The sequence below is a fragment of the Limanda limanda genome, chromosome 6, assembly GCF_963576545.1.
Source record: "Limanda limanda chromosome 6, fLimLim1.1, whole genome shotgun sequence".
NCBI classification, from domain to species: Eukaryota; Metazoa; Chordata; class Actinopteri; order Pleuronectiformes; family Pleuronectidae; genus Limanda; species Limanda limanda.
In genome coordinates, this window is record NC_083641.1 from 22,906,704 (window position 1) to 22,970,590 (window position 63,887).

The 63,887-nt window shown below is 41.9% G+C and overlaps 2 protein-coding genes across 2 annotated transcripts; both read left to right on the forward strand.

The window, feature by feature from the left end:
- Window positions 1-1,021: 1,021 nt before the first annotated feature.
- On the forward strand, window positions 1,022-4,242 carry LOC133003323 (diablo IAP-binding mitochondrial protein-like). The gene is made up of 6 exons (XM_061073026.1): window positions 1,022-1,066; window positions 2,063-2,195; window positions 2,664-2,786; window positions 3,221-3,331; window positions 3,470-3,566; window positions 3,905-4,242. Exons 1-6 carry the CDS (start codon window positions 1,029-1,031, stop codon window positions 4,099-4,101), a joined length of 699 nt encoding a protein of 232 aa, XP_060929009.1. The 5' UTR covers window positions 1,022-1,028; the 3' UTR covers window positions 4,102-4,242.
- Window positions 4,243-10,453: 6,211 nt separating this feature from the next.
- On the forward strand, window positions 10,454-40,762 carry nectin3a (nectin cell adhesion molecule 3a). The gene is made up of 6 exons (XM_061073137.1): window positions 10,454-10,574; window positions 27,083-27,430; window positions 32,165-32,464; window positions 34,437-34,554; window positions 35,629-35,780; window positions 37,918-40,762. Exons 1-6 carry the CDS (start codon window positions 10,481-10,483, stop codon window positions 38,571-38,573), a joined length of 1,668 nt encoding a protein of 555 aa, XP_060929120.1. The 5' UTR covers window positions 10,454-10,480; the 3' UTR covers window positions 38,574-40,762.
- Window positions 40,763-63,887: the final 23,125 nt, after the last annotated feature.

Here is a 63,887-nt window from a genome sequence, read left to right on the forward strand (position 1 = left end):
CAGTGTTCTTTTCTTTGTATGCTTCATTTTTGCGTCCGTGAACATAGAGCTGATGTGACTTGCCAAAAAACTCCAGTTTTGTCTCATCTGTCCAAAGGAAATTCTCCCAGAAGCTTTGTGGTTTGTCAATATGCATTTTGGCAAATTCCAGTCTTGTTTTTTATAATTTGCTTTCAACAGTGGTGTCCTCCTCGGTCATCCATGAAATCCATGAAATCCACTTTGGCTCAAAAAAGCGACGGATGGTGCAATCTGACATTGATGGACCTTGACCTTGGAGTTCACCTCTAATCTCTTTGAAAGTCGTTCTGGGATCTTTGGTTACCATTCGTATTATCCGTCGTTCATTTTGCCTTCAATTTTCCTCATGCGGCCAAGTCCAGGAAGGTTGGCTACAGTCCAGGGGACCTTAAACTTCTGAATATTAGTGAATAATATGTGCAACTGTAGACCTTGAAGATGGTCTTATTGACTTGACCTTTAACATGCTTGTCTATAATTGTCTTTCTAATCTCCTGAGACAACTCTGTCCTTAGCTTTCTGTGGTCCATGTTACGTGTGTACACACCATGATACCAAACAGCACAGTGACTACTTTTCACCCTTTAAATAGGCAGACTGACTGATGACAGGTTTGAAGACACCTGCGATGTTTGAAGACACCTGCGATGTCACTACAGTCATATAATTTTCAATCTTTTCTAGGGGTACCATCATTTGTGTCCAGGCAATTTTCATTCGTTTTTTTTTTTTTTTTAAATGATTCTGTTGAACCACAATTAAAAAACAATGTCTGATTTTGATTAGTTAATTTTCAGTAAATTTTCATTTATTACTACTTTTGTCAGTTTCAAGTTATTTCAGTGACCATTGTGGGTTTTTCTTTCTCTAACGGAAGGGTACCAACAATTTTGTCCACGTGTGTATATTATATTATATTTGACCAGGAGGGGGCACCAGTTTTCAGTGTTCACCATCAGGCGGAACCTTCGCTCAGCGGCACGAACACTTTATTGTGACGGACCAACATGGCCGCGGTCCGGAGGGGAGCCGCCTACTTCCTCAGGTGAGATGTTTATCTCGGACAGATCAAGTTAAACAAACTGAATCAACAATTAACTGTTAATATCACAGTGAAATATCTTCATCTCAAACATCGGGAGCTGTTGTTGACTCTAACGCGGGAGAACGAGAAGGTTTAGTTTGATAACAGCGCGGACGACGGAGCTGACTCATTACATCTGTTTTTCTTTCGCTTTACATTTGACATTTACTGTGTTTATTGTTAGATAATCATACACAAGTGGATCGAGAACACATATATAACATGTCTTCGTCCCTATATGAGGACGAAGTATTATCTTCGTGTTATATTCTAACTCACTCCGAGTCACAGGACAACTTCCGGATTAAAGTCAGACACAAATACAATACTGTAAATGAAGAGACAGCTGATGTAAACAAACACAAATAGGGAAGTGAGTCACCACTGGATATTCTTTGCTTCTAATTCTTTTTATACCATCTTGTAAATACTGGGTATGTACAGGGAACAGACGTGACATTTTTGGGGGACAGCTACTTCCATAATGATAACTCGGGAATTGCAGGTTTAAGCTTCTCTCACATGATCATTTGCTGAATTTGTTTTTAACTCTTTGTATAAAAATCCGTTGAATACACCATCTGTGGTTTTTTGACACGATAGCAGGCATCTTTCAATATTTTCTGACATGTTACAGACTAATTCATACATTGATATAGAAAACATTATTCAGCGGATAAATTAAAATGGATGTTACAGCTCTGTTTTAACTATAAACAAATGGAAATCAGCCACAAATTATATCACAGCCCTAATACCATTTTCTTACTGTATAATTCAAATGAAGACTGTTTTCCTCATTAAACATTTAAGATTAGCTGTGTGTGATAAAACTAAACATGTCTTAGTTCATTCTCCTTTGATGACAAATGGAAACAATGCAATATGATGATGAATTCCTAATGCTAAATTAGTGGGAAATGACTGCTCTGATTTAAAACATTTGTTTCTCTTCAGGAGTTCTGCTCGGGTCCTGTTCAACTGTAAAAATACTGCAGTGCATAAACCGAGGAAATGGACAAATGTTCTGTACACAAGTTTGGCGTCTTTCGCCGTCGGCGGAGGGCTGTGCGCTGTACCTTTCAAACAGGTGAGTCTGTCACCGGCCAGAAACAGAAGCATGAAAGAATTTCTACAGTCATAGACAGAATTCAACTGAAAGGACACATTTATCGTGTGTATTTGTTTATTGGTGAAAAGTAAGTACTACATGCAAAACTCTAGTACATTTTTAAGTATTATAGCCTATATTTTAGACTTCATTTATTGACTGTTACTTGTTAGGTTGCAGGGTAATATTTTCACATGAATGCATCAGCAATAAAAATCCCATGATGTAATATACATGTACATATAAATACAACACTGACAATGTACATTTTCCTAAAAGTGTCTTTGTAATTTTCCCTAAGATAGGATTTTAAACTTTATCTATTTGAGTGTTTATTTTCATCTGTGTTGAACTGATACTTGTATTGAAGCTAAGGACCGCAGGGATTCTTGAACCACTAGTTTGTCCTGACTCTTTTCTGTGTTTCCCTCCGTGTCTGTGCTGCAGGTTGAACAGCTCTCTCATGACTCTCTGATCAGACGAGCAGCGTCTCTGGTTACCGACAGTTCAACCACTTTTCTCTCACAAGCCACCTTAGCTCTCATAGACGCCATCACTGAGTATTCAAAAGTAAGTCTTCAGCCTATGGTCAACAGTTTTTTCCTTATTGAATTGCTATGTTTGTTATCATGTTTTGTGTATATATAAACTAATATCTGTCAGTTTCTAAACTTAAAATAGTTCAGGGGTTGAAAGCAGAGCAGGTGAGTGTCGAGTCTATACGTCACCCCAAAAACACCAACATTTATAACTATATATAATTCCACACTTATTTAATTGATAGATTAGCAGTTTTGAGAGTTGTAGTTTGATTTCAGAATGAAGATCTCTGTGACTTTGGCTTTCTCTCCCAATACATGACAGGGGAAATTAAAAGTCAAATCTGAATTTGTCAACAACAGAAATGTTGTTTTCCTGAAAACTTTTGATGTGCTCCTCTGTCACCATAGTTGGTGTTTGAGTTAAATGAAACCCGTGCATGTTCTCTCTATGTTTGTGAACAGGCTGTGCACATACTCAATGCTCTGCAAAGAAAATACCTAACATCACTGGGAAAACTGACTAAAGACGAGGAGGATTCAATCTGGCAGGTGATCATTGGCCAGCGGGCAGAGGTTAGTTTGTTTATGTTGTTCTCTCTGTTGAAAAGTATTTCTAAACATGTCTGTTTTTCAGGTAATTTATAGATAGCCACTCTGTAAATATCACAGGAGGCCTGTTTGACGTTTTAATATTTCTCTCTGTACTGATAGGTTAATGACAGACAGGATGAATGCAAGCGTTTCGAGTCAACTTGGATCAGCGCGGTCAAGATGTGTGAGACAGCCGCGGAGGCAGCATACACATCAGGTGTGTAGAAGATCAATTGTGTGTGTTGTAACTCAAGGATATTATGTGTTAGGATTTGCAGTGCCGAGGCCGGTTTTCTCAGGGTTCTTGTAAAACAGTGTAAGTGTTAAGTTTTGAATAATCCTCTCCAAGCTTTGTACTTTGTGGCTTCGGCCCGTTCTTATTCATCAGCTGTCAGTCTTACACTTTGGACAGTGTACGGATCATTTGCTGCCACTCAGCGGAACTTTGTGAAAGGCACAATGGAGATGATGGACAGCAGCGCCTCCCTAATGCCCGAACTCGAGGTGGTGTAATCTCAACCCTTGAACTTTGTGTTTACTTCTTTGTGTTTCCAGGGGCCGACCATGCGTCCATCACGATGAATTCAAACCTTGAGGTGTCCGTGTCGCAGGTGGAGAAGGCGCAGAAGCTGTCCGCGGACGCAGACAAGAAGTTGGCCGAGACCAAATTAATGGAGGTTCAAATGATGACTCAGCAGCCTGCTAATAATGATGAGGAGGAGATGCCTGAAGCTTATCTGAGAGAAGACTAAAACAAACACACAGCTGTATCAGAAAACAGAGAGTAAGACTAACATGTTATCATTCTAATGCTGTCTTCTCCCATTTTGGGTCTATATTTCTGATTTAAAATGTCTCATTGGTCATACAATGAGCCTTAAGTGACTCTGAATCACACAAAATGACCACAAACATCTCACCAATCATCGTGTTTGTTCATTGAAGACTACTATCAACTGCTGGTGCGGTTTTCTGTTTTCTCTCTTCTGTTTATTGTGTTGTGATTTGACCTGCATTGGATTTTTGTTGATATGTTGTCGGACTTAATTGTAATAAAGACAAGAAACAGTATAAAGACATCAAACTGTTTTGTCCTTTGTCTTCACATCAGAACATTTTAACATAGCATTTCGCTTCATGTTTACTCAATGAATATGTTGTTTTTCTATGTGATATGTGTATCAGATTCTTTATTGTGATGCTATTGTTTGATTTTGTGACGCTGCAGATACAAAAGCTAAAGGATATAAATACTAAATATTTGCCACACAAGAGGCCAAATAACACATTCAATGTTAATATTAAGTTTTGTTGGTGCAGTTGAATTTCCTTCTGACTCCCTCTCACCTGTTCCTTTGAGACCATCATCTATTAAGGCCGTGTTGCTTTACTTGTTATTTGTATCTCTTGTTTTCACTCAACACCTCTACCTTCACTGCAAATTACCCATGTCCTGACTTTCTGCCACAGAGCTTTTAGGCTGTTTCTCAGCTCTGAGCTGTCGTCACTTCATCTACAGCCTCATCTCTTTCTACACTTTCACAGAACAGTAAACAAACCATCCTTCTTTTATCAACCGTTAAAAAAAAAGTATAATCCATAACTGGACAGATTTGATTGCGACACAATTATATTGATTAGTCTTCTTATTATTCCTATATTATTCAGGTTTAGGCTTATTTGTGGGACAGCAAGTGTAAGTAGAACTTCACAATCTGCACAACAATTTCCCAGATTAACTCATGATTCAATAGTTATTCTGTTTATTGTCTTTTACATTTCTGCTTTATAAGCTTAATGACAGGGTCACATTTAAAAGCCTTGTCTTAGAAAATAGTCAAATGCCCTCATTAACATGAACGCTGGCTTCACTTGCAGTAATTGTCCCTCAAATCCGAGGCTGACAAAATCCAAAGTCCTCGTCCTGTGAAGGAAATATTACCTGATTTGTCAAACTCTGACCAATGAGGTCTCTGGAAGCTTCAGATGGATTCTGGGAAATGTTTGTTCTTTTACACAGAAGAAAGACTGCGGATATTTGTCTACATGCCAAAACCAAGTGTGTTCACATGGTCGCCACTTACAGGCCCAAAAATTATGAACCTACCCTTTAATTCCAGCAGATGGCGATCTAAATCTACTCCTGATGTTATGTTTCTGCATCAAATGAAATGTATTTAATGTCATTATTATTTCATGTTGTACATATTTTTGATAGTTAAAGTTATGAGCTACACTGTTTTCTTTGGTGTTTACTGCCGACCCTGGTGCATATACCTCCATTTGCATGTGGCTTTTTGTTTCAAGCCAGCATGTGCATATCATGTACATAACAGTATAATCGCCATGAACTATAATCCATTTATATACAAACTCTCTAATTAACTTCTGCCATCTACATTTCCCACTTATGCACCTTCAGCACATAGACATTGGAGAAAAGTAACTACACTTTATAAATATACATAGTACCTGCATGTTTGCCTCCAAATACAGTTGCCTTATCTGTCAGCAGTGTTAATATGCTCTGTAACAGGTACGCTCTCCAAATTGTCTCATACGCCTTCCAAAGGTCGGCATGCACTGCAGAGGGTCATTGTGAGAGGGAGCTCATTATGGGGAAGACCTATGTGGAGCTGCAGGCACGAGTGTGTAGCGTCAGCAGTGAGGTGACCTCTTCCTTCTCTGGATGGTCAGGCCTCTGCAGGGGATGAGACCATGATTGTGTGTGTGTGTGTGTGTGTGTGTGTGTGTGTGTGTGTGTGTGTGTGTGTGTGTGTGTGTGTGTGTGTGTGTTTGGCGTGGGGGGTGGGGGTGTTTGGTGTGTGAGGTTTTGAGGTGTGCAAGGACCGGCTAGTGAGGAATGTTGTGTTTAACAAAGACTGTTTTCACAGACTGTAAAACCAAATGTCCCACAGACCGTGCGGACGTGCACACACTGGTCACAGGAGAGCTGGTGCCAGTGCAGCCCAGCCTGACTGGAAGAAAATGCAATAGTGCTTACCTAGAAGTATTTTTGCAGCATAAAATCTAAATGAGGGAACCACAATTACAAAGGTCATGGGCCTTAAATGCTCATAAACTATTTAGTGCTAATGTGGGGGGACTGAGCATTTATGCAGCATTTATGCAGCACAAGTTCTGCCTGAGGTATGAAATGATCCATGCTGAAAGTTTTTCATCCAAATCTGTGACGTTGTTAACACGTTAATTGTTTTATGGATGAAAATAAGACGTGAGTTATCATCTCATAAAGACACAAGCATCCTCGCTGCACTGACTTTACAGTTCCAATGCAAAGTGGCCCAGGAGGGGAGATTGATCGGTGAAAAGGGCAGCACTTTCACCTGGGGATTTATGGCTCTTTGAGGGTATAAATAAACCACCAGAGGGTATAAAGGCAGGGGGTACAGTGTGGTGACACATCCTGGGTCATGCTTTAATCACACTGAAGCTGGGTTGTAGCACTCGGAGAGGGAGCGTGGTGAATTTTGCCAAAGATGGAGGCTCCCTGCAGAGTTCACATCCCCTCGTGAGGACTGCTACACTAACACTGGTCATGAAGATGTCACTGCAGAATGAAGCGGGGAGCTCAATATGTGGGAACCACATTGAGACGAGAATTTTTGCTTATCTTCCGTGACTAAATATGATGTCCGCCTAAAACTGCTGACGGAGCAGGTTTATCAAGCTACAGTGCACGATAATAACACCGTGCTGCATGCGGCGCTGGATTACTGAATGTGTGAAAGCTGTAATTATCTCAAAGAAAAGAACAATGCAGGGGAGTATTTCATTACCACTTTGTTTCAGGGCAGAGCAGCCACAGTGTGTCTGTGTTGAGAGACAAATTCCCTCGCTCTTTCAGAAACAAAAATCCGCCAAATGCCTCAGCTGCATGTGGCTGTTTCGTCCTTCAGCAGCTCATCTCCTGGGGTTTCAACCAACTTTCACATTCACTTCCTCCTGATTTCCCCCAGAGTTTTACAATAGTTTCATGACATTGGTTACACATTTATACAGAACATGTGCCTCAGCAAACTCCTACACAACAATCTCTTCTGTCTTCCTCATTGTGTTAAAAATGTAGATACAATATTCCTGTAGATTTGATGTTTCTTCCCTTTAGACCAGTAAAGGTTCTGTAGATTTACATTTTATTTGTAGTAGCAAGGGAAGCTTGTTTTTATTTAAACTTGTGTTATCCATATTTGTTTTAATTGATTGAATCTATTAAAAGAGGACAAGAGCGATTGAATTAGTGTTAATTGAAAGCAAGACTTATATCAGCTTTCAATATGGACCCTGCGTATGAGAACATTTAATGGTTTGTAACTTCTTGTTCACAAGTCTGATCCCCAGAGAACCTGCCAAGACAGATACAAGGTACAGTGGCTCCATGAGCTCAGTCACTGGTCTGAAAAAGTATAAATATTAAATGTTTGTTGCAGTTTAGTGTGCGAGTCATTTCAGTTTTCTTCGAGAAGAAGAGGAATTCCCAACAACAATCTCAACAAAGTTTCCCTTTTACTTATTTTTATGAGAAAGGGAATAGACAGTACAGAATTCCCCTATATGCAAATGCTAATCATCCATCCATCCTATAGGGATTCCACCCTGAGCTGGTCACAGGACCAACATGTAAATGACACCATCCACCATCCACACTCACATTCACACATACGAGCAACTTTGAGTCTCCACTTGATCTAAACTGCATGTGTTGGGACTGAGGGAAGAAGCAGGAGAAATCCCACACGTGCACAGGGGCATAAGGAGAACGTACAAACTCCACACAGAAAGGTTCTGATTGGCCATTAGGGATCAAACACAGAACCTTCTCGCTGTGAGGCCACTGCACTAAGTGTTAAACAGTTATCTAGTTATGTTTGAATATTCAGTTCTATTCAGTGTGGGATTAATCCTCTATGGGCTCATCCAACCCTGTCCCTCCCACAGTCTGCCTAAGCATTAATAATGTGTGATTTTTATTGGGCCCAATTGGTTTACATAAGTACAAAATCAACTGACATGATAAAGTTCTTAAACCTAGACTTGACGCTCATCTACAAGAAAAGCCTTAGATCCAATTTGAATAACAATGCAGGTGTCAGTTCAGGGCTTTAATCATTTCAGTTTATATTGTGCTGCGGTGTTGCAAATGATATTACCTAACAAATGTTCGATTAATCAGATTTCCACAAACTAATTGCCACATGGTGAAGCAGGAGCCTCTGACCCCCCCCTGAGGTTCCGGGGCCTTAAGGCAGCTGCTCATGTTATCCAGCTGGTAATCCGACCTTACTCCTATCCCACAGCAAAAGTCAATGCTTTTAAAATGTGTCATGAATGAGGGACAAGCAGGAAACATAAATCAGTTTCAACCATCTTTGATATACAAGCTAACACTTTTATCCAAAGCGACTTACAAAGTTTAGAATTTAAGAATGTTTTCGGATTCATTTCACTTCTATGACCCTACTACTACTACTACTGCTACTACTACTACTACAGCTACTATTAAGATAGCTATGTTTTTTTTTGCTACTGCCACTAACCTAAGTACATTTACTTGTGCTTTACCTTTTTCACTTGAGATTCATTTTGTGCAACTTTATTTTTATACAGTTTAAAGGGAAATACTGCATGGTACTTTTCACTCCACGACATTCATGTGACTAGTTTATAGATTTAGATTATTAAATGAAAGATGCAGATCAACTTTCTATAATTGTGTTTAAAAGCCAAAGAAATTAATAAAAAATGACTTCAGAGAGACGCATGATGACCACAAAAAGACACAAATGACCTCATAACGACAAAAAACAGCTACAGAGACTCAAATGTACAAATGTAAATGTACAACAAATACACATATAACTACCCCAAAGATGCTCAAAACAACTGCAAAGAGACACAACACATCCACCAATAGTTGAAGAATGGTAAAACTTAGGTCCTAAATCACCACAAACAGGCACGAATGGCCGAGAACAAAACAAAGGGACTACAAGGAGACACAAAGTGACCACAAAGAAACACTAAACAACCACACAGAGACATAAAACAGTCACAAAGACACACCAATGACAACAGACAAGCACAACAGGGAGATGGAAAACAACAACAGGGAGAAATGAAAGTAAAAAAAATGACAGCAGATGCCAAACAGCTTATAAAAACTTTATTAACATAATAAACATAACATTTAACAAGCATTGAGGGCATTGTAGTAGAACAGATTTGTAGGCATCAGTCAGCACTAAATAAGGTTTAATTAAAGATTAGATGGATACAAATAGAGAGAGGTTTACATAGGAATGCTTTGTCATTTTTTTCCCGTAAAGTTAAAGGAGGAAACAAAATGACACATTTCCTCTTGACTTGTGCAAGCAGAATTTACAAGGTACGATAATAGTGTTTCGGACAAGTTCATGTCTTTTATTTCTCATGTTTGTTATTTTATATAAGGGGCGGAGCCGCGGCGTACTGCGGCCCCCAGCTGAAACTGCATTGGCCCCTGAGATTAGAAATAATCTTCAGTGTTGCGTTTAATTGCAGCGTCGTTTGTTCACAGCGCCCCCTACAGGAACTAATCACCTGCATGTGTGCTTCCGCATAGTATGTACATGGCACGTTTAATAAATAATAATTCAATTATACTATTATTAAATGATTACTACCGACTGTGACACGTTCTTTAAAACTTGGAAAAACTGTCAACACTAAGTCCACTGTGTGAAAATTTTTAATTGCGACCCCCCCCCCCCAGTATACATCCAGGCCCTGTAATTAGTGCCCCCCCCCTACAGCCCCTGATTGGGACAAAACCTAGATCCGCCACTGTTGAATACATACCTAAAATATGGAGACAAGTAAAGTCAGATGGGAATGGTCAGGGGTCCTGTGACGTATGTGTGTGTTTTGTGGTTGTGTGAGTGTGTGTGTGTGAGTGTGTGTGTGTATGTGTGGTTGTGTGTGTGTTTGTGTGTGTGTGTGTGTGTGAGAGCAGTGGTCCAGCCCACGCGGCTCGGTCGCTATGGAGAGCAGCAGCAGCAGCAGCACAGTGAATCACAGAGCGGAGCAGACACACACAGACTCACACACACACAGAGACACACACAGGGAGTCATGGAGGAACCAGCAGCGGGCGGACGGACTCTCCCAGCCCGCGGAGGAGGACTGCGGCTCCTGGCCTCGCTGCTCACCCTGTGCGGACTCACCTGTGAGTTTCTCTGGTTCTTTTGTCGCTTTTCTTTTCTAACCCAAACCCGAAGCCACCGGGGAAAGTTGCGGGAGCGTGTGTGTGTGTGTGTTGTGTTGTCCCGGATCCGAGCCGCCGTGTTGGAGAGGTTCGGTCCCCGGGCTGCTAGCTTCCCCCCCGGGCTCACTGACATCTCGTCGCCCGGGGGAAGCAGCCTCTCCTGGGGTCAGCTCCTCCGAACACGTCGCTCTTCCCTCCGTCCGTGTTTCTAACAATAGTTCAGGAGAATAACTCACGTCCACACACAGAGAACTGCTAATCACACACATGGAGCTAACGTGACCGGACACACAACTTCACAGGCTGGGTTGTGTTGTTCGGCAGGAGCAGATTGTTTAGCTAGGGGATCTTAAAAAGTAGTTCCAGTGTGTCGCATCATGACTGAGCTAACGGTACTCTTGAATGTGTGTGCCTGTGTGTGCGTGTGGCAATGTGTGTGTGTGTCAGTGTGTGCGTGTGTGTGTGTCTCTATAGGTATGAGGGCCAATTTTAGATTAGATTCAACTTTATTGTCATTGCACAATATACAACGAAATGCAGTTTAGCGTCTAACCAGAAGTGCAAAAAAAAAGCAGTAAAAGTGCAGAGTATTGTGCATATTAAAGTGAAAATGTAAATAAATAAGATCTATACAGTAGAAATATATATGGAATATTACAGTACCATCATTGTGGAGGATATTCTGCCTCGTTCTCACGAACTCAATGGGCTGCTCGAGGGTTAAGACTTGGGTTTAGGGTTAGAATTGGGTTAGCCATTTAGGTTTGGTCGTTAGGGTTAGGGTTATGCTTTTAGTTTTGATGGTTAGGGTAAGACATTTAGTTGTGATGGTTAGGATAAGTCATTTTGTTTTGATGGTTAAGACTGGGATTAGACATTCAGTTTTGATGGTTAAGGTTAGACATTTAGATTTGATGGTTGGGTTAGGTATTAAGTTTTAATGGTTAGGGTTAGGCATTTAGTTTTGATGGTTATGGTTAGTCATTTAGTTGTGATGGTTAGGGTAAGACATTTAGTTGTGATGGTTATGGTTAGTCATTTTGTTTGGATGGGTCAGGTAAAGGGCTAGGGAATACATAATGCCAATGACCGACCTTGCAACTATAGAGAGACAACTGTCTGCGTGTGTGAGGAAATGTACCGGCTGCACATAATAAAGTAGTGCAGTGTGTCACATCATGACTTCGCTTGCGTTACTCTCTGTGTGTGTGTGTGTCTGTGTACATGTGTGTGTGTGTGTCTCTATAGGTATGAGGGCCAATTCTGGTTCAATACCATCATTATAGGATATTCTGTCTCGTCCTCACAAGCTCAATGGGCTGCACGAGGGTTAAGACTTGGGTTTAGGGTTAGAATTGGGTTAGGCATTAGGTTTGATGGTTAGGGTTAAGTATTAAGTTTTAAGAGTTAGGTTAAAACATAGTTTTGATGGTTAGGGTTAGACATTTAGTTGTGATGGTTAGGGTAAGACATAGTTTTGATGGTTAGGGTTAGACATTTAGTTGTGATGGTTGGGGTAAGACATAGTTTTGATGGTTAGGGTTAGACATTTTGTTTTAATGGTTAGGTTTAGAAGAGATATCTCGATGGTTAGGGTTAGGTATTAAGTTTCGATGGTTAGGGTAATACATTCAGTTTTGATGGTTAGGGTAAGACATTAAGTTTTGATGGCTAGGACTGGGATTAGTCATTTTGTTTTGATGGGTCGGGTAAAGGGCTAGGGAATATATAATGCCAATGAATGTCCTTGCGACTAGAGAGACAACTGTCTGTGTGTGTGTGTGAGGAAATGTACTGGCTGCACATTATAAAGTAGTGCAGTGTGTCACATCATGACTTCGCTTGCGTTACTCTGTGTGTGTGTGTGTCTGTGTACGTGTGTGTGTGTCTCTATAGGTATGAGGGCCAATTCTGGTTTAATACCATCATTTTAGGATATTCTGCCTCGTCCTCACGAGCTCACTGGGCTGCACGAGGGTTAAGACTTGGGTTTAGGGTTAGAATTGGGTGAGGCATTAGGTTTGATGGTTAGGGTTAAGTATTAAGTTTTAAGGGTTAGGTTTAAACATAGTTTTGATGGTTAGGGTTAGACATTTAGTTGTGATGGTTAGGGTAAGACATAGTTTTGATGGTTAGGGTTAGACATTTTGTTTTAATGGTTAGGTTTAGAAGAGATATCTCGATGGTTAGGGTAATACATTCAGTTTTGATGGTTAGGGTAAGACATTAAGTTTTGATGGCTAGGACTGGGATTAGTCATTTTGTTTTGATGGGTCGGGTAAAGGGCTAGGGAATACATAATGCCAATGAGTGTCCTCACAACTATAGAGACAACTGTCTGCGTGTGTGAGGAAATGTACCGGCTGCACATTATAAAGTAGTGCAGTGTGTCACATCATGACTTCGCTTGCGTTACTCTGTGTGTGTGTGTCTGTGTACGTGTGTGTATGTGTGTGTGTGTGAGACCAGGGAAGACCGGCTGCCTCCTCTCCCACTCAAACGACTCCAAAGTCACAGAGAGGCAGCAGTTGTTAGCGGTGTCCAGAAATAGAAGCGACATGAAATAATATGGGTGTCACTTCTGGGGAGCAGAGAGGAGCTCCTTTGTGAAAAGTTTGCCAAGTGGTAGGACTCAGATGGAGATGGTTGTGGTGGTGGTGATGGTGGTGGTGGGGTAAACGTTATGTGATACAGGAGAGGAGACAGCAGTGCAGTCCCCCCTCTGCTCTTGGGGCGTGAGGGGTGGCAGGGGAAATGAAGACATATTTCAAGGCATGCACTGCAGTCCCACAGTCTCTGGAAGTATTGACCTGCAGTTGGGCTGCATGCCAACCGGAGCACCCTCCAGCCTCCATACCGTCCCGGGCCGAGAAGCTGAGAGAGAGAGAGGGAGGGGGAGCTGGTGGTGGGCCGGTCCATGTCCCAGTCCTGAGCCTGGGATTACAACACATGTCCTGCAAAGACAAAAGAGGGGGCAAACACAGATGGATGTATACCTGAGTAAATACTGCTCAGGAATGCACCATTTGTTGTTTTGTGTACGCTCTATATGTCATGCTTGATAGCTTCTACCAAAAAGTCCTGCATGGCTAATTTTAATACCTAACAGACTCCCCCCCAATCTATCAATGATTACTTTTAGGATTAATCACAAGGTAATTCCTTCCATTTATCCCTCAATCAAAGATTACCCTGAAAGTTCAATCTCCCATCTGGCGTTTTCCCCTTAAAGCAAGTTATTCAAAACAATTCTTTCATTATTAACATGGGCACAGATGGATTTTATGTTTATCAAATAATCTGTTGACTAAGTTTTGAACGAGCTGAACGAGAACTGGATCTTTTAGGCCAGTACTGATATCGATATATGACAATATATAGTATTTGTGTATGTAAACTAGAGTCAGACTGAAATGGATATTTGGGGGCCAACCTAAGATAAATGCATAACTTCACCAAAATATTTTTGATAAGAATCTAAATGTATTTTTGTAATGAATTGTGATCATGGTCATTATAATATGGCGATAAATTGTGCATCGGAGACACTACTTGACCTCCCACACGTATCTTTAGCCTCTATGTTCTGCGAATTGATCTTAGACGAGATATGTTAATGACAAGATACTACCGCAGATGTTTTTTTCTTGATTTTATTTTTGGCCCAGCCGATTCATCAGTCTAGCTCTAGTATTGTCTCTGCTGCTGCCACTAGTGTCATGTCTGTCTCCCGCTCTCTCACACAACACATACTTTTACAGACTCTTCTTCATACCGTACTTTTTTCGTCCCTACCCACAAAACACTGGTTCATAAATCAACACAGCAAACTGATAAACAACTCTCTGCTGCGAACTAAGCTGATGAGTTTCCATACATGTGTTGCTCGGCGCCATGCGTGTGCAGGTTTTCAGTCCAGATCGTCACCTTGACAGCTTAATTAGCATAAGGTTAGTGTTGTTGTTGTTGTATCTGGAAAAGAAGTGTGTGTAGGTTTTTGCCTCTCAACAACACATGGCTAGAGCCCATGAGGCTCAGGCAGACGGTTGTGCGTCAAGCAGAGCACAAGTGTTCAGAGGGGGGGGGGACTCTGTGACACAAAATAGTGTTGTCAGTTTCCTTGACTGTGTCATTATCAGATTCCCTGTCATGTTGACTGGGTTGTGAGGAGGGGATTCATTCGAGGCGTGGCTACAGGCTGTGAGGTCTGTAATTGAAGGCCGTAGTTTTGTGGTTTCTGCTTTCGGAGCCGCATGATTCACAATCTAAATAAATAATGTAGTAATGGAGCCACCGAAATTACAGACTCAAAACAGAAATAGATTTGAAAAAGGAGCGCACTGACAGAGCAGATTTGGTCGTCAAACTCATGTTAATGTGCTTCATTGGTTGATAAATCACAGGAGGACGAAGCCAAGAAAGTAGGTCTGTCACAGAAAATTGAATTCTTATAGCGTGCCACCACATGTTAAAGGGTAGATCAGGTCATAAGATCCTTTTTTTGGGGGGTTGGTTGTTGGAAAACTTATTATTTATTGTAAATTCAGGTTATAAATGGAGAGATACTGTACAGTTATTTGCCAAACCATTTCAAAGTTTTATCAAGCTAAGAAATCTGCAGTTATAAAAGTTGTTTTCTTGACTCAGTTGTTGTGTTCAACGTTCCTCCAGCCGGTCTTCTTCAAATGATAGTTGATTATCCATAACTGTGACTTGGTAAGCTAGACAGACTTGTGATGTGCTGTCTAAATATATCCACAGATGCCAAAATTTCACTGTTGGTTCCTGTTAATTATCCACTGGTCATGTACTATATCAAGAAAGTGCTTGAAAGTAAGTTGGAGCAGCACATCTGTGGGTCGCAGCTGCTGCCTCCATCCCAGCCGCCCATTTGATGTTGAATCTCAGTTGTGAAGGCAGCAGACTGAAAACGCCTAATCACATTAAATGCATGCAGTGTTTTTAGTTTTTTTTGAACGACGGCCATCAGCAGATGAGTTGCTGCTTTATTGTGGGACGTGGAGGCTGTGTGTGGGGTTCAGGGAGCAGGCTGTGGTCACCAGCTTCTGTTGACTCCACCCTTTTGCTTCCTCTTCCCCCGACAGATGTGACTGACTGTCAGAGGCTCTGAATGGCAACTTGCTCCCTGGTGGTCCATTAGTCGACTCAGAGCTGTGACCTCCTGTTTTGGCTTTAGCCATGGACTTGGCTGTCACAGGGATAAATAAAAACTTTTATGACACTGCAGTCAGTTGTTGAATACTTTGAGCCAACTGTTCCCCTTAGGAATGAGGGTAATTGAGTTGTTTTTTAGCATTAACCTGAGTGACCCTGACTAAACAAGCATTATTGCTGAGTTTTTGTACAACAGGAGGAAGTGGAGATGTTTCGTCCATCTTTATTTACAATCTACGAGCCCAAAAAGTTGTTTTCAAAAAAGTTAGCCCTACACTCTGACTGACTCATATGTACCTATATCCCTATGAATATGGCCACTGTGAGTTATTTTGAGTCAATACAAAATATAAAGCACATCTACTTATGTCTGAGTGCCTTTTGCTAACGGGCAACTGTTTTAGAAAGTAGCTTAAAAAGAAACAACTAAATATTTTCGTCTTAACGTTGAAGTATTCACAGCTTCTTTATGACTGAGTGACTTTGGGGCTGAGTGCCGCAGACAGGTGAGGGAAGTTGGAAAACATTGAGAGTCACAGTAATGTTGAACTTTCCATGGGTCCAAACGGCTCAAATATAGAACCGTGCCAGCCTCAACCTTTCAACCCAATCGTCTGGTTTCATGAGTCAATTATGGTGCTTCTGGTGGCATTAATGTTTGTCTCTATTTCCTACATAGGGAGTTACCCGTCATTAGGAAAACAGTAATTAGCCGTTTAAAACCCTCAGGAAAAGGGGGAACATTTAGAAAAAATACAAAATGCTAATATTAGCAGTGCTATTTTCACTGTGTTTTCGCTATTATGTCTTGTCTGTTGAAGACATCTTGGATAGACAGGAATTGCCTGCTTCAGTCAAGGAGTCTTCGGAAACAGCCCGGTATAAATGGTTCCAGATATTTCCATGGTTAATTAACGACTGTGAATGAACAGAGAGAAACATTTCTTGCCTGCTGTTTTCAGGAGTCAGGCTTTTTTCCCCTCAAAGAGCAGATCGCAGTGTGTGACTGAGGCTAGGGTCACTGGGATACAATGTGGCTTCACAGTCCATATTAAAGAGGTATAGACGCAGGATGTGCACAGTCAGCAGTCGATTCCCCCGGGACAGGAGCACCGGGGTTATGGGAAACAGGTGTGGCTGCTTTTCACCGCTCAGTCTTGTTTGTTTGGGTCACTCAGCTGCCGGGTGGTTATGATGTTTGGGACGGGCACACAGTTGCTTGTATGCACTGACACACCCCCTACCACCCAGGTGGGAGATTATTAACACCCAGCAGTCAAATACTGGCAGTGCTGATTGTAGAGAGTAAACTAATCTGTAGTGTTGTCTCAACTGGTAGTACACAAAGAGCAGCGACATACAGTCTACTGTAGCAGATGAAAAGAATCTCTTGTTTTTACCACCAATGTTTTCACCACACCTGCTGCTTGGGTCGCTCATCTGCTCTTTGTAAAGTCAGGATTACACCCACCTACATCCCGGCTCTGAGCTCCCAATGTTTATCTGTCCAACCCTACGATCTGTGGGGATGGGCATTTCAAGCAAAAATCCTCAAAGAGAGAGCGAGACCCATTCCGACTTCACTACATTTGCGTATTTTCTTTGAAGCACACTAACAGAACTTTTTGGCGAATGTATAGTCTTTGGCGCTGTATGTTTCTGCTTCTTGTACAGACGCATCTTATCTTATCTAACAACATCACACACAATTTACTGGTACCTGAAATTAACATGTACTTCTTAATTGTTTAATTGCAGTTGGCAAACAGCTTATAGTTGCATTATCACCACCATAACAAACTGCTTACTATCAGATGTTCTGAAAAACGTACAATACAAAACCCTTGTCATGTAAAGTATTACAGATTATAATGTAATGTTTGAGAAAACCCCGACCCATCCCTCTCACTGAGGATAGGGATTTTGTTTAAGACATCTGGACAATTTCAGCCAAGTCAGCTAACCACCGTTCTGGCTTTTGTTGAAGACAGTTCCAATTCTCTCACAAAGTTGATGCTGTCTTGTCAAGTGAAGGCCCTATTATGACTGATCGACAAATTGATGCATTGAACCATTTGGCTGTGACATACAAGCTATTTAAGCAATGAAAACACACTTAGTGTTGGACTTACTTTCCCACGATCACAGGTCCCAAAACCGTAAGTGAGCAGGAAAATGTTCACTGCATACATTATTTACAATAATGGCCTCACCATGAGTGACGGTTCACAATTCTTGGAGCTTTCCTGCATTTCAGTCACTGTGTTTCTCTGAGTGTTTCCCTGTGACAGATAAAACCAGATAAGATGTTCTTTTACCATTATATCAGAACTGGGTTTTTTCTAGGCGTCAGCTCCCCTGCCCTCAGTCCTGTGTCAGATCCCATCACACCCAGCACCTCTGGTGCTTGATGCAGAGATGTTGCAGTAATGCCTTGAATAGCACAGCTGACTCCCTGCTGGTATTCAGCCAAATGATTCAGTATTCCCCGGGCATCTCTGCCATACTGCTTATGTCCACCTTATGCCCTTTTACATAAGTTTCAATGCTTTAGTATTAATAGCTGGAGTTTAAGACTGTAAGGCTGAATAGATTTCCTCTCTGTTATTCAAGCTGCAACAGAGAGGATCAAATAGACTTCAGCCATTGTTCAGTATTGATGAAGGTAGCTGGATCATATCTGTCTTTTAGCTGCTCCGTCACACTGGGTAGGAGTGGAAGATTACTGCTCTCTTCTGACAAACGTTATTGTTCAATGTTGTTGCTATTTTCCGCGTCTACACGCATTGCGAAAGGGATCAGAACAATACAAGTGAACAGTTCTATTTAGGCTTTAGAAAAAATAATGCACAGTTTGCATTTATATATTTTTCAGTAATGTTTACACTAGAATCCCGAGCTGACAGTAAATGAGGTACTATTGCTTTTATGTCTTCAAAATATTTGTCTTCTACATCAAAGTGAGCTGAATATTATGGAAACAGTATGTCAAACCAGACATGTAACATGAGTCCCAGATAAATACACTTGTATGTTGTCTTACTGCATTTTTTTAGTCTTTTAGATAATTTACTCTTTGTGAAATTTACACATGGAGTAGTGGGTGGACCTCTTTAATTTCTTACTAGAAGGTATGTCTTGTATGTATACACCTAATGGTATGCTTCTTTTTGAATAAACTAGGGGTAGGTTTATGGGATGTAGATCAGTATAACGGCATCATAAACAGTACATGGGGGAGTGGGTTTGAGGCTTGACTTGTTCTTCAATATATGTTTGTCCTTCTGTGAGGTCACTGTAGATCACTTTTTCCCAAACTTGAAGTCAGGAGTCCTTGAAGGGGTTGTGAGTATTAAAGTTCAAAACAAACAGGAACAGTTATTTTAGCCATAATTGTTACAAAAGACTTAAAAAATGGGAAGGAAAAAAAAGTGTTTGCCCCCATGTGACTGCTGTGGTGATTATTAGAGATTAGCGACAGCTTAAGTTGTAGCAAATCAATTTGCAGCGCCACAGGCAACATTTTGACATGTTCTTGTGTGAACCAGCTCCATATCATTTGTATGCTTCAGTCACCTTTAGGGATAATTGCAGTTGCAAAGCTCTGGCACCTTTTATTTTTGTATTCACAGGCGGAGAAGTTTGAGAACCTCTGCTCTACTTGTGCTTTAGTCAGCTTGGATTAAATTTTTTTATCGATACAGACGTGTCACAAGTGACCTAGGCTTCTAAATCTCTCTGTTCTTACTGTTCAAAGTGGGTGGTAGGTCTAAAGCAGTGCGGCTTTCATCTGTTGCAGAAACAGGGTGAGAGTGTGTGCCGGGAAGAGTGGGTGTGTCGGTAAAATGACCTCTCTCTGACCATAATAATGTTGGTAAAATGCCACACTGACCAAACTACTTACTGTTGTTATTGACCAGTGCATACACACAGTTCAGAGGCAGGTTCCTGTTGTGAAGGCTTCTGCTTGCTTGAGAAAGTCCAAAGCAGCTTCGCCCATCAGAGAGTAATAGAGTATGGACTAATTTATTAATGAAGGGTGCAACAGTCGCCTTCCAAAGGTTTGTGAACCCCCCAAAAAGTTACATTCATTCAACGGGATAATTGAATGGTTATATTTAAAATGTAGAAAGTCATCTATCTCTGCACTAAGCCATTGTGCAAAACTGCACATTCACAAGACCAGTGTCCATAGCCTACATGTGACATTCACTAACCTCACGTAGATACTTTAAATAAACTATGTTGTTTCTGGTTGTTGGCAGAAACAGGCATCATACGAGAAATCTGGACATTTATGGGAATCATTTGAAAGAAAAACAACCTAATTCCCTCTGGGGGCTCTGTGGCATGTGGGAAACTGAGTAACTTCTATGATGGTAGATTGGCCTAATGAAAGTACAGTAGCCCATTTAGACCCAGTCAAGGCCAGAGGAAACTGCGATTTTGTATAGAAACCATTCTTTCCCAAAACTCCATCTCGCCCACCAAGAGCTGAATCTATTTGTCATAATGAAGGAAAATTTATCAGCAAATAAGAGAATTTTCCAAATTACAAATAAATGTCGTTGATTACTTCTTGAATGGTGGCCTCTTGAGTCTAATCGTCCCGATTTTAAGTCTCTCTGGTCCGTTGCTGGTTAGACCAGAGAGTACACACTTCACTAGAAAAGGATATTTGTTTTCATCATACTTTTGGCGAGCTGTGTTGGACATGTTGGCATTTTTACAGTAGGTTTTGGGAACCCACGGATACGACAGCAGTGAGGCAAGGTTGAGGAAATGCCAGTTTTGACTGTATGAGTTCAACCTACAATTAATCCTTTATTATCACAGAGGGTTGGACTTCCAGTTATCATTAGGTAGCCTGTCTATGCTCTCTTTGTTTGGCTTTAGCGGATGCTGTGAATAATTTACTTAAATCGATGAAACAGATTCTTGGCTGACCATAAAACGCCACTTGTTCTGAAAGTATAGACACATCAGTTGTGTTTACATGATGTCTGGCCAGTCGTTTTATATAGTGAATGTCTGGACAATACATTTCTGTCAACTTCTGAGACAAGACAAAGATTTATTTTTTTAGCTCACTCAGCTATCTGAAAGAGGACAGGAACAGTGAGGGCGACCCAGATGTGAACAACATTTCTACCCCAGTGCAGCTTTCTAGCACTATTTGGGAGAGATGGTGAGCACAGTGGTGTCTCAATTAGCATCTACACGTCAGGATGTCATACACTTAAGCTCTAATTGAGTCTCTGTCCTTTAAAAGAATTCCCTCCAAATTATGATTCCTACTCACACCGCAGATTGAAAAATTCCTTCCCTTGTTTGTTTGTTTTATTGGGGATGTCTATGGCTTTTGCAAATTGACTTTTCATCCATTATTTGTACCCAACTCTTGTCTCCATAGCATTGTGTACACGTACTGCAACACCACAAACCCCCCGTAACAAACAATAACAAATCCCACACAATAAGGCAGGATGCTGCCGGAATGTTTGTGTAGCTTCAGTACACGCTGGCAAACATTGTCCTTCACAAGTCCTACAGCATAGCTATAGTTGACTCTGATTAGAGGTTGCAACCTATCCTGACACTCTGTATGTCAACACTATTGATCTTCTTCTATTAAGCACTGATCTTTAATCAAATGTGACACGGATGAGAAGGACACAGACTTGCACATTAGTGTGGGGGAGCACAAAGAAAAGGGTCCTGAAGAGGACAGTGACATGTGAAAAGAGGCCCGCCTGCCCTTTTTTTAAAGGCCTGTCAGCCTGTGTTTGTCTCCACCATGAATTAGCCCAGTGAAAAAGCCTCACACCCTCACAGGATACAAAGCTAGGAAGGAAGGGGGTAGATTAGAGCTGGTGTTGGAACTAATGCTCGCTTCACACTGCACAAATATTCCTTACGATAAAGACATGCTATAAAACAGGCAAACCACTGCTTGGCCCATCCTGTCTTACTGATTAAGACAGAGTTATAGGCTTCGCACAAATTAAAGCAAAGGACTGGGAGTTGTGTGTTTGGCCCATAGGCATTGTCTGATTTTTTTGGAGGGGGGGGGGGGGGGTTGTTTTTACAATGGTCACCTCTTTAGAGTAACAATACCAAACAAATGCCCATTGACTTCCTTGAGTTTGCACTTAAAATACAGATGACTCTCGGTAGAATGCAGCACCCTGTGGAAGATTTATCAGTAAACTTTCCAAGAGGAACAAAGTTCTGTTAATTTTCCTCAAGTCATTTTCCCATTTGGCCGCTTCTGTGCTCAAGTGCTCTGTCTTTAAGTGTTTTTTCTCACGGTTTATTTCTTTGTATTGCGTTTTTCTACCTTAGATATCGTGGGTGATTGCAAGGTAAACACGACTGATTAAACTTTCTTTATTATGAAGGTAGCTCCTGTTTAATCCCTAATCAGAGATCCATTTGGCTGTTGTTTGCTTTGCGGTTTATCAGAGTTTGCTAATGCAGTTTGCAAATGCGCGTCAGTGAACATTTGTTTAAAATGTGACCTTGATATTCAGAAGGAATTTTAATAGTCAGCTAATGTTACCATTAGATTATCAGTGCCTGAAAGAACTATGGATTACTGTGTTCATTAAACCACCAAAACACTGCCCTTCAGCCTGTGACCTCTTCCTACTCACACAAATTGCCAAGCCAGAGGGAAGAGGGTGAGGCTGTGTTATGTCTCCTTGTCAAAACTACCGTCTTTCAGTTTTTGGTGTAAACATTTTCTTAAAATACAGAGAGTGTAAACATTTTGCCCAGTGATGGATAAAACAAAGGCGAAAGTTGAGACTATGACCCAAAGTGATCGTTGTAAACATCCATCATGAACCAACTTCCTGATTCACCTGTTATGTACCATACATACTGTAGATTTACGCATCCACAGATGTGCTATTTACATTGAAAACAGTGCTGAAAACAGTGCTTATGAGTGCTTATGCCTCATTGGACTTTTAGCAATGTTGCCACGTTCCCAGACCTCTACGGTTGATTTGCTGAGAACATGCACAATGTGTGTGAAGTCACAAACAATATTTATAATGGCCCAAAGTGCAGAAAATGAGGGAAATCTCAGAAAAATGTCTAACGTCTTATCTTGCAATAATAAACTAATTAGTCTGTTTGGTAGTTTTTGCAATAATCCTGCTGACAAACAAACAAACCGACAGGGATGTAAAAGTGTTAATAACTCAATGACCTGAATACTGCAGCTGAAGTGAACTGTCAGTTTACAGAGATTGTATGATTAGAAATGCACAACATTTTCACAAGGTAACAATCATGTCTGTGCTAAACATGTTAATCATGTAAGCATTGGTTTTGAGCTTTGACCTGGATCAGCAGTGTACATGGTGGTCTGAACCGTTCTCTGTCAGGCTGTCACTGCCTGTCATGTGCTGATACGACTTAGTAAAAAACCACTGACCCAGCCCGCTTCCATTTTTATATCCGTTCCTTACACACTTCACACTCTTGCTGAACTCATCATCTGTCCACCCTGGTTCTTTTTCTCAAGAACTGCTTCATTTCTGGTTGTGTGTCCTTATTCATCCTTCTCCCAACTCAGAGTTTCCTCTTGCGTTCGTCCTAAACCACACTCCCTCCTGCACAAATCTCATGTCTGCATTCTTCCCCCGTGAGGTCTTCAGATCAGTTTCTCGTGAGTGCTGTTTGACATTGTAATCTATGCGTGGAGTTTGTCTACATGAACATGACACATTGTCCATTTTGTTGCAGCTCGTGAATGTTTCTGGCCTTGGATTAGTGTTGTCTCATGGGGCTCCGACACTGCAGGCTTTAGTGTGTGGATCTCTCTCTGGCCGGGGGACGGCCTCCTCTGGGGAGGTCAGGGCTGATGCTAGGTCGGATCTTGGTAGGTGGAGATTTGGCTCATCGAGTGGTTGACGTGGAATGTTTGAGTCCGTTGCCAGGCAAAGAGGAAGGTTTTGATTTGCCATTGCGTCTTTCCAGCAGCTTGTCGCAATTAGTGATGTCAGTAGGAAAAGAAACAAATATGAAGCATTTCTTCAAAGGACAAGCATATCCTTCCCATGAGTTCATTCTTTCCTTGGGTTTCTCATGGAAAAGAGGGTAAAAGTGCAGCTTATTGCTCTGCAGCCGAATTAGGTTTTGCAAGCCAGGGTTCCTCCTGTTCTCTGGTTCAGGGATTTACTTTAAGAGTTGACTAAATGTCTTATGAAGCATTAAAACAGTGACACTGCATAAAAATGACCATCAAGATAGATTTGGTCGTGTGTTACTGTTATTAATCTAAACTATTTTTGTTTGCTGGATGTAATGGATAACCAGCAATAAAAGTGGGGACAGTACTGAGCTGTGCTACAGTTCTACGCCTCTCTCTTTGATGAAAACAGTATGACAGCTTTGTGTAGCGCACTGCTTACATTTCTTTTGCCTGCAGTATTTAAGGTAATATTTCACGGCTCTCTAGTTTGCAAGCCCTGGCTGTGTTGTTCATGGTCACAGCAAGCAGTGCCAAGTTTCCCCACTCTCCTCCTGGCTGTAGGTATCCCATGCAGAGGCCATCTGTCTCTCCTCCCCTAATGGTAAGGGTGGAGTCCTCTTTAAACACATCCCCCCTTTCTCTCCCTCCTTTCCTGCTTACTGTAAAACAAACAGAACATAGCACGGACAGAGTCTAGTTTCTTTGTATGCTTTGACAGGCCTGAGAGCTGACACACTGAGATAGACAAACTGCGTTCGGTAGCAGTTGGAGTGTCGTGTCACATAGCTGCAGTATGTGGAGCATGTTACGGAGAAGCCTGGTCCGAGACACGTGTCTCCGTGCATCCACACAATGTCACAAATGCCAAGCATGTTGGTTTACTGCTCACCCAACCGATGCCGCAGCATGAAGTTATAGATGTATATTTCTGAATATTTATGTGAAGTTTTTGTCACAGCTGTATGAATTGCAAGCAAAACAACTGAGATGCACTAGTAAGGTGACAACAAACAGCTGTCGTGTCAGCTCCGATGACAGGAGCGAGGAGAAGTAAAAACCCACATGGCTCCGGCCCTGGTTCTCCCCCACACCAGTGCACTGAGAGGACTCTGGCAGATGCCATGCAAACACAGGGTATCACATTCAGTGCAAAGCATATGATAGCAGCACAGGCTCTCTTTTTTTTATTTTTATAGATCGGGTCACGATTCAAATGTGGGAAACAGATGTAAACATATCTCTAAATTATTGTGGAGTAATGGAATAATAACCCAAACTGACTCTCCCAATAGTCTTTCCAAAGTGGATGAGAAATGGGGCCGGCTGAGTTAAACACTTAAGGTTAAAAGGTTAAAAGCCTAAATACAGTGGAGAGCTATGCCGGATTACTTTACACAGCAAGACAAGAAACCTAAGGAAAACATTTCTGAAATGTAGGTCAGCAGAGAAAGAAAACAAACAAACAGGGGAGCCCGAGTGTCCGAGCACAGCAGGAAACTCACAACACAATGCAACGTGCATTTAAAATGCAGCAGCCATTCAAACAAAATGCCTCATTCTTACACATATGGTCACACACTTATTCCTTATTTTGGAGGATAGAAACTCTCCCTGTGTGTGTGTGTGTGTGTGTGTGTGTGTGTGTGTGTGTGTGTGTGTGTGTGTGTGTGTGTGTGTGTGTGTGTAATCACTAAAATTACAGGGGATGTAATGGAGCACAGGGAGACTCAGCCTCCTTGGCTATATTTCTCCCAAACCAAGATAGCATTGCTGTGGCTTACCGCTCGCATTCATGCCAAAGACTGAAAATACCAGCCAGTGGACCACTTTTATAAGCTTTACTCCATGCACATCCGAGACGATGTACAAAGTGGAAATTTATGGCCCTCCAATATAGCTTACTCCAACTGCAACCTTGTCAAGAAAACTGAAACGCACTGTTTTGAATACTTTGAATGAAATCACCTTTTTTGTGCTTGTAATCCATAAAACAAACATTTCCCCAAAGTTTAATGTAGACCTACTCTACAATTGAGTCTGGACCAACGTTGTAAATCTGTGCACAGCCTCTTAAAAATCTTAAAGCGTGCATGTTTCTATCAATGACTCATTTATGTGATTATGCCGCAAAAAGCAATTTTTATTTTTCATTTAGAGCAGTTATCCATGACCTTTAATTTAAGATACTGCAGTCATTCCCACTGAGTTGGTTATTATTGTTTACATTTTTGTGTGTTACAACTCAGTAGTGCATCTCTCAACTGTGACATGTAGTTTACTGTCCATCCAGCTCACACATCATGAACACAACCACACTCCCTTCAGGGTCTTTCACTCATCTTGTCTTGAGTTACAGAATGTCAGCACATCATTGCATTCAAAATGGCCATTAATGGTCAAAACCAAGTTTATATATTTGTTCCATTTGTTTAAAAAATACCTCTTTGAAAAATAAACTGGCGGTGGGCTTCAAGTCAAAGTAAGGGCCTTATAAAAAGAAGGAATAAAACCATTAAATTGCTGGTGTTGTTTCATCTCCTTCCAGATATTTTTCCTTTCCTGCTTAAAAGGTGCTCTGATAATTAACAAGAGGGACAGTCTGAGTGTCCTGCGGTGAAAGTGTGTTGCTTATTAAGGAGGAACTTGGAGCTCTCAGAGTTACCAAGATGAAGTCTGGTGTCTTTTTCAACCCCATGAAAAACATGTCTGAAACAAATGATGGATCTTAATGTGACCAAGGGACAGATTATATTGATGATGGAAGAGGAGAATAAATGTATGAAGTGGTTAACTACAGCTTTTAGAGCATGAATCAAGAGTTTCCTTTTAATCTAAGTCAAACTGCTGCTTTGACATGGCTGACAATAAGGATGAATTTTACTGTTGTTGGTTGGTGTATTTCTAACACCAGAACACACAGGTTGCAACAGCACATGTTTCATGGAATCTCATTTGAGTGCCGCACTGTGGGTCTCACTGTGTGTAGATGCCATTTCAGTTTCCGCTCATGTCTTATTTCCCAGCACTCTAAAAAGCCTGCAATCTTCTTCCCATTAACTCCCTGGATTATCTCAGGGACTGGTGATAAAACATTGTCTGTGGTGAAACTTACAAATTGAAGCTACATACATTTTAATTCACTGAGAATTTTCCCTCCACCGCTGGACACAATTGCTCGAATCTCTTAATTCAATCAAGCGACACTATCATGAGAAATCCAATCTTTCCCAGTTTCATTATAACTGCTGCAAATCATGTTTTGCTGTTTATCTGAATCTTATCTTAAATTTCCCTTTTCTCTCAGCAGGCGTGAGCAGCAACCATGTGATCGTCCCAGCAACAGTGAATGCCGTGCTGGGGAAGAACATCACACTGGGCTGCAGAATAGAGGTGGGCTCCAACCTCAGTCTCACACAGATCTCCTGGGAACGTCGTCTTCCGTCGGGCACCATAACCCTGGCAGTGTACAACCCCAAGTATGGAATCTCGTTCTCTGACGAATACATCCAGCGCGTCTCCTTTGTTTCCCCTTCAATACAAGATGCGACCATCACCCTTAGAGAAGTTGGCTTTGCAGATTCCGGCTCCTACATCTGCAAAGTGGCAACGTTTCCTCTGGGCAATACACAAGCGTCAACCTTCGTCAATGTGTTAGGTAAAGTAAAGCTTTCTCACTTCCATCTTCATTGCTTGGAGTGCTTCCTCATGCTGTTTTCAAATCACTTCTTAAAGCACAACATTTTCAGTTTTGAGGAAGGAAGGGATTTGGTGACCGCTTAGTGGAGGAACAAACTTCTCCCCAGAGCAAACAAACTATAAAATTCATGCAGAAATCAACTGCTGTGTAGAGAAGCTGCTGTGGTCTCACTCATGTCACTCACTTCAGTGTTACCTGCTTTTAAGGTCACTTACATACAATACACAGACGGTATAAACATTTGAAATAGAAGGAGTCTGTCCTCATTTATCAGAAACAACTTCAGACTGTCCCTACGTGATGCAACTTATTTTCACTTGACAACAACTTTATTGCAGGGTGTGACATTAAAGCTCTTTGCAGACATGAACTCCGGAAAACGTGTGGACAGTGGGGTTTAAACTCTTTGGGACTTTGCTTTTAACACGAAAAACCCAGCAGGAGATTCTCAGAGTCAGACGTGTTGTTCACAACAACAGATACTTCTGTGCAGCGTTCAGATGAGGGTTGGTTTCTAGGTAGAGCGTGCAGGAGGCAGGATATGATGTTTATTTTTGACTGTGGAGGAGAAACTCAAGAGATTGTGCGGAGGAACTGACTCGGACATTCGCGTTCTCGTTTACACCCCCACGGGATAATCTCAGGAGATTATCCAGAGTTCAGCGCACGTCTGAAAGCATCTTGAATTACATGTAACCAAGCTGTAAGGAAGTGCTGCTACTTACCTTAAACAACAATGTGCAGCTTCTGCACAGTGGTTTTTTGTTTGTTTTGCCCTCTTCGTCTTTTGTCACTGACAATGAAATCATATTTTAGAGTTACTGATATTTCCAGGGGCACCAAAGCAGAAGCAGCACAAACTTGGCAATCTGCAGTGCAGTTTTTGGACTGATTGTATGTCAAGGCTATTTCCCTTTTATTGATGATCCCCCAAATGAAACACACAAACAATCATGGCTACAGTGCGTAAAAATGACCAATAAACCAACCACCTCTGTGCATTTCAGCATTAAATACATTCTTTACCAATATCTGTTATTTACTGCTACCAAAAATCATATTATGAAAAACGTAAAATGATAAATTGATCATATCTGTAATTGTTAACAGTCTTATTCCCCCATGTGTACATGCGGGATCCAGACTGTATCAACACAATAACGCCTCCTTTCTGAGGAGCCTGAATGCTGAACTTTCCGTGTGCGTCAGCATTTGCTTCCTACCTTAGGTGGCTGGATCTCAGGCAGAGCAGAGAGCTGGAGATTGCATTATAGGCAGTATCTTCTTGCCTCCCACCAGGGACTGAGAGAGACTGATGACTAATGAGTGGTACATTAAGCGATGCTGTGACAGCCATCGTGTCTGGGACCTCACCGAGTTCAATTACACCTTGCTATCCTCTCTTTGCAGTTTCTCAGGCGTGGTTTTTCTTTGGGATTAGGGTGTGATTATGCTAAAAATATGTGTTCTTTGCAATTCAATACATGTCATGTGGGAATCAGTTTATCCCACGAGTTATTTCTGTTTGAAAGCGCACATCACAGTTCACAGTCTCAAGATCTCAAGTCAGCACATTCAATTATCCAAGGCTTCCTCATCTTTTGGTTTGACGTGTACCTTTTTACCTCTGCCAAGAAGGTTAAGGATTCGCTGTTTATTAATTAGCATGTTTACGCAAAACTCACAGAAACTATTACCACCAAACTCACAAGGGATGGGCCCTGGGCCTGGGAAAACCCCATTAACATCTGGTGCAGAGGCAGATTAAGGGGCTTAACATTATTTCCATAGATGGACAGCAAATGTGAAACTATGAGAGAAAATGGGTGAAGACACAGCAAAGGTCCGGATGGGAACTGAACCCGCAGCTTCTGCTGGAGGACTCAAGCCACTGTATACAGCTTGTGTGTTTTATGTTAAGTAAATGATGTAGGTTATCAGGCGACTTCCTTTCTTCTTTTAAATGTTTACTATAACGACTAGTCAATCATTTATAGGACTGTTCAACCGTGGTGGAGGTATCTGCTGTACTGAGAGCTAGTTTAGAAGAACAAGGTGTTTTCTGTAACGCATCAACAGAATCTAAAAAAAATTCTGGATATCATTTATGTGAACGTAGAGTTAACTAACATAGTGTACTTATATACAGAATATTTAGTTGTACAGTTTTTCCTTCCAGTTTAGATTCACGTTTGAGATTTATGAGAAAGCACCTGAGTTCATGTTCATTCCTTTCAAATGAACTAATGCAAAGCAAAGAAAAAGGCTCTGACCGATGAATAATAGACCGAAGTCACGGCATTGTAATGATTAACAGGTGCACAGGACATTGACTTGATTTCAAAAGTCACACTTGATAGAGACCTATTCCTGCATTTAATCAGCATCACTCCACACACGGTGTTTGTATTGGCCCAACACTTTCATTTACTTCATCTCTTATAAAAGGCTGAAGCGTGAACAATACATTCACTAAACCGAAGGTCTCCGCCAGTAAGCAAAGGGAAGGAACCAGATGAGGAAATATAACACATACTGTATATTGAATGACCCTTTGTTTCAATCTGCTGACAGGTCAGTGGGAAATCTACTGAACAACAATTGACTTTGGTAAAAACAACACATTAAGTGGGCAAGATGTAAGTGATAAGCAGCACCACTCCACATAATACTAGAGCTAAGTCAACTCCCAGCATTTGAGCGCCATCCATAAATTGTAAACCACTTTCTTTTTTGATTTAAAGTTTGCTGCGCCTTCATGTGGCCTGTAATGCAGCTCTTTTTTCAGCTGAGTTATTAAACTGAAAGATCAACCTCGCAGAGATAAAAGCTAAAAAAAGCTGCTTAGTGATGGGGAATAAAATCTGGAGAGTGTCATCATTTTCCCTTTTGTGAAAAATGTTTCGGTTCTCCTTTCTGTCTGTTCACATGATTCTGGATTTCCCCCCCACTGTCTGTGTAGTGAGTCATGAAGTTCATCATTTGTTTGCATGCTTCTCTTATATATCCCCTAATGAGACCAGACTCCACCAGCAGCTTACCTGCTAATACCTCCATCAAGGTGTGGCTTCATTTGCACTGAATTTGCCTTTTCATCACAAAATCCAAACTTTTAATGGCCCAGCATTACAGAAGTGTTCTATGTCATCATACTAAATGGTCTCATTTCAATATTAAAAATACCAGTTAAAAGTTTTTGGTCTAGACATTTCTTCACATGCCCCTCCAGTTAAATCCCTGATTTATTGGGGTTCCCACTCTGACGTCAGTGTTCCACATGGATCAGAGTGGATTTGGGTACCGAGTGGAAATCGTTCCCCTTTTCCCCTGAAGCCTTTACACCCATCCGAGGCGTTTCCCCTCCCTTCCTGACAGCGACTCCAAATTAACACGTCTCTCTGATTTAGTTATTCGGGAGTTTGAGCCAGCTCGTCTCCGAACATAGAACAACTACTGTTTATAGTCCGAGGCCAGTGAGGAGGGGCCGGGAGAAGTGAGTGAAGAATGTGAGGTGGATGACCGAGCGCGGCGTCCCCGCCCTTGCTCTGGGTACAGGAGACGCCAGGTTATTTTTGGGTGTCAGAAGTTATTTGAATTTGTCGTTGGGCTTCCTGCCCGATCCGCGTAGAAGGGCCGGGTGGCAGACGACTAAAAGGTTACGGCCTCGTCTTGTGGATTAGGACGGTGTGTGCCCCCACGTGCCGCCTTTAAAACTGTCACCATGGCTGTAAGTGGAACAGCTGTTACTGCTCTTTTAAGAGGGTCCGACATGGAGGAGGTGTCGCACTGCAAGACAAAGAAGAAGGGATGATAGTGATGGTACATGGACGTGTAAACGTTGGGTAATCTGTGTTGCCACTTTACTTTAATACCTTGCAATTGTGTCGCCCCCCCCTCCCAGGGGGACTCTCTTTTGTATTTGGACTTTCCTTTGTCCTCCTTTTGTCCCGCTGAAATTTTCCAAGTGTCATTTCTGACACTATGTGATTATTAAACGGGGCCTTGTGTGTTTAATCTAGCCCAGTGCAGCAGAGGATTTAGTGTTGTTCAGTTTTGTACAACAGGTAGAGTGGGGGTTTGAGTTATTCTGGTCACGTCCCTCTTGCACGGATCAGATTCGCTTCTCCGTTGAGAAAATCTTTGTTACGTCTGAACCGCCAGTTGTTCCCAGGAAGCCGGTGTAACATTACCCCAGCTCCAGAGCACAGAGGGGCGTACTCTAACTCAGCTCCTCATCTTCCAGTACAACACTGTCGGATATAAACACACGACAAGGCTGACTGGCAGCCGCCTCGGGCTCTGAAATATCAAAGTTTTTCTCTCACTCACAAACTAAAAGGTTTGTTAGAAACTGTACTAATACAGTCGGACTATTAGATGCTTCCGAAGTGGATCTCTGAAAAAACATTATGTGCTCGACACACAGCAATAAAAACAACTACAGTATGTCTCCATTTGAAATACCTCCATATGATTGAATAGCAAGGTTCATCCATTTTTAATGCATATGTGAAATGGAAGAAGTCAATCTGTGCTCTTTAGCAGTTAAGTACACTGAGGCCACTTCCTACTGCCCATATACAACATGATGGACATTATTTATTCATATACAAGATCCATATTCATTTTGTAATACTTTCTCCATTCCACCATCCCCTCCTTCTCCTCTTCCTCCTCTCCCTCTATCCACAGTGGAGCCAAAGGTGTACGTGTCTGCCGGCCCCACTGCTCTGCTGGACGGAGGCAACGAGTCGCTGGTGGCCACCTGCATTGCGGAGCGCGGCCGCCCCCCCGCTGAGGTTTTCTGGGAGACGGAGCTGTACGGGCGCAGTGAGAAGCAAAGTCAGGACGAGCCCAACAGCACCACCACCACACAGGTGCACTACCTGTGGCAGCCGCAGAGCTACGCCCAGGGGAAGATGCTCACCTGTGTGGTGCGCCACCCGACCCTACAAACAGAGTTCCGAATCCCCTACATGCTAAACGTACAGTGTAAGTGTTGGATTATAAGACCTGTGCTGTCTTTTCTCTCATCTGAAATGATAAAGCTGGTGATTTTCAACGATCTCTTATTGTCAAAATATGAATTAATCTTACTACCTCAACTAAGCATTGGCTGTGTCGTCAAAGCTTGTTGTTCTTTTGATCTATACCACTGTGATGCCTTTAAAACCTGCTTTGACACATGAGGTAAAGGACATTTCAATCCAAAGCTGTTTGTCAGTTACAGAGAGTAATGTTTTGCTTAAAAAATTCCCAATGACATTTTTTTTATTTTTTATTTAAATCAGATTGTGCACAAGAAAGGTTTGTCTGTATGAAAAAGGTAAAACAAATGATCCTTGTTGTTGCACTGGGTAATATACAGTAATCCTTTAGTGTGATGAAAATAGATTCAGCTGTTTATTTTGAGTCACTCCCACATACACCTTCCTGCTGTAAATAATCGCCAGCACATTGAATCCATATTAAAAAAGTCAGCCAAAAAAAGGAACATATATATTCCTGACACTGTTTTGAAATGCAGTCCTCTGTAGGAATGAATGAACTCTGGGCCAAGAGCAACACATATGTTCAGGAGGATGGAAAATGTATTAAGAAGTAGACAAAAGCAACAATCTACAAAACAATTGAAATGTACAAAGATATTTATCACTTCTAATCTTTCGTCTGGGTGGTTTTATGGTATAAATTTATAGCTTTCAACCCAACAGGTTAAGTTAGGTGAAGTAAAAGGTAAATTGTATTCAGTTGTACAGTGTATTGACATTTTCTGACTGAAACTTCTCTATTCCAATCAATTTGCAGCCAAATTAACTTGTTCCTGGGGGAAAAAATGTCAATGATTAACAAATAGGGGTTTAACAAAATAATAATTATGATTAAAGCTCAAATTGTTTAGTCCTTAAAGGCACAGAATATGTTATTGATATCATCCCACGCTGGTAGCTTGACTTATGAACAGCCTGCTCACTACCTCTCCTCCCTTGCCCATAAAGGAGCCATTTAAGAGTTCTCTTAATGTTATAATCATTGATGCGCACTTCCTTGGCGAGCAGTATGGGTTAGTGTGTTCGGCCTGTGTGAGTGCAAGCTAATGAAGGTATTTTATGAAATATTGATCAGAGCTCAGCTGGAGCACAAATAGCAGGAGACTGTTGGGGGCAGCGGACGGAGACACAGAAAAACCAAGGTTAATACGGGAAGAACGAGACTTTCCAGCTCAATAAATCATGTCAGATGCAGAGGCAAGGGATTTTAAGTGCAAAAGAAGCACAATTTTAACGTTGAACTGCACGAAAGGGGTCAGTGGACACGATGAGCCGAGACATCTTTCTGTGCGCTGTAATGACTTCCTCATTTGTCCTCCAGGGAAATCAAAATGAACAATTGGATATCCAAGTCAGTGTTTGCCGTGTTTTATTACAGTGGCATGTGCCGGGTTTCATTTGGGCATCCCCCCTGCCTTCCTTTTGTTGTTTTTCCTCTTTGTCATGGTAGGTAGGCAGTAGAGTTTATTATGAGCTGCAGCGCATCTACTGTGTGAGTGAGTCTGTCATATTCTAACTTTCCAGCAACCCAGAGTCCTTTGTTTGTTTTCTTGGCTGGCGTTCACCAGCAGGTCCTGGAGCTTTCTGCAGTCCTGCACAGCCTTGTTTTTTCTCGTCGCTCGCTACTGTGCTTATAATGCAGACTTTGTTCCTTTTGAGAAAGCTCGTTTGTCATCAGGCTGCTGCGATCACAATGACTGATTATTATACTCTTTTACCTTTTGGGAAAAAATAAACGTATTTTGTTCTACATGGCCCTCACTATTTTAAGTAACCAAGGATAGTTAGGATGCTGACAAAAAGCACAAAAGGTTTACAAAAACAAATACGCTCATCTTAACTCGTTGCTTTTTGTAATCATAACCCTTTTTATACTTATTCTAATGCTAATAGTTAAATTTATTTTTTTACAGTTGTTCCAGTGGTATCAATTACTGGACCTGACAAAAACTGGTTTGTGGGTCAAGAGAACGTGAAGTTCACCTGTGGTGCCAAATCGAACCCCCCTGCCCGCCACTTCACATGGATCAGGTCAGTAACCCCCCCCAAAATATTCCTTCTCCTTAAAAACCTTCAGGTAAACCTTTTCATGTTAATTGTTGAAGGTGAGGATAGATGTTGCAAGAACAATATGATCCTGATTTGTGATTTGTGGGTATTTTGTGGACACTGCTACAAACACTCACAATGTTTTTTGTACCAACTGCAAACAATATAAAAAAACATACATTAAGCATCAACCTTTATGGCTGAAGATAATGCACAACAAACCTTTATACTGTATTTAGCATTTTAATACAAGTATACAGGCTTGTTGGTGTCTCAGAAAACTCTAAACCTGGTTCTCTTAGCTGTGATTCCAGTGAAACAACAACTTGTGCCCTTTGAACTCCAGCTACACCTGTCTTAATAGTTTCTTGTAAATGTTGCAGCAGTCTCTGTCCCAATGTCAGGGGACACAGCTGTTGTACCCTTTGCAGTTCTGTTGATCAACAGATTAAAAAAACATAAGTACATTAGTTTTACAAAGCAGCTGATGTTCAAGCAAGTTTAACACAAGATATCAGCTGCTAAGGGGTCAAGTTACATTGACCTTAGCTGTGTTTAAACAAACCTTAATTAGGCAGTGAGGAGGCTCCTGTGTGTAACTTTGGACCCTCGGAGCTGTCGAATGCCCGGCTGCACCCATCGAAGACTGTCTGCTATAAATAAAAGATTCCAAATGGTTCATGCATCGGAGCGTCAGTGGTCTATTGGCAGCTCTTTGTCATCATCTTGCTTTGAAAACAAGAAATATGGTCTCATTTGGGCCGACAGCAGTCAGTGAAGTCTAGACAACCAAGCTCTTTATTTCCTTTTTTTTTGAGGCCTGCCTTGTGTTCATGTAGAATTCTTTCTCCCTCTTGGTTGATTGAAGTGGCGTCAGCTCAAATTACCTTAGTCATGTGATCGTATAATAGTTACAACAGGCCAACTGAACCAACACAGCAGTGATGGAGAGGTTTGAAAGTTGTGTCTCTTAAACATGTGTAAAGTTGAATGTTTTGAATGCATGTTTGTCTGTGATGCGCTGTACTGAAGTATATATTCTCCTTTGTTGCGCAGGTTGGATGGATTGATGCCGGATGGTGTTGAGATCTCAAACAATACCTTCGCTTTCACTCGTCCACTGGAGCGCAATGACTCTGGCGTATATCGCTGTGAAGTGATGAATGACATCGGGCTCCGCAGTCAGAATGTAAACCTCTGGGTACAAGGTACGTTTTGACCTTCACTCAGTTTCCTGAAATGTTAAAACAGATGCTTTTTTTTCTCTTTTCTAACATCTGCTTATTTAAATAAATGAACTCTAACAGCTCAAATCTCGTTGCCGTTTGACATTCATCCCACCTCTCAGATGTAGGATTACGCTCTCGGTGCGATCTGCCCACTTCAACACTTGTAGCAGAGCTAAGCCTCCGTATAGATGTTCCAGCCCAGATCCACTTTCACACATTCCTGGCAACAGCGGCGCACAGAGTGCAGATAAAGAGTATCGCTACCAAACCTGTTGTGTTGTGGTTTTGGCAACATTAGATTTTCTCAGATAAGGGAGAGGGCATTTTCCCCCCGCTGGTTGGACAAAGTAGGCTCCCATGTAGCCGCTTACTTTTACTCTGTTGTCTTTAAGGTCGGGTTTCACAGTGGGACGTAATGAGTTGTGTTCACAGATTTGCAGTTCACACAAGTACTGCGTGTACCCCACAAAGTGTTATTCATCATTATATTGTCTCAAGCGGTTCTCAACGAGGAGAGGGGATTTCCATAAATCACCAAAAATGTTGTGTCCCTACTAATGTTTTGTTTAATTCCGTTGACTTGTTGACATAAGTTCTTGTCAGAAAATTTTCAGCGTGCTAAACTTCTCCTGTCTGCTTCCTCCTTCAGTCCATAGTCTGCTGCTTGAGTTCATCATTGTAAATTCAGGGTGTGGATCCTGAGAACTCTGCATCTCGTCTTATTTTCTTCTCTCCTCTGCTCCCTTTTAATCCTTTTCCAAACAAAGCAACTGCTGCTTTTGGATACGTACTCCACGTACACACACACACACACACACACACACACACACACACACACACGCAGAGAGTCCTTTTGGTTTCTCACTGTCGAGAGGGAAAAGCTGGAAAAGCCCCAAAAAAAGTGCTGTCAGTCTCCATCTGTGTTCAGGCCTCTTTGGAGTCCCGCTCCAAACGAAAGCACAGCTGACATCCTGTCCAGGGCGAACTTGCACCGAGCAATTATCTTGCTTCTCTTGTCAAATATTAAGACGTGGGCATGCGGCCTCTGGCCTCCCTCCCTCCCCCGCAGAGATAGCCAGGTTGAGCTGGGTTGTATCCCCTCTCCTCCTCCCCCTCCGTGGCTGCTTTGGTGTAGCTGTTTCACATTCCCAGTTGTCTCTGCAGCCTTGTGGTTTTTGGCTGCTTTCCTCTCAGATGATCGGCTACATGGTTACAGATGCTCATAACTTTTTGAAACGTCCGCTGCAGGGTGGGTGTGACGCTGACTGACGATTTCATGAGTCGGTTGTCAGTGTATCACTTTTTTTACCTATATCTCTCATTCTTTCACATTTACCCCTGATCCTTGAAGCTCACACACATCGTATAATTGCACGTAATTAGATTCTTACGCAGTTACACAAATTGTGGAAATCATTATTGCTCAGCGGGGATTCCAATTGTGGTAACTCTTACCCGAAAACCTCCCGGAGATGCAGACCTCTCCTAGTGCGAGTCATATTGCTTTGTAGTCGGCTCTTTGATGTGCCGGTGCAGAGATCAACTAGTGGTATCAGGCTGCTCTTAGCCCCAGAGGCTGGAGGTCAGAATGGAGACAATTATCCTGACCTTGAGCTCCACACAGCTCCTCTCTATGCGGCTCTGGCTGCTATCACAAACATCGGTCACAGGAGGACAAATCAGATTCAGGAACCTCACATCGATCACACGGCGTTGCTTCTTCTCACATGACTTCCCCACTGCACGGTTTAGAGAGATAGAGAGGGGGAGGGGCGATCACCACCACTCAGATGCTCATGAGTGCATGTCCTCTGTCCTCCTCCCTGTGTCTCTCTCTCATGCTCACACTGACATTCGGCACTTAACCTCTTTCTGCTTCTCTCATTCTCTCCTTTTTTTGCTCCGCGGCGCAGCTTTCAACAGATTCTCTGGTCTCAGGAGAGACATGTCTCTGCTCTCATACTGCGCAGTGACGTCATAACTTCATCTGAAAACCATTCACACTTGTTTTGTCCGTTGTTACGGAACATTAAGTGCAGTCTCCTGCTCAGTTTATAATTTCTGCCATCCGTTCTCTCTGGTTTTAATATTTTTATCACATTTGTTCCCTCTGTAGATCCTCCCCCCACCACTGCAGCCCCCAGCACCACTGCATCGCGTCTCCACGACACCTCTGGAGCCGGCACTGCTGCGGACCAGCAGAGAGCCCTGTTCACGTCCCCGACCCTGGCGTCCTTACCCGACAGCAGCCTGGGTACGATCATAGGCGGGGCAGTGGGCGGAGTTCTGTTCCTGATCCTCCTGCTGATCCTGGGTGGGGCATGTTTCATGCGCCAGCGCAGAACCTTCCGGGGCGACTACTACACCAAACAGTACCTGGGACCCTCGGACATGCAGAAGGAGTCGCAGCTGGATGTGCTGCAGCCACATGAGCTGCAGGAGGTCTACGGGGACAAGTCCAGCAAGGGCAGCCAGGAGCTGAAACCCAAGCTGGGTGGAGACATCATTTACCCCGACTACACCCCTGAACGCAAGGACAGGGACGACTGGTCTGACAAGGGAGACGTCCACAGGGGCCTCAAGGAGGGAAACTACTACCCTGATCACTACAACACCCAAAACATGCATCCCTGCGGGCCTCCCGTGCACAGCCCCACAGTGAACAACGGCTCCCCCTACATACCGGAGGACTGCTTTGACAATGGTACAGACAGCGACTATGTGGCCCACATGGACGGATCGGTGATCTCACGCCGGGAGTGGTACGTTTGAGCAAAGGAGCGAACAACAAACTGACAATTGACTGAGGATAATCTAACACGGGACGGAGAAAAAGATCAAAAGTTGTGTCATTTCAGTTACAGGATGAATAAAGTGTCTCTGCTGAGTTTCACATTCAAGCTCTTCTATCAATACTGCTCAGCCTTGATTGTAACCACTTCACCTTAAGGGTGTGTTTGGATTGTATTACACTTTTGTAGCTTTTCACAGATCTACAAATACGCTGGACTGCGCAGTCTTCAGAGGCTTTGACATTCAGAGAAGTTTGAACTGATCTGACTGAGGTTTTGTATTCTGCTTGTTTGTGTTGGCATCAGATCACTGGTCAGGTGTTCAAACCCTCGTTATTGAAGTATTTATATCCCTGACTGACCCAGCTCTGCTCCCATAAAACCTCATAACTTCTGAGGCATTTCGAAAAGGGGTTCGTCGACAGCGTTTTCACACGGCTGAAATGTTAATGGCCGCAACCAGTATTTACAGCAAATTCTTTTGCATGGTTTTTCTTTTTTCGAAAACAAACATGTATCATCAAGCTAAAGGGAAAGTCACATGATTAAAAGGGAGAATTACACGGGGCGTTGTACTGCGGGAAAAGAAAGATGAGACATTACCAAAAAAAACTCTGAGTACCTTCTGTAAATGATCCATGAAGTGCTAACTGTGTCACCTGACAGAGAGAGAGGTCACTCCCAGTCAAAGTAACTTTACTTTCAAACAAACTCATGTTGTTTTGATGAACTGTTCTTTGAGAAATGCAACTGTGATCTGATTTCATTTCTCCACACACAAAAAAACAGGACAGAACAAAGTTGCCTTACGGAGAAATGACTGAAAATGCTGGAAATTCCTCTTTTTTTTTCATTTTGCTGACTCGATGAATAATCACAGTTACTGCTAACACTTGTGTTTCCTGTGGCTGTTTCACAATAAGAGCCACTTAGAGCCGATGTTTGTGTGGCAGCAGCAGTAACTTAAAGCAGCTCCTTGTCTTTGTAGAGAGAAAACAGTAGCTGATGTTTTTGAGTTGGGTTACATTGATGCATTGTTTTTCTATTGATCACTTGTGTTTAGGTAGTGAAGCTGAATTCAGCTGCAGCCTCCACCAACAAATACGACTACATAGATGCTAACTGAATGTAAACACATTAAATTGCTGCTGTAGAGAAAGTGTCGAGCATAGATAGTAGATCAAAAATCAATGAAAAAGTAATTATAACATTAATCAAATACTCTCATCAGTATTGACATGTCCTCATGCAGCCACTTTCTCGCAGTAAAATAGCACAACTCTTATTACACTTGTCAGCAAAGTTCAGAAGAAGCCGACTGGGCCTTGGCGTTCTCCACTTATCCATGATAACAGGCTGCATCTCTGTCTTCTCCATTTTCCTCTCCTTCTTATCCTCCGGGCTCTGACTGCAAAACTAACACCAATTGGTCATTATAGCTTTTTATTTAAGCAGGGGATCAAAGCAAAGTGTTATAAATACCAGCTGGGACTACAGCAGCTGTCATCATCCAACATTATGTGGCTCCATAAACCACCAACAGTTTCACTGCTGCCGCTCGACACGCCACAGCCGGGATTCACGGGGGTAAATAAGCAAAGAATTGAAACTTATTGAAGGAGAAAAAGAAAGACGAGACGCACACAAAGTCAGACTCTGGCATTAGCTTGGATGAGTTTGAAGTATATTCAAATACATTGGAAACATTGAGAGGGTCTGACGTCACCGCTGATCACAGAACAGGCTTAATGTTGGGGTTTGGCTCCTCGGAGGATGCACAGCAATCATGGAAACTAGAAACTCAATCCACGAGCGAGAAAAAAAAAGTGCTTTAAGAAACCACCTAGGTTAGAGCTGCTGCTGCTGCAATGGCCCCCTGAGGGATTCCTCTGTATTTTTTCTCCTTTTCCTTTACAAACAACCATCCCCGGCCACATCGAGCTGAAACAAAAGCGTTGACATCATCAGTGATCTCATCGCTCGCTGCGTGATGCCACCTCTCACTTTTCCACTTTGGTCATATTCGATTCCTCTCAGGAACGACACGCGGATCAAAGCGGCCTCTGCTAAATCCTCACATGAAAGAGCAAACATACCCGTTTTGGAAACATCCCCGTTCAATCAATCAGGGTGTTCGTTTGAACCATATATATGTGTGTAATAGCGAGATTGGGGGGGGGGGATCGGGTATATTTTGAGGTCTCCGTCTTTCTTATTGGGGTTTTATAGATTGTGGGTGCACTTTCTTTTTTAACCCCTTCTCCACCCATGTTTTCCCATGCCAGGGCTTTGGTGGAAGGTTTAGATGTCTGAGAATAAACCACTTTAATCTGTGCAGCTCGCTCTCATCGTGACACACACACAGACACACACACTCGGCCGCCACACATCTGCCACTGCGGCCCAGAGTCAAAGCGCTGTCCTCACCTCAAACCTTCAGCTTTTTAATTAACTCCGTTTCTCTCTCTCTCTTTCATCGCATTCAGCAACGAAAGTGCTTCGACTCTGTGATACTCTGCACATCCTTGTCTGCATGTACACGGTTTTTCTTTTCTCAAAGGGGGGGCTGATTCGCAGCTGTCCACTCGACCTGATCTCTGAAAACTAAAGCAAAACGAGCTGAAGCGACGAGTGTTCCTTTTGAATGAGTTTCGATCGACTGGTTGCATGTAAATTAAGTTATTCGCTGCCCACCGCGCTCATTATTTCTCATCACTTCTGTTTATATTCATGTACATAAGGCTAATAGGTTAGCGTAGGATTAGCTGTCCTCTCGGTTTGATTTCCTATGTTTGTGTACAGTTTGTTCTGGACTCCCCTACTGAATAGTCGGTGCCTTAGAAGGGCTGAGCAATGCACAGAAACTTTAAAAGAAAACAAAAGACAATTACAGAAAGGATTTCACGTAGAGACGATGTTAATATCAGTGAACATCGGATATTTAAGATTTGCTGTCATCGAAGCATCAGATCAGACAAAAGGTTGATTGTCATGCCTTATACACTTTGAAAGGACACGTGTAACAAGTCGGTTACTGAGTAAATAAAAAAGATGAGTTTCACTGGGAAATGAGGCAAGCCAGATTCAAAGAAAATATTATTATCCTGTAAATAAGCTGGCTGTTTTTTTTTATTATTATTATTGAAATGAAATCTTATTTTTTGTATGAGGTCTGTAATTTTCACAGAGTATTAGTTCTTGTTAAAAGCGTCCGAGGAGCTCGTGTCTCATGCTAACGTAGAGGGCGATCCTGTTTTCACTGCATCTCTCCGTTTGTTCTCGAGCATTTCTGACCAATTGTTTTTTGTATGTTGTTCTTTGAATGATCGATGTCTCACAGGAATCAGAGATGAAAGTGCAGTAGCTTGTATTTTGTTCCTTTTGTTTGCAATAAAAGACCATTATTGCTCTCAACCGTGTCCTGGAACTCTGCTTTCAGATGATTTTTCATTTACAAAACGCTAAGAATGAAACAAACACCTGCAGCTTCTCAGTATTTTAATTTATTGTTATTGATGAAAATCACTTTCAGTGTTGGATTCTACATGTTCAGTTTAGCTGTTGCTCATATTTTCTCTGTTATTAAACTTTTTTGTTAATTCTTGACCTTTGAATCTGTAGCTGTACTGGAGCTTTTGATTGGATCATTCAACTAATTCTCTGCAGATATAAGTGGCTATGCATCTGTAGTTGTATATTTCTCTATAGTTTATACAGTTTATGACATAGTCGTCCTAATTTCTACTGAGAAAGTCGGTTTAGTCACTTAATCGAAAACTGCAGAAAACACATTAAACGGACATTGTTGTGAGATTGTTTTTTGCATTCTATTGTTTCCGAGGTCAACGATGAACTTTCATCCGCTTTCAACAACAACATGGAGGAGAAATTCTTAAAAAAGTGGGAAAAAAAGGAGATTTGAATGTCAACAATTTCCATAACCGGCCAACTCCAAAAGATCATGTGACACAAATTTAATCTCCAGAAAGGCATCTAAACGACGTTGAAGTGACATCATTGGAAAGTAACATTCATTGTTTCACAGTGAGGATTTCAATTGACAGCCATGAGTGTAGAAGTGAACCAATCAATCAATGAATCGATCAGCAGTTTGACAAAAAGCTTAATATAAGGTTTACTGTCGAGTGTTTTCTCGTGATAACAAACACTAAGTAACAACTGTTATCTGAGGAAAATGATTAAATGTCAGTACAAAATGGCCACAAGATTTGGTTGAAAGTTTTATTTATTTTAATTTTTTTTTATTGTTATTAAATTATCTTTGATTCTACTGGATGCAAACAGTTGGACAGAAAGTCTGCAGATTATTTTTCAATAAAATAAATATCTTAACCAGGCCACACACTTATCAGTTTTAAGTATTTATTATAATATATATATTTTTTTTAATCTTACTTTCAAATTCCAAATCCTCCACCAGACATATAATAAGAACAATGTGGTGTAATATCTGGTTTAAATCTTATTTTATGAATACATAGAACAAACATGGTTATTTCTGTCTCTCTAAAATGCTGATCAGCTACTTTTTTACATTATGATATAATCTAGTATCTGAATATCTTTGGATTGTGGACTTTTTCAAAACAAAGAAAAATAAACTAGATAATAGCTTAAGTAGAATGACCAGAGCCGGTCCAGCATTTTCTGTTTTTTATCAATAAGTGTTTTTCAGAGTGATGCCCCCCCCCCCCTCATGAGGTCGACGAGTCACTTATGAGGCCACTGACCATCAGTCTCTGTCACCTTCAGCCTCCTCCACTGTCCACACCTGTGATAGTCAGCAACTGACCCATTTCACACAACTCTCCGTCCTGTCTAACTCAGCACCCTCTCCATCACAGAGGGTCTTTGTCACACCTGCATCGACTGGAAGGTAACTGACCACCCACATCTCCGTCCCGTCACCCATCTGTCCTCGGAGGGTAAGACGTGTCTCCTACGGTTGAACTTCTCAAACCTAAATAATGCCCTCAGAACATTTACAAAGGAATTTACGATGGCATCTCTAATCCAGGCCCTCTCGCTCTTAAGTGGCTCAGTTTAATTCCCAGTGTTAACCTGGCTTTGGAGGTGGCACACACTATAAATATTTGTTGTTTTGCGCCGGGGGACAATCGTCCCCTCTGGTCCAGATTAGGAGCAGAAGGAGAAACCAGATACTTAATCCTCTCAGGTATGTTGGACAGAAATCTCCCTTCTTGGACTTCACTTTCATCACTTCAGCGTCCATGTCCCCCCAGCCCGAAAGCACTCACTCTATTAACGTGGCTGGGGTAACCTCGGCCTAATCCATCACTGCTGCCGTCTGCATGTTTGTGCAGGCGCTGTGGGTAAATAACGCTGTGTTGGTGGGCTTGTGTTACCGCTCCTTTTTCCTTTCTTAAGTTTTTGGCAGATGGCTGCGAGGGGCATTTTTTCACACTTAATGAATCTGTCAGCAAATGCGTTTAGTTTTGTTACCTCGTAAAACAGCAGCGGTTCCTTTTCAACATTCTCTAATGTTGACCCCACCCAAAGAAGTTCTGCAGCATCAAACTCTAACCTTTAGAAACTTTTATTGTTTCTTTCTTTCTTCCCTGTTTTCCTTTGTTACTCGTCTTGATTTATTAATCCGGACTGAGGTGGCCACATCCACTTTGTGCTCCCACTCTCCTGCTCCTCTCCAGAAACACTGATTGTTAGCTAATGAACACGGCCGCAGCGACGGGGAGCTCACATCAAAGGCCACAGCTGACTGAGCTGAACAGACAAATTGTTTGAGCTCATGGGTTCGGAAATAATGAAATGCTGCAGAGGGTGGGAGAGTGCGGAGCAGTTACAACAAAAATGTTGTCACATGGCCTGCGGTCTCGCTGGCCCTCTCCGTGGTGTGAAGTGTGTGAGGCTTCAGGGCAGCAGCCACCTGCGGATGAGACAGTGGGGAAAAACAGTCTGCTGCCTCTGTTAGTCATAAGCTGGTGTTGATGTTGCCTCTTTATTCAGGAGAATAGACCGAAGCTAATTGTGTTGTATTGTCCGCTGATGAAACAATCACACAGCAAGGTCCCTCTAGTAGCTGTAACCCAAAGCTGCTCTGATCAATAGCCTCATATTGACAATAGATCGATGGCGACTTGTATGTGGAAGGTGTTGCATGTAGTGAGGAACCCACAGAGACTTGTCACCCGACTCTGCAGTTCCTCTCAGTTCCTCTCAGTTCTGTGCAGCTGTTTAATGTGGTTCCACCCTTCACTTCACTGTTTCACTTCTCTCTCACTGTTTCCTATAGTTTTTGGCTGCAGCAGTCAAAAGAAAACTCTGTAACCCAAAGAATATAGAGAGCCAAATATCCCCCTCTGGTTTTGGTGGAGACCAAAACAGAGTAAAAAGGAAAGTCAGTCTTAAAAGAAGAATGAAGCCAAAATATCGTGGATATAGGGATCACTTGGAGCCGAAGTATGTGCAGCAGTGATTGTGAAGTGGAGCCTCTGTATTGAGTTGCTACCGATCTTCATGCTCAGTCAGTCTCAATCATGATGTTTAATACTTACTGGAAAAATCCACGCTTAAACTTACAACAGTCTGATAACATCAGACTGATTAGTTTGACCCCTTGTGCCATCTGCTAACATGTAGGAGGCAGGATTTACTACAGCCAGTCACCAGAGGGCAAACAAGAACTCTTTGCCTTACTTCTGAGGAGCTGTCCTACAGTCTATGATCCAAGATCTAGGTGTAGGTGACATGGTGGAGCCGGATACTTCCCTCAGGTGTTGGTGGAGACCAAAGTAGAGCTAAAAGGAAAGTCCAGTCTGAATTTAGATTTGCCGGATGATGACGATGGTGCTCTATTGCTCGATTTGTAAAGAGGCAAATGGAAACTTCGACAATTTCCCAACGACAACTCCTGCTTAGGAGAATTTTGTGATGCGATCTCAGATTTCAGACAGCTACGAAAAGGACCTCAGATTACCGCAAACCACATATAATTTTTTCTGTCTGTTTCTTTTAATTCTCTACTTGTTACATTCACTATTTTTAAACAGTCGGCAAAGTGCTGCTCATTGTGGCAACTGTTGGGTTTCGACCTTAATAACTAAAGTGCCTTGAGATAATGTATATTATGACTTGGCGCTACACAAATAAAATTGAATTGAATTGAAGACAAACAAAAAGCCTGTGGCCTCAGGTCTGTTTCTTAGACTCTGCTGTTTCACTCTCCTTTTGTGATTCATGCACAGGCCACAAGAGCAGCTTTTCATTGTGAAGCACAATGGAGCATTGAATGCAGTTTACCACCGACACGACAGTCGTAACGTAAACAGTCTCAATCTGTTGGACGCTGCAGTGTCGATCCCTGAAAACTCTGCCTGTGCAGCTTTCTTCATATGAAAGTGAAGATTAACTAGTTTCCCTGATCAAAACAAAACTTCAGGGTAAAATGTTTTGTCTTAATGCGAAACATCCTCTTGTCCGTCTCACCTTTAAGCCGTTGTATTGACTTATATGGGGGAGTACCTCCGACAAAGACGAGAGGTTGGGCACAGGGACAAACCCCCTTTTGTGCGGCGACTCCGATGGGACCACGAGCAAAGACAATAAAGGTTTTTCATCAATGAGCCACATTGTTACTCTAGATTGCACTGAGGGCCATTCACCGAGCAGATCCTGCGTGTGAGCTGTTCCCAGCCCGCTCGGCTGCCACGGAAAAGCTTGCTGCTCTGAAGCCCTACGAGGAGTTTGTCTCTGCTGACTCAGAACATTTTCCAGAGACAGTTTAAAGAAAAGTACTGAGAGCAGCATATCTCATTGCACAATATGAAATTAAACTGGGATGATGGAGTGTTTTTCCCTGGGGTCTAATAAGTAAGGTATAAACATACAGATTGGATGATGTGGACGGTGAGAAAATATCCTGAGAGTCACTATTCCCTTTGGCACACTGACCATCGCTGCCACATTGCAACAGGCACTTTTAAAGACCAAAATCACACACATGTTTATGTGCAGAGGGCAGACAGTTCCATGGTTTTACATACGAGGCTCAGAGTTTTTCTTATGGATCAGCCTCTAATTGGGCTCATGGCATGCCACAGGCTCTGATCAGAATGGGTGGGCGTCTGTCTTACTGGGCCGTGACAGGGAGACCCCCACGTCCCTCTGCATTGTTCTGCAGTGCTGAGGCAGATATAATCTTCAGTGAATTTTAATCCCCGCAAAACAATGCAGTGCTCCCTGGGAAATGTCCATAGGGTATAAAGAAAGGAAACAACAACACACAATTGAATGGGATGGAGTAAATTATGACTGCACAGGACCATCTTTGTGCAGGATGCGTGCAGGAAGTTTACATTCCGCACACAACAAGAGAAAGAGGCATGCTAACATACAGTATATGCATTAAAAATACCAACATGCTGATGGCAACCATGTCTAATGTTTACCAGATTCAGCCTCATAGTTTGTGCATGTTACATTTGCTAATTAGCACTAAACGCAAAGTACAGCTGATTTAAATGTTTCCCCGATGGTGGCGGTGCTCGATGAAAAGTCATAATGAACACCTGGATCAAATTTCAGAGTATTCCACCGAAGAGCTGAATCAGAATCAGCTTTATTGTCCAAGTATGTGCACAGACACGAGGAATGTGACTTCAGTCTTCACTGCTGCTCTCAATGTAAAGACCAGGGCTGCAAAGCTGAATGAAGGTACAGTATATCATGTTTATATACATTCAAATGTGTAAATAAGCAATAATGGACAAAATATACACGCAACTATCTATATATATATACTTATTTAAATAGTTCATGTACATTGTAAACAAGTATTTATGGCGCAGAGTGGAAATAGTGCTGTAAATGTGATTATACTATGTACATGTAAAGCACAGTGTGTATTTATTACTGTAATTTGTAAGAAGATGTTTTATTCCACGGTGTGAGGCTCTGCAGTCATTGTTCTGCCCGTTTCCCGACTAGGAAGATGTGAAAGTCTGAATGGAGTCCGTGGGGGGTGTATTTCAATAAAAAACAAATGTGTTAACCAACTGGTGGCGAGAGAGGAAACATCAGGACCCACACAGAGGTCCAATGATTCATCCTGTGTGGCAAAATACTTTATGGCAGCCATTTAATGTTGCCCAGACAATTCCCTCTGAATCAAATATGTCAACCTGCTCCTGACAGTGGAGGGAAAGTCACTGGTCAATAATAGAATGTCTGAACACAATGTGAGAATCCATTCAGTAGATGTTGAGATCCTTCACTGTGACTGACAGTTGCCTTGGTGATTCCTAAACACTTTGATTATCCGTAGGAGATTTCACACAAATCCATCCAGTTGTTGTCGATAAACAAAATATCTCAATCTCATTGTTGCGTTGGAGAGAAAGTCTGAGGACCACCAAGGTCTGAAAGATTCATACTCTGAGAAACCATGAATGCCTGAACAAGATTTGAGAATCTATTTCAAAGATGTTGAAATACTTTATTGTGAAATCTTTGACTCACGGTTTTCATGGTGATTTCCCAGAACCTTTGTTATCTGTAGGGAACTTCCTACCAATCCATCCCATCACCATCCAGATATTTCGCTCTAAAATACAAATTTCAACCTCATGGTGGCGCTAGAGGAAAAGTCAGGGGATTCACCAATGTCTCTAAGGTTCATACTCTGGGGAGCATGAATGTCTGAACAGAATGTCAAAGCCGTCCGTCAGTTGCTGTTGAAGTATTTCAGTTTGAACAGAAGTTGTGGACTGACAGACCAACACCAACGTCCGTACAGAGCTGTGCCGTGGGAGTTGCTAAAAAAAAAAGTTACATCACAGAAGAATTTCCCCATCTATCACTTTCAGGGCTGTCTGTCAGTCTGTCTGTCTGCTTCTCTCTGCGTCCACTATTGTATTTTTAGTGCCAAAGCTCTGTTTCTTTCACCTGCCTGCGTCCGTCAGTCTCTGACCTCCACAAGGCCCAAGACGTGGCACCTGATCCGACCGGCCAGACGCCCTCCGCATGCTTCCTGTAAACAGCTGGACCCGGGGGTGTGCGTGCAGTCTGACAGCCGGGTCGGCCGCCCGCTCTGCGCCCTGCTACCACCAACTGGGTGTGTTTGTGCATGTGACGGTGCTCGTCATGTGACCGCTGCTCACCTCGGTGTCGGAGCTCACCCAGCCAGCGGACCACCACCAGGCTGTTGTTGTTGTTGGTTCCTAATCCTTGAGTGGAGCAGATGAGTGGTCATAGAAGTCAACCTCACGTTGGGGCCCTGCAGGTTCAGTCTATCACAAATCAGTTAGTGTTTTATAATGTTTGATCATCTGTTTGGCTCTGATTTGCTTCCTCCTTGGTCTTTTATCTGACGGGGAGACGACTCCTGACTGGGACAGATGAGCCTGTCACACTCAGCTGTTCGTCGGGATGATGGATCACTGGTTCTCGGGCTTACAGTCTGGACATGTGCTCTTTTGTTACGACTACATCAGAGCGGCCTTAACATAACTGGTTTATAGGTCTGATTTACTGCAGAACCTGACAGCTGTCACATATCTGAAGCAGATAGAGACCAGTATGCATCACTGTGGGTTCAGCCACGTTGAATTCATACCGACTCATACCGACAATTTAGTTCAATACCTGATTTTTTGTTTACTCACTGAATCTTGTTTTTATTTTTGTTTCAATTGTATTTCAACATTGTATCTATTTAAAGTGCTTATTCAGTTCACTTTCATTGATGTACATGCAGAAAGCATTTATGTTTACATTACAAAAAACATCTGAAAATTCTACATGTACAAATATTCAAAATCATATACATACACTTTATATATCACTGGTAACACAGTGCATTTAGATAAGACATGTATACCATGAGCTGGATTGTGGAAAGCTCTCAACAATAAGTCAACAATACATTATATAAAGTTTTATATGTTTAATTCCTGTTTTTATCACATTTGAAATTCACTTTTTTTTCATTTATTCTATTTAATTTGCTTAATCTTACTTTTATTGGGGTTAAGATATTTTTACACTTTATTATTGTTTAAATGCTGAGCATACCTGGCAACCTGTCTTTTCTCAATTTGTTTATTAAAACTTGATTATTGTTATTCATCCTATACTCGTCTTATTGAGATGTTTCCATTACCTTGTCAGAGGCCTCAAGCCAGAGTGCATTAGTCTCAAAGTGAAGTTTGTGTCAATGCTACGGTTGGGAGTTAGTGTTGCTAGGCTTCGTCAAGTTTCCATAAACTAATTATACGTACACAAGACCCAGGGACCAAGAATTATATTTCTGCACCAGAGGCCCCTAGAGGGTTAATCTGCTCTTGGCCCTGTTGATGTATCTCTGTATTTTTAAACATGTTGACATGGTGATGCATTCAAATACATGAGTCAATGTTCAAACCTTTATCTTTTAAAACCAAATGAACCAATCTGAGAAGTTAGTGACATGGTTGTGTGTATAATGGACTGAAAAACAACAGGAGAAAGGCGCAGTTTTCTTCCACCATTCCCTCTCTTTGTCTTGGACCACTTGACTTCCTAATCGTCTGGGCTCTCCTTCAAATGGAGGCACTTTTGACTTAATTAAACACAACTACGATCGTACACAGAGGCGCAGATGACAAAAGCAAAAGGAGACAAAAGGAGGAGAGGAACTCCATTGTTCCACCAAAACACAGGCGTGTGTTGCAGGAGGGTCGAGGATGAGGTGAGGCCCAACGCACGTCAAATCGAATAAATGATCTTTAACCGGGAGGGACAGGGGGGCTGCAGGACGCCCATTTAGGAGCTTTTAAAGTCCAGCAGCTTGACGTCTTATAATTACTGAGACTTAACACTGGCCAGCGCTGCGCTCACGCTGGGACGGTCAGGAGTTGGAGGCTGCTGCCCCTGTGGCTTCGGAGGAAGGAGAAAAGACCGAAAACTGAAGACATAACAGAACATTTTCACTGTCTCTGCCAGCGGGAGGGAGAATAAAGGTTGACTAAACTTAATTTCTGGACTGTTAGATAAAAGTTACCGAGACCTCATTCTGTTGTCTAGTTGCTGTCGGCATAAGTTTGATTTCTAGCAAATTAAATCCTTTCTTCTACCCTCTACCCCGCCTGTCAGACTGAACCTTCATGCACCTTCGCGTTGATTGGCGGTAATGATCCCAGGTTGCTCCCCGCTGACCAATCACATGGTAATGCCTGCTGTTCAGATGAAACACTGAGGGGAAGTTTCTTGGAAAAGAACCAAAGGAGGTGAGAAGCTAAGGTTTTTTAGTTGGACAGCTTGAAGGTCTGAATAAAAATAAGGATATGAGTGCTGGCCTTTGATCCTAACCCCCCCCCACCCCCCCCCCCCCCGCCCGACCTCACCGTTTGGTAGAAAATTTGGACAGAATCAGATTGTATTGAAATCTACAGGCCCTCAAGATCATAAAAGGTTTACTACGTTCAATTTTATCAACTATATTGGAACCTTCTGCTAATTAATTTCTATGCAGATGATACCTTTATCTATAGTCACCCCCTGTCCAACCAAGCTATTACAAACTCTTAAAACTCATGTATATAAACTTGAAAAGTGCATCCATTCTGTAATATTATTGTATTATGATAATATTGCTTTTCATTTGGAATTTGGCTACAACTACTTGGCTCGCTCAGCATTAGCAAGCTCAAACGTTCTCAACAGGTTATGTTTAAGTGCCTGGCTGCTCTTGAACTCTGAAAGGTCGATAATATAGTATTTTGTGGCATCTGCAGGGATTTTGCATTCTGCTAAAATGTACTTATGTTGGAGTCACAGAATTCCGGCAGCTTTAAAGAAACTGTATTATTGTCAAACAAGACTAAATTGTGCTGTTTAACGCAGAAAACCCATGATTCTCTATTCTAGTCTCTACTGAACCCAGACAGAAAAATAATACAACTGTATTACTGTAACATGCACCATATCATCAATTGCAGGTTTTGGTGTGTATCTAGCTGTTTTCTGACATGACCTTGGGAGGAAATCTATAGAATTGGGTCCGAACTTTCTCCAGAGCTTGCCTTTCACACATGAACGACACAACAGCAGATTCTCTGCTCAAACGTGTTCACAGCATCAACAAATGATCTCTGCAGCGGAGTTAATACGTCACTTCCTGCCTTTGTCTGCTGCACCTGGCTGCTCCACCTCTCACCTGAATAAAGCTGAGGATTTACTGGTGTTGTGAACGTGTCTGAACAGATAACCGCCCACTGGGTTGTGCGTGTGTGAAAGGTGAACTCTGGGGAATCTCTGCTGCTAATCGTCGGGATTTTACCGATAGGTCAAGTCTGAAATCGGCTGAATAGTCCCCATGGAGAATGTCCGGAGGATCTACGGAGTTCAGTGCATGTCTGAAAGCTATTCCTGAACGATCACCAGAGGGCGCTCCATGCATTTTGTCATGGTAATCAGTAGCTGGCATGATGACTTCACACACGTCATGTCGAGCGTGACGAGCGTCTGATACCTGAACTGTTTAAATCTGAGTATAAACACAACCCAGCTAACTGTTGATGTCAATGCATGTGAGTAGAGCCTCAGTGACTAACTCTGAGACATTGATGATTACCATGATAAAGATGGCGGTTACCTGGGTCCAGAGTAATCTTCTTTAGCCAAACCTAAACTAAAGGACTGTTCAGTATCAGTTTAAGCCAGTGAATGTAGCAGTGTATTAATATAGTAATGTATTGAGAGGTGTTTGCTGACTGTGAAGGATTCATGTTTCATGTGATTTCAGAGTAATATGTGTTCATGAGTCATGCTAATTGAGTTGGCATGCTAATGATAGATAGATGATTGGATGGAGGGAAATTAAAGTAATACCATGTTACAATTTCTATTGGTCATTTATGTGTATGCTGGAGAAGGTGAGTTACAATGACTAAGTTATTGGTATATGTACCTTTCAACTGAGATGATGTCAGCAACATTTTAGGAGAATTTAAATGTTTATTATTATTGCTCATATTTGGTTCTTGTGTTAAATAACATGGTAAAGAGCAGCTGACAATGTGAGATAAGAAGTTGTCAGTGTTAAGTTCATGTACGTCATGGAGAATGCCTGAGACCTGAACTGTATTCTATTTCTATTTCTACAGAAAATAAATGTGTTGCACCAGAGTGAACTCTGTCTCTGTAACATATCGTTTCTTATACTATATTATACTACTGATTTGAGTAGTCCATTCACTATTGTGTATCAGGCATTTAAACACAAAACATTAAAATATAGTTTAAATGAGGAATGCTACCTGCTTAACTTGCCAACCTTCTCTTTATGAGAATGAACCATGTGTTAATGTACTAATAAAACCATTCACAGGGGTTTTAGGTGTTAAATATTTAAGCAGCATATCTCTTGAGATTCGCCGTCTACTTTAGAAACGTGGTCAAAACAGCAGCACAGATTAGAATAGCTTCATTGTGAGTAAACACAATCTCAGCTGATTTGAGCTCCACATCATTCAGCACAGTCAGAGGTCTTTTCTTTCCTAATTAGCTGAATATCTGAGCGTCTCCCGTGGTCATATCAGAACAAATGTCACGGGGCATTCTTCCTCTGGCCGAGGTACGTGTTTGTTCTTGTATAAAACTCTCCCCGGGCTGTGTTACCTTTGGAGGTCAAGCATTGGCCCTTCAGCAGTCATGAGGATCAGGGGCCTGGTAGCCGTGACAATACACTTTCATTTCAGGCAGCTAGTATTCCCACAAAGCAATAAAGCTGTCTGGCCCCCGTGTCTGGCTCCAGTGAGACCAGCTAACTCACAAAAATGCCCCCTCTTCCCCAATATTATTAAGCAGAATGTAAATCTCCAAGTAGAAGTTTAGAGGCTGTTTCTCTTCCAAAATCCAAGACGTCATCAAGCAGCTGGTGGCCAGGAGAGAGACTCAGTAATTATATAGAGGGAGAGAGACACGTGTTATAATAAAAGGAATGCATCTTGACCAAACCTTCAGGGACCAAGGTCACTGCAGTCTGGCCCGGCTGTGTTTCATTTGGCAAGAGAGTTGCAGCTTTATGCATAAAGTCTCTGGGCTTATACATTATCTCAAAGTTGGTGTCGGTCAAATTCTTCAAAACAAACAAGGAACCTTTGTACTCTCCTCTACTGTCTCGTAAAGGTTAATACAATGTACACATGTATGTAAATTATCTTTAGTACAAACATAAAGCTGACACAGCAAAGTTAGTTATAATGAACATTTATTTACACATCCAGCAGTTAGCAAATATTCAGTCTTTCAGGAGGAGCTTACCACCCCCAGAAAAAAATATGCGGAACCTAGGCTACAAAATGCACCAATATGTTCTCCAACTTTTTGATGTGTGTATCTACTGTTTAATGTGGAGCAGGTAGCGTGCAGTGGGCTTTTAGAGTTTTAACCATGGAAAACTTTTTGTCTGTTGTGGCAACAACAACAGAGGGCGGTACAGTAAACTTGTGGGCAGCAGAGGTTAAACAATGATCTGAAACTCGGTGACCATCCTCTTTAGGGTCATTATTCAGAAGTGGTTCCTCTTCACCTTGTTTTCAGATGATACAACTGGTGAGATTCTGTATTTTCTATAGTTTCAAAAAACCCTCATGATATTTTTTTAATTTGTTCTACAAATTATCTGCTAATTAGCAATTAACAGAAGTGCAGTGTAGCCGAGTCTGATGCTAATGTGATAGTTTTTCATGAAAGAAAGTAGTGGACGAAAAGTGATGAAAAGATAAATGATTTACCCTGAAAGGAGCATGATCTCTGTACCAAATGTCATTATGGTGAGAGAAGAGGATAATTAGTAAGATTCATCATCTGGGGTCATGAATTCCAATCTATTCAGTAGTTGTTGATATATTTTTTTTATTTTACTAAAGTTGTAAAGCTAGAATCTCAGTCCTACCACTCAATACAGAAAATGTGAAACCTTGGCCATTGATGAATTCCGTTTCCTTAACACAGATCCATTTCATGTGCTGCTGTAACTGAGTCACTGAAACCTCAAGCCTTTCAGTGACGCTCACGTACTAACCTTATGCCCTTTATCACATATTCAGTTTGCGTGCAAGGTTTTGGCCTCAAAATTACCCTCTCATCCGGACACCCTCAAAATCCAATTATGAGTAAAAACAGCCGGTCATGTGAGGTGAGCTGAAGGTGTTCAGAGCATATAACTGAGGGAAATTATTCAAATAAAGACATTTGATAAAGGAACGGCTATAATTCCTTTATGTGAATAGAAATTCCCCCCAATAAACTTTACATTTATAGTTGGATAGTAAAAAATACAAAAATCGAATTTCTTTTCAATGGAAATATCTGAATCTGAGGCTAAATTGCCTTTATGTTTCACAATAAACATATATGACCAAAACTCATTGCTCGTCGTGAATCTGTTACAGGAATCGTTAAGTCTCTGATTAGTATTTTCAAACCGTTTTTGGATTTATGGCCTCAGACTGCAGGGCTTTAAAAATGTGGTTAAGAGGATGTTGGACTGAGCTTTGACAAATGCCCCTCACACCCACTGAGCATCACCAGCAGCATAATCACTTAACATTAGGATGAAAATGCTGAGTCAGTGAAGGTACGATGAAGGTCAGGCTGCGTGCCACTGGCAGAGGCAGAAGGGAGCAGTCACTCGGGGACATGGCGGACACCTCCCGATGCAGTGTTTATTGATAACTGTCTCATTTTAGAGTCCAGCACTGTGGGAATGCCCCTTTCGATTGTGTTGAAACTTGTGTTAACATGGGAAGACCTACAGTACAATTTGCTGCAGGAATGCACCGGTTGAGCGGTCATTGCATACACAAGAGGCGCCACTGGGATTTCTGAGGGCCCCCATCCTCCCTGTGTGTGTGTGCTTGCGTACCCATCAAACAATGGTCCTTGCCACCATCACACACTTGGCTACTGTGGACCCTTGAGTCCTCAGGGGACGTTTTATAGGTCCACTCTTCTTCCTGGCTGAAATGAAGCTATGATTGTATCTGAAACCTTCTGATGAAATAAAGTTAGGAAGGGACCTGCACTTGATTGAGTGTTAAAAGTTCACACTAACCACTGCCCCTGCAGACTGGAGGAGTGACTTTATGACTCACTTACATTATTATTTCACACTCCAGGATAAGGCCGGTTGTCCGACTGCAGCATGGAATTTCTCAAGGCTACGTTACAACGGCAGGTCATGATCATTAAGGTATAGTCACACATAAACACTTCCATCTCAGTGTTATAGCACAAATACTCCTGGCTGCTGCTCCCACCAAGTCCCCTTCATACTGGGAGGTTCTATGCAAACACATTTTAGTGCATTGGACATCAGAATTGAATTGAGCTACATAAGAGTTGAACTCAAAACCGCAGATTTTCCAAGAAGTCCTCAAACACATTCGGATGTTTGATTACACAACTAAGACAACTAGACTCTCACTTCCTATAATGCCTTTGAATGTGGTCATTGTGATGCTTGACCTCAAAAGTCACTGCAGTCCTCTACCAACCTGACACACACTCACTAAGCTCTATATTGGACATATCTGTACAACTGTATACTGGAATCATAAAAATCCTATCAGCTCATTATATAGTAGCCTCATTATACATAAAATCATCAATATATAGGTCAAGAGCTTCAGCTATTGTACACCTTAAAAGAAAAAGCAGAAAAAGCAGAAATCACCAATTCGACAGTGTATAAAGTTTTAAGTAGAAGTATTAAGTATTAGCAGAAAAATGTAAAAACAAAAAGTATTTCTTCTAAATGTGTAAAGTAATAAGTTACTGAATCAGGTTAAATACATTTTAGTTATTCAAAGTTTCCTGCGGCAAGATATTGAACCTAAAAGTCCAGACCCGAGTCCTGCAAGGCAGCTCCACCACCATTGTTGTGTAAATGAGAAGCAAATGTTGAAGTACTTTGTCCTTTAGAAGAAAGACTGTGGAATGTCCTGGAGCAGATGGGAAAACAGTTCAAATACAGTACAAATACAGTTTCTTCATCTGGGATGTTTTGCATGTTTTATGGACATGCATGTGGAGACTAAACATACTACTGTTAGTTGCATCAAAACTATTACCAGTTATCGTTTCTGCCCATAGGTGGCAGCCATGAATTCTGTTCAAATCACAACCCTGTTGCACAAACTTTGCATCAAGCTTTTACATTTGTAACCGGAAACTCCACAGAGGAATGTGGAATGGACTCGAGTAAACTATAATACCAGATCCGACCGTCAAAATAGAGACCTCACATCCGCTAATGGAGACGGAAAACATAATCATCTCCATCACAGCATGTGTGTGTGGGTGTTTGTGTGCGTTTGTGTGTGTGTGTCTGTGTGTGTGTGTGTCTCGCCTGTCGTCTCTGCTGAGCAGCCTGAAGACAGGGATGAAGGAGAGTAGCAGAGCGGAGAAGGTACATTTAGGCGTGATTCAGGTCTATAAAACTGTATTGATTCTCTGCTCGCCTTCCTGCACAGTCCCTGCCTGGCGGGTGCCAGAGTAATTTGTCCCCCGGGTCTAAGGTTGCATGTGAATTTTTCTGTTGTGTCAGCTGAGTTTAGTGCAGTGCATGCTTGAGAGGAGGTGAACTCTCATTATCCCACACGGCTTTAATTAAGAGCTTGCTGTCAACGAAAGCAACATCTTTAACTCATTTGGTGCCTCCTTCAGTAGGCATCTCCGAACGGCAATAAGCAATATTTCATCCAGTGCGAGTCATTTTGTCACAAAGACATATGAAGCTAATTTCACAGAAAATTAGGTTTTTATTTAACACTACATCGTATAAAGTGGCTTTGTTGTCAGGTGAATCAGAATATGATCTGGCTGAACAGTAACAGTAACAGTCACTGTATGAATATGTTCATCCTCTCCTCCTAATGTTCTCTCATTAGGTTTGTATGGGACACACCTCAAGCAATAAGTTCAGTCAACAACAAAAGTATAGCCTGATACTAAAAATGAGTTACAGTAAGTTGCAAGTTGTTATATAACCGTATATATCATTTGGGCTCCTGTTCCTAGGTACCTGTGAAATCTACATTCAACTCTTCATTCTCCCTGCAGCTCTGTTTGGGCTCAACCGACCCCTGAAGGAAATGTCTGGACATTTCCTCCTCTAAGCTCACCAGTTGCTCCCTGACTTTACCGACCTTCTGCTTAGTGTTGAGCAGGTCACATTGAGAACAGTGGGTTCTCAATGTGGATAATTGCAGCTGTAAGTAATTCATGTTCCCTCAATGTACAGAGGAAGAGAGAGAACGTGAGTGTGAAAGAGAGAGGGATCAAATGCAACAAAGGCTTCCTGTCAGTGTTGATTCAGGGATGTATCTTAAACATTAAACTAAAAAAGAGCCTACTTAAGTTTCGTCATATTTTCTTGACCCTCTGTGCATCAGTCCAATCCAGGATCAACACTTTGCATGACGTCCTGAGAAAACATTCCTCCTCGTGTACTTTCACATTTTAGTTAAAAAAATCTATGAATGTATCATGATTCTGCCTCGGCTTCCTTTATGGACTATTGAGCCTGTTTCCTGGCCCTGGTTTTCTGTTCATGGGCTTCTTGTTATGGACATTCACCTTGGTTTTCCTTGTGTTTGGATTTGGTTGTGTTTGGTTGGTTTTAATTACTGTGTTTTTGGTTTCCTGTTTTATTTTGAAATTATGCTCCTTGTACCTTCTGCACCTGTTCCTGTGTATGTCTTTGTGCTTCCCTTTGTTCGTCTTGTTTCCGTTGTCATCTTGCTTGTCTGGGCCTTGTCTGTTTCAGTCGTGTTTTCCAGACATATCTTGTTTCCTAGTGTTCCTTAGTGTTTTTTATTCCTTGAACTTTTGTTAATTTATATTGATATGTGCCGGTTTTAAAGGAAACACATTTTTTATTTTAGCTGCTACGTTTGGGTCCTCCTGTTTTCCTCATTGCCGACAGAATGTCTCATATTTCCTTGAAAACGTCCTCATGGTGCTGTTGAGTTTCACCAAACCAGGCCTTAAAAGTCAAATTAAAGTTCATCTTGATTTTGACATCCAAGTTGTTATCAAAACTCTGCAAAGCAACCAATGATTTTCACCTTTTCACATGATCACTATTGTATGTGGCAGGTCAAGTGTGACCTCCTGGTTCTGCAACAATGTGAGTACACAAGTTTCAAATGTACTCCCTTTATTGGTTGTGTCATAGAAAAATGGCCCTCAGGCACAGGTTCTTTATTTTAGTCCTGATAAAGACTGTATTTTTGTTCTGGGTATAGATGGCATCATTTCCTTAGATGAGCCGCAGGAACTCACCTCCCCCCCTGATTAGAGATGTACAGGTTGCGTTAGCACAGACTGCTGCTTGAAGAGTCCTGTGGTGGAGGAAGCCAGGACGGGTGCCAGGTCTGGAGGGGTGCACAAGCCCAGCCATGCTCAGCGTGTCCAAAACAACCGGTGCACGAACCAGAACCATCTGCTGTCAATTTCACTTACATTCTCACTTCATGCTCTGCCAGCAGCGACTAATCCTCCCAGCCACGCATAAGCCACCAAAGCTTTGCCGTGGACACCGTGGTTCCCCCTCTGATGTTTGTCTGAGAAAACAAAGGAACAGAAAGAAACGTGCTTCAAAGCAGAATGAATGTACACAAACCGGCCCACAGGCTCAATCTTCTACTTCCTGTTATGATCACATCCGCCTCTCCACTCTTCAAGAGAGTGTTTGAGTAATTTCCACCAACTAAATAACCATTAAGCACTCACAAGCATGAGCTCGGCTGCTGAAGTACATAAACGGCCTCGTGACCTGGACATCAGATGCATCATCTTCAGCTCTGCCACATCACTGTTTGAGTAATTTCCTCCAATTAAATAACCATTAAGCACTCAGCGTCCTGGCCTCCTCAACCGATAAGATGCATCTAGTTGGAGGAAAAGATTGATCGGAAAATGTTGCGTCTCGCGGATAAAACTGCAGCAGTGGTTGTGTGTGTTATTTTAATCATCTTTTTATTGTGGAAAACGAGTGTTTATTCAATTTTTACTCACTCGACATGCTTGCACTTGCAGTAGTTTCAGTTCTGAGCTGCATCACAAGAGGTACGTTCAGTGACCTTTCAGATGTTTCCTGACGGTTGTGAGAAACTGTATTTCAGTACGAGTCATCGCATTCGACCAACACACAACAATGTGATCATAGAAAACTATTACTCACCAGGAATCACATGAGCTGAGGGAAATTTACAGCTTCCATCTCTGGCTAATGTCACATTGTTAGGTAATGGAAAAGCATGAAAAGTAATTTGACTTGTCAGACAAAAGCTCATCAACACAACACGAGACATGTGTCATTCAGTATGGATGTAAATTATTACATATGTTTTACAGGAGCTGATAAGATAGTATGCCCCATGAAAACAAGGTAACACAGTATTGTGAATGAATGTAGGTTGTGTTGCATGGATTGTAGAAATCAGACTTATTTGCTCGTAGTCTGCATTAAAGGTGTTTCCTGTTTGAAGCTGTCTGTGGTTAGTAACCCTGCAGCACTGGTTTGTGCCCCACAGCATGTTTTCTCTTCAAAAAAAGTATCAATCAATCAAAGTTACATTTTTATACACTTAAGTACTGAGCGAGTATTTATTTTCTGTACGGACTTTCTGACAGGTGACTAAATATTACGTTTTACTGATTACTTTTGATATTTTAAGTACATTTGACTTGTGTGATTTAAAAGTATAATTTTAAATGTACTTTTATTCACATTACAGAGTGTTTTTACATTATCATATTGGTACTTGCAAGAGTCTCATGAGATCCTTAGTACTTAAAAGCCCTTCAGCAGAAGCCTGGCTAAAAAGGCACATTGTGGAAACATATAACTTATTCATGTTCGTTCCTTCAACTCAATTCAAAAATGGCGACGAGTCTGCCGGTAATGCAATGCTACCAAGGCGACCAATCACAGCTCTTGCAGTCTGAGTCAACGCGTAGTTAAATTTTGGGTTAGGTGCACGTCAGGGTACGGCGTGGGGCTCTGCGTAGGGTACACGTCTACGAGTAGGGTACAATGTAGCTTCAACACAGAAGCATGAATTGGGCTGAAGATGATCTTATTAGCTTAGCAAAAAGGTTGCACCTCAATTCAGGGGCTGTGTCCACTTGAGGCTGCATTTGAACTCACAGTGGATCGTCTAGGCCGTCCCGTTTCGAAGTTTCCTTCCAACAGGGATGAAAAATGCATGATTCTATTACAACACATCGGAGGATCCAACAGATGGATCCTTCTCGGGCCAAATCTATCCCAGGATTTATTGCACGATGAAGTTAACAAGCCACTCAAAGTAGCTATAACAATATATGGTAAAAGTGGGGCAAGCTGGTGTCACAAATAGGAAATCCTACGTGGACCAGACCGTCTCATTTGAGTTAAGCCTTTCGCAGTCTACGTGGCCCACAGAGGCCGCCTCTTTTCAAGGAAATGATCTACGACCCCAGGATTGCAATGCAGCCAAAGACAGCTAAAGATTGGAAATGACTAGAAACAAGGGAACAGCCATAACCTGTCTGGGTCCAAAGAAAAAAAACTGTAAAAACACATGTTTTTCTACACCTTTTGCTTTGGTTCACATTAAAAAGACATTTTAATGTGTTAAAGTGACATTTAGAGTCTGTGGAGGCAGATTCTTCACATTTAGTTGGACCCAATCACCGTCTCACCATTCAAGACACCCCCCCCCCCCCCCCAAGACATCTAAACTTCTGCTCCTCTGTTTAGTTGATGCATCCATTTAAACTTTGCTGACGCTAAGAATACTTATGTGCTGTCATAATGAGACGAGTTTCTCTCATGATGATTTGCATTTGGAACCATGAGTTCTGAAGAGCTTTGAGCTTGAAACTTGGAATTCTTTTATCTTGGAAATTTCCAGCCTTTGATGCGAATCAAATGCAGCATTAACGAAGCCACTGAGCTTGTCTGTCTTCTTTTGACACTGCATAAAACTTAATAACCAAATCCAGGCCAAGATGGAAAGTGTCAACTCTAATGTCAGAAGATGGCTGCTTGAGGAGGCTGTTCAGGCACCTTGAAGCCAAGGAGCCAAAACAAGACAAATTATTTCAAAACAAAACCTGTCTGTCTGCCTCGCCAACCAAACCTTCTCTGTGATTTCTCTTTGCAAGTGCAGACCACACACGTCCTTACAAACGGGAACCTTTTTAGATTGTACATGAAGATTTATTTAGCCCAGAGAGAAGAGCATGGTACTGATATTTCCTTTAATTTTCTCTTTGTGCACAAATGCCAGCAGTGTCACAGGCCAATTCCGGAATGTGACTCAGACTGATAGTGGTGTATCAATCAAGTGTGTGTGACAAGAGCGGAATCTGTTTTGTTGATTGTGTCTGTGTGTGTGTGTGTGTGTGTGTGTGTGTGTGTGTGTGTGTGTGTGTGTGTGTGTGTGTGTGTGTGTGTGTGTGTGTGTGTGGGAGGGCTGGAGGCTTCATGATAATTCAGCTGTGAATGAATAACAGCAGGAAGAGATGGTGCAGATGATCGGTGATTTTCCCTCCTGGAGAAAGTGATGATAAGGTCCCACAGAGTTAAGTAGGTTAACACACAACCCTTCACAGGCAGGTTTGCTGGTGTTTTACTGCACACTCATTATTACTGGCCGATCACCAACCACCTTTTTCCAGCTGTATTTCAACAAGGCCATAGAGGAAGTGATGGCTCGATAGACAGCCCGGCGAACAGGACGCCGTTAGTACATCTGTAAAGTCTATAAATACCTGGTCTGTGAGATGTTAACAGTTCGTCATCAGTGAAATGCATTAGCTCGCAGACAGTAGGGCACACCCGGAAAAGACGGAATTTGTTCCAGACCCTTATTCCAAATTCCGCCCACCTTCGGGGAATAACCACTTCAGGTAATTTGATTAGCAGGTCCAAATTACCTCCAGCTCCACGTTCATGTGATTGCACTTTGTTTTAAGAGATAGACACAACTATGCGTCGAATGTTTGCCCCCCCAGAATCAAATGTTGCATGTAATTTCACTGATGGACTGAACTGTGTTTTACCTTCCGGAGATATCATCGTTTGTGGTAAGAATCAGGTTGAGGAGCGAGACTGGAAGTAATTAACGCTTTAGTCTGGCTTTGATCATCCCCACCAAAAGCTCTGTCATCGATCTGTGACGCAGAAGCTGATTTGTAAATATAGATTTGAAAAGTCCCAGTTTGATTTCCCTTCATCTTTTATTTAGTCTGTATCCAAAACAAAATAACTGAACAGAAACTCAAGAGACCAAGATATGATACTTTGGCTCCAACAACACTCCGATAGCAGTTACTCCAAACTCTTTGAAGCACTTTCAAATCTAGATTAAAGGGATAGTTCACCCAAAAATGGAAATTCCCTCATTATCTACTCACCACTATGCCGTTGGAGGGATGGTTGAAGTGTTTGAGTCCACTGAACACTTTTGGAGTTTCAGGGGTAAACTGCTTTGTAGCCATATCCAATACAATTGAAGATAATGGTGACCACTTCTTCAAACGTAAAAAACAACAGAAAAAAACATAAATGCCTCCATTCTGCCCCCGACATTCAAATTTGACTCAAACAAGGTCATTTGCACCACGTTTTTAGATAAGATAAGAAAAGGCCTTTAAAGGCTTTTTTTAAAGGATGTTTGTCACCAGCAGTACATTGATTGTGCCGTAGTGAGACTAAGACACGTCACAATTTGTTCACACACTTCAACATTTCTCACCACAGTTGCCAGTTTCGTTCCAGATGAAGCCGTTGCATATGTCATCAAATTGTGTTGTCTGCATTTTTTTCCTTTTTGTAATTGTCGAGTAGTAAACTGTCATTCTCATGTGGTGTGGATGACTCAAGACTGAAACTTGATCAACTTATACAGGAAACAAGATTCACATTTAAATGTCCTGAACTGCTGTTTAACGCAGAGCTCTTCAACAAAAACGTCCACATTTGCTTCTGTTTGCAGATTTTCTTCGCAGGGTGAGAAACTGTGTTCAGCAAATACATCTGACTGAAAAACACACACACACACACAGCGTTCACTCAAAGTGAATTAGAGGAGCATTATGCAATAAAACAATACCCAGAGGTGAGTGATTTCCCAAACTGCTGGTCGTGAGCAGCAGGGAGACAGGCGGTCTCTGAGGGCCGTGCAGGGACGGGGCCGGTATGAATGATGCATGGCTTTACCACTTCCCAAGGCGCCTTTCTATATGAGGTGGCTGA

Excerpts from the sequence above, each read along its gene's own strand:
- nectin3a (XM_061073137.1), top strand. The coding sequence starts at position 10,481 with ATGGAGGAACCAGCAGCGGGCGGACGGACTCTCCCAGCCCGCGGAGGA. Across the intron at positions 32,465-34,436 it reads CTACATGCTAAACGTACAGT|TTGTTCCAGTGGTATCAATT; the intron begins GTAAGTGTTGGA and ends ATTTTTTTACAG. Across the intron at positions 35,781-37,917 it reads TGTAAACCTCTGGGTACAAG|ATCCTCCCCCCACCACTGCA; the intron begins GTACGTTTTGAC and ends TTCCCTCTGTAG.
- LOC133003323 (XM_061073026.1), top strand. The coding sequence starts at position 1,029 with ATGGCCGCGGTCCGGAGGGGAGCCGCCTACTTCCTCAG. Across the intron at positions 2,787-3,220 it reads CCATCACTGAGTATTCAAAA|GCTGTGCACATACTCAATGC; the intron begins GTAAGTCTTCAG and ends GTTTGTGAACAG. Across the intron at positions 3,332-3,469 it reads TCATTGGCCAGCGGGCAGAG|GTTAATGACAGACAGGATGA; the intron begins GTTAGTTTGTTT and ends CTGTACTGATAG.